The sequence below is a fragment of the Medicago sativa genome, chromosome 6 (assembly GCF_051527215.1).
Source record: "Medicago sativa cultivar Bolivia chromosome 6, Bolivia_mono, whole genome shotgun sequence".
Classification (NCBI taxonomy): Eukaryota; Viridiplantae; Streptophyta; class Magnoliopsida; order Fabales; family Fabaceae; genus Medicago; species Medicago sativa.
In genome coordinates this window covers 34,118,738-34,190,826 of record NC_140754.1, presented here as the reverse complement: position 1 = coordinate 34,190,826, position 72,089 = coordinate 34,118,738, and the positions used below count along the sequence as shown (strand labels likewise).

Sequence of the window (72,089 nt, the reverse complement as noted above, 5' to 3'; positions counted from 1 at the left end):
GGTCAATGGCAAAGAATGAAAAAACAGAATGAAAATAGAAAAATGAATGAAAAATGAAAATGAAAAGCTCGCTAAGTTGAAAACCCGCAAGGGCGGCTTAGGCAAAAATGAGCACCCCGCTGATTGACACCCTATGAAGGCAATTCAGGCAAAAATGGGGCAATGAAAAGAATTTATTCCCCGGTGAATCGAAAACCCGAAAGGGCGGTTCAGGCAAAAGTGGGGTTTGAAAATGAAAAAATGAAAAGAATATAAAAGCATTGACCACAAATGCGAACATCCAATGTTTACCCAGCACTGACACGCCTAGCAACGGCGACCTGTATCCAAGAACCTTCCAAGGGTCCTCCTTTACAAGTTTTATTGCCCTCAGCCATGGTTTTGATACGTCTCCCAAACGACGGTCTCTCCAAAGAGGTTTTCCCCCTATGAATATGTTTCAGCACGAGCCACTACGTGCCCAATCGTCCAATGTTTTGTCTATCTCTGTGAAACTTCCTTGTCAAACTGCCAATCAATCATGCATTTCAAGCATTCATACATGCATAATCATGCATTTTATGTGCTCATACATCCAATAATCTTGCTATACCATACATACATGTTGCATATCCAACTGTCAACTGTCAAATTCAATGCCAATTTCAATTTCAATTCCAAATGTCAAACTCAATTTCAATTTCAATTGCAACTGTCAATCTCAATTTCAACTGTCAAGTTCAATTCAATTTCAACTGTCAAATTCGAAGCAATCTCAATGTCAATTTCAATGTCAATATTCAATCTCAATGTCAATTTCAATGTCAATATTCAATGTCAATGTCAAATGTCAATATCCAATGTCAATGTCAATGTCAATGCCAAATGTCAATGTCAATGTCAATGTCAATATCAATATCCAATGTCAATGTCAATGTCAATGTCAATGTCAATGTCAATATCCAATGTCAATGTCAATGTCAATGTCAATTTTCAATTCAATTCCAATCCAATCTCAATGTCAATTGCAACTCTCCAATCCAATGTCTATGTCTCTGCTCAATCTCAATTTTCAAATCTCTCTTTCAATGTTAACTTTCAATCTAAATCAATGTCAATTTACTCTCAATTTGCTTTTGGGCCAACAAAAATGGTCATGTCTATCTTCAAATCAAGTCAATGACAATTTACCCTCAATTGGTATCTTGTTAAACCAGACTTTCAATTTGTATCTCGTTACTGGTCAAGTGCCAGGTTCGATCCAAAAAGAACCACTTGTACCTGCTTATATACCTATGCTTCCGGACAAACGACAAGTTCAACCCAAAAGAACAGTTTGTACCCAGCTTATGCTTTGTTATCGGTCAAACGGCAAGTTCGATCTAAAAGAACAGTTTGCATCTTCCCACATGACGTGGTGATAATCCAACAAGCAAGTTCGATCCAAAGAAACATCTTGTATCAACCCTTTTGTCTATGTCTCCAGCCAAACGGCCAGTTCAATCCAAAGAACAGTTTGTGTCTGCCTATCTGTTTGTATCTTCAACCAAGTGTCAAGTTCGATCCAAAGAACAACTTGTGTCTGCCTATATGTCTGTATTTCCGGTCAAGTGCCCAGTTCGAGCCCAAAAGAACAACTTGTGCCTATCTCTTGTTTTGTATTCCTTGGTCAAGTGGCTAGTTCGACCCAAAGAACAACTTGTACCTTATTTTCTACTCTCTGGTTTGTCTACCTTGTCAATGTCCACCTAAATCCCCAGTGACATGACAGGTTCCACAGACTCCAGTTGTTTGTCTTGCATTCATAATCAAAGTATTGCATGGCATTCATATTTTCAACTCTGAAAACGTATTTTTATGTCCAAAAGCAGTGCAAATGTTAATATTTAAGTATCTTCGTCCCGTCAACTCTAAGACTTCGTCTCTTGACTCTCCGGACAAAGAAACTTAAATAGGGGCAGCTGTTATACCCTAATTTTGGACCTAAAAATACTTGTTCAATTCTTCTTTTCTTGCATTTCAAGCCATTTGATATATCTCTGATCAATTGCATCTTTCTCTGTGTTTTACTTCAATGGTACTTGCAAAATTCACATGCAAGGGTATTTTAGTCATTTCCTATGTCAAAATTTCTTTCAGTCTTTTAAAATTTGTTCGAGTCTTTTCATTTGGTTAGAATAAGTCTCTGTTTCAATTCTATGTCAAAATCCATTTTGAAATTGCATTTGAAGTCATTTTTGAGTCAGTTTTGCCCCTAGGGGCATTTTAGTCTTTTCATGTGTTAAAGCCCTGTTTAAATCCTAAAAATTGTCTCTGAGTCTTTTAATTTTGCTTGTATGAGTCTTTGATTCAATTTCTGTTAAAAATCCATTCTTAAATTGCATCTGAGTCATTTTTAGTCGTTTTTAGTCCCAGGGGCATTTTGGTCATTTCACACGAAATTTCGGCAGAGAGAGGTTACTTTAAAGTACCTCATTTAAGCCATTGGTTCGTTTTAGTCCGTTTTGTCAGTTTTAATCGTTTCACTTTACGTTTGGTCAAATTTACCATTTTTTTAATCCAATTTTATTTTTATTTTCTTTTAAGTCCTCAAAATTCCAAAAATTGCATTTTGATCCCTTAAGTCATTTTATTTTCTTTTAAGTCTTTTTTTTTTTTTTTTTTTTTGATTCGAATTTTTTTTTAGGTCAAACTTCTTAATTCTTTTGGTCAATTGCAACTAAGTCCCTTTTACAGTCCAGTCCTCTTTTTTCTTTTTACAAGAATAGTCCATGAATTTTCAATTTTTGCAGATTGGTCCTTTTAGTTCTTAATTTTGCAGAAAGGCCCTTGGGTCCAAAATTTGCCCAGTTTCGAATCAGAGCAAGTCCAGGGACACATGTCAACAAGCCATTGGCCACCAAGGCCACATGGCAGCCTATAAAAGGAGCCAGTTCATCAATACAGTGGAGGATCAATCATTCAACGCCAACTCATCAGAAAATCACAGAAACAGATTATCACTTTCTCTCTCTATTCTGTTACGATCAAAAATCTCAAAAGCTCAAGAACACAAAGAACACAATGAAGAACCCTAGAATTCCAGAACAAAGAATTGAATCGAATTGAAGCAACTCCACTGCAATTCTCAGAGATTCGCATTCGAATCTTCATCATCGAATTGGGGAAACTGCAATTCAAGCACAATTTCAAAGAAATTGTGCGATCACAGTTCGAAGAGAGTGAGAAGAAGAGGAATTGAAGCGAGATCACAGTTCGAAGAAGAAGAAGATCAAAACACCGATTTATTTTCGGTCTCGAAGTTCACCAGAAGAAGCCGAAGCTTGCTCAAGGATCTTACGTTCGAACCTCCAAACAAATCCAGGTATATTCATGAAAAACCTTCTCGTTTTTGCTTCAAAATCATCATCGAAGGTTTGAAATCAAGAATAAACGGTGAATTGAAGAAAGATTTTGAAAAAGATTCGAAGAAGTTCGAACGAAACCCTAGAAATATGAATCGTCCAAAATTCACCGTTTATTTCATCAATTGAGGTTCAAATCCATAATCAGTGAAGAAAGTAGTTTGAATTAGGGTTTTGTTTCAGAAAAATTCGAAAAAGAAAGATGAAACCCTAAAAAACCGTAAGGATCCAAAATCAAACCTGTGTAAACACGTAGATCGAAACGTTTTGAGCATCTTTCTTCAAAGAACTTATAGATCGAAACGTTTCGAACTCGTTCTCTTCAAAAATGTCAAGATCGAACGGTTTGAACCACTTTCTTCAGAAAGATAGCAAGATTGAAGTAATTCATGTTCATTCAGTGTTAAATTGAGTATTGATTCATAGTTTATGAGCCAAAAATCATGTTTGATGTGTGAAAACCATGAACGGCGCCGTTAGGGTTAGGGTGAGAAGAAGAGAGAACGAGAGAAATCTGAGAGAAGAGAGAGAAACGAATGGTGATAATGGACTGGACCGGTCCAACAGCCTTTGTATAGGTGACTGAACCGGTCTGGTTCAGTCTTGGTTCACCAGCTTTATGTCCTGGCCGTTAGATCTAGGGGTTGATCCAGTTGGATCAATCCAACGGCCTTCTTTGATTCCTGAAGGATCCAGGATCCATTTCCTCCTTGGGCTTGGGTTTGGGCTTGGTTTTCCTGCGAATTTCCCCTGTTTTTTGCTATTTTTGTCACTACTTCTTGCTCTTTGCACACCTTCATGCTCAAAAACTTTGTTAAAAATTCCAATTAATTTTTCATGTGTTTTTGACTAGTTTCTTGACTTTCATGTGATGCTGTTATGTGTTGAATTTGGATAAAAAATAAGTAGCTTTTTTTTCAATTGTTTATTACATTTGTTAAAACTTGTGAAAATTTTACATGTTCTTGTGATCAAAAACCTAAAAAAGAAATTCCTAAAAAATTCATATAAGCTTCTTGTATTTTGGATTTTGGATTAACCTCTAAATTCCAACCATGCTCTACTTTTGCATCCGAGGTATCGAATGACAACATTTTAGGAACAATAACAGCGTGAGATTTAAAGTTTAACGTTTTTGTAACCACAATTTTCTTCTTTTTAAACGTGTGATGACCTGTGCCATGAACATTTCTTGGCTTGTTGGGTTCATACCCATTCATGGTCATTAACTTTGATATGTTTTGATTTTCTCCAATAGAATTGATTTTGCTTCCATAATTGATTCAGTCTTCTTTTTTTTTTTTTTTTTGAAGAAGAAGAAATAATTGATTCAGTCTTGAAGCTAGAATTTAGAGTTTTTGTCTCAACATTGATTTTTACCTTGAATATACATTGTTTAACCCACCTTTATCGTAATGTATCCAAATATAAATCATATTACATTCAATTTATTTTAGATGAAGTCAAATGTACAAAATCAATAAATTCAAAATCAATTATGTCATTGCATAATTAAACACAAACTTATATTTTCATAATTTTGTGTATTAAGCATAAACATTATGACACTTTCCACAATTTAGTTGATTTGCTTCCAAAATTTCTAAAAATAATCTGCCACAACATGTATTGGTAAATTGTAAATCATATTGCAAAATTTAACTTCTGATATGGTAATTTCATAAGTTTAGTCAATTTATTTATTCTTTTAATAAAATCTAGTGTGGAAATTTTTCCGCGTAAAAGAAAACAAGACTGGTTTGTGTAAGCAAAATTGAGTGACCTACCAGAGGGTCACTCAATTTTGCCACCTCTCCATGTAATGGTCATTGTTCTTATGTATTTCAATGCTATCTATTGTAGAAAATGGATGTTCAAATTCTAGTATGCTACAACACTAAAATGCCGCTATAATTGTTATTTGATAACACTTTTTTATAAAATTACGTATTTGTTCCAATTCCACTACGTTACATCCACTATACGACAAAGCTTCTTTTAATTTTAAATTTTAAATCTTCCATTCCACTTTTGAGTTGATCTTTGCTCTCAATGTATTAGGCACCTATGGCCATGATTGATTTGATGGTACCATTACTAGAGAAATCCTCCCAAAAATAAATTATAGTACTCCCTTGACCAAAGATCTACAGGTAACTGTCTTATTATGAAGATTTCTACTAAATCATTCATTTATAGGTTTCAATATAATTTATTTTGTTTTCTGTACCAATATTTTACAAATTGTTGATTAAACATTACAAACTGTCTCAAATTATTACGTTAATATAGGATAGAGACTAAATGTGTTAATATTGGATTTTGTTTAATGTTTGAAATGCAATATGCTAAGTTTTGAACTCAGATTGTACTAAGTTTACTTATTTTCAATTTGCATATTCTTTGTTAAAAGAAGGAGCTTATCAATTGTGATTACCGTTAATTTAAGCATGTATTAATAGGCTTTTTTCCTTTCTTAACAAAAAAATTGTCGTTTCGACTTTCAACATGCTCTTATGAAAATTAAAAGCAATGGTCAAGATTAGGAGTAACTGAAAAAGACTTACTCCCACAAAGTTTCAATAGCACCGAGTTACTATGATCTTGGTGTTGTAGTTTTAGAGTTATCGACAATTTAATTACTATCCAAAAATGAATCTTTTACATGTTTATTTTTCCCACAATTTATTAATCTTGCCATATTTTTCTCACCTGAAAAACGGTTTTTATGCAAGTGTGACTTATTCAAAAGCTGAATTTTTCAGAAAATATTAGAATAGGTCTTTGCCCTATAATTATGCTTTGAGTGACTCATTCAAAAACTGAATTGTGTATGCAAAAAATAAAATTTCCAACCCTTCCTTTTTTTTTTTTGACTATGATCTGTGTATGAAAAACACAAAATTAAACTATTACCTCTTCCAATTTTCCATTCTTGGTTACATCTCTTGTGATCTCTGAGATAAATTCTACTTGTTCCGTAATCTCAGGTTTTTGTGTGTGATTTATTATCTTGAATGTTTCATATTAGTTATTGCCGGTAGATGTTATTGGAGCAGTGGTGATGGCAAAATTAAACCTTAATATTAGTTATTGCTGGAAGATGTTATTGGAACTGTGTCGATGGCTAAATTATACAACACTATTAAGGACAGATAAGTTCACTTGGTGTCTCTCTTATTTATTCTCTTTAACATTCCATTGATGTTTACATTTATACGTTGACTAGACCACCGACCCGTGCTCCGCACGGGTCTTACCAACTAAAACATGCACGAATAAATTATATTGTAATAAAAAAATGTCGTGAAATAAGTCATATGATAAAAATGTATTTTAGGGATCATATGATAAAAATGTATTAGATTAGTCTTATCATCTTGACATAAACCTTATGTCAAATTTTTATCAAATTAGTCAACCTTCATCGACATGACTTAGTTAGTATATCCCGTAAAAAAAATTCATTTAAATTACAAATCATTAATTCTTATTTGACAACTTTTTATTGGAGTCCAATAGCAAACAAAACATAAGCACGGTGATAGAAAGAAATTCTCTTGAAAAAAGATTGATACCATGATAAGAAAAAGCATGAACAACTTAAATTGCATTGTATTAATAAGAAAATAGTTAACAATTTAAATCAATTGCTACAAAATTTGTTACGATAGAAGCTGACATAGTGAGGAAGAATAGAAGACCAAATATATATATATATATATATATATATATATATATATGTGTGTGTGTGTGTGTGTGTGTGTGTGTGTGTGTGTTACTCAAACATAAAAGAACTATCAGAAGGTATAGGGGTTCTGAAGAATTGAAACGTGGTAGAGGAATAAAAAGTAGTGATGCATTAAAATTAGCAATGACAAATTCAGATCAAGTATATACCTTTTTTTAGTCTTGACTGCACATTATCTTCTTGTTATATCAAGCATTTCGTTGCGCTACACCAAGGCAGTAGGATAAAAGCATCGGCCAACATGGCACAACACCATCATTTGTTTTAAAAACTCATGTCACCAACTCAATTAATTTAGTTTTCAAATCAAAAACAAAAATGCTCTGAAATTGCTACACAAAGCCTCTATGCAAGAAGTTTCAAACATCGTAGTTTTGTTTCATCATAAGACACCGGCTAAAAATCATCGTATATCATATGGTGTCAAAATGCATACAATCTTTGTGGGATAACCTTGGGGTTTATTATAGCATACATTTCCATATATATATATATGATATATCGTTATTATGCTTTTTGTACTTGGATTTAAGATTTTTGTTTTCTTTCAAAATGATCGATCAATTAAGAATTTTGTTACCAAGGTAAACATTATCATTCAAAAAAAAAATTGTGGTCAACAATCAATCCTCCTGTATTTAGCATATCACTAAACAATTACATTTAGCACACATCATGTTCAGATTTTCTCTTCTTAATAGTACATGACTTTTAATTACTCTAAACAAATTTTTTTTTGGTTACAGCTCTAAACAATTACATTCAGCTCACATCATGTTCACATTTCTTTTAATAAAAGATGAATTTTAATTACTTTTCAAATCAACTTCAACACACCGCTCCATCTAACTTTAGACACAAAAAAACATAAAGATACTAAAGCAAATCAACCTTCTTATGCAAGAAGACACACTAAGGCCACCTCCCTCCACATAATCATTGCAAGCGGCAGACATGAATCAAAAGAAACCATGCTTAAATCAAATGAGAAAAGTTGTTTCACATCAATACATATATTATAATATTTACATGAATCCAAAAATTAAAACACTACCGGTGAAACCTGCTATTGCCACTGTTAGCAAAACCAATTCCCAAGCCTTACAAACAGACCATGCTTAAATCAACAAAGATGAGAAATGTTGCTTCACACTCCTACGTTATATTCTAGAATTTACATTACAACGATAGCAACACAAAACCAGCTGAACCTGCTATGGCCAATGACTGAAATATGCTACCACAATATCTTCCCAAAAAACTATGAGCTTAGTTTACTTATGTCAACAATATGCAATTCAAACAAATTGATATCCATTTCACCAAAAAACACTATAAAATTAGTTTTACATTTAAGCGTCCAAAACTTAATTGATCACTTATAAAAATTACAATCAACAAATAGTTCCAAACTTTTACTCACAAAATAAGCATACTCTTGACAGCAGCAAATAAATTCCTTCAATTGCCATTTACTATGCGTTGATTTTCTTCCATGACATGCTACTCGCAACAACTAATCCACTAAGGTTCAAAACTGACTTTGGTAAGGACTACTTGTAGTTTTGAGACTACATAACATTAATATACACAATATAAAGAGACAAAAGGAAACTCAATAGTTATGCAGGAGCACTAAAAGAAACAAAAGGAGATAAGAACCAAGAGAGCATAAGAAACCATTCCAAAGAAAACAAACCAAAGCTAACTACACTGAGGAGCCATAATAGGGATCCTATCTCATTTACTGATAACTACAAAAGGAATCCATTCTTTCAGTTTCGTCATATAGACAAATCCTGCTTGTTATTGTTTGAAATCGATCAGAAATAGAACAAAAAACACAGTATTTATGCAGGAGCACTAAAAGAAACAAAAGGAGATAAGAACCAAGAGAGCATAAGAAACCATTCCAAAGAAAACAAACCAAAGCTAACTACACCGAGGAGCCATAATAGGGATCCTATCTCATTTACTGATAACTACAAAAGGAATCAATTCTTTCAGTTTTGTCATATAGACAAATCCTGCTTGTTATTGTTTGAAATCGATCAGAAATAGAACAAAAAACACAGTATTTATGCAGGAGCACTAAAAGAAACAAAAGGAGATAAGAACCAAGAGAGCATAAGAAACCATTCCATAGAAAACAAACCAAAGCTAACTACACTGAGGAGCCAAACTATTTTTTAAAAAACAGCAGAAGACCAATACAAACATCGAGTTAAAGAAGACTATAAAAATCTATTAGCCAATTAAAACAGCCATATGTAGACACTGTCATAGGGCAACAACTCCTATGAATTCTCTAGTACCCACTTGCATGATAATAGTACGATGTGAGATGTTTTGTGTCTGCCATGCTTTTAATTTCATTTGACTCTCAAAATCTAGCTGCAAATCATCAAAAGTTTTCAGTTACATCAATCCACAATATCAAAAGTAAGCAGCAAATAATCTTTTATTTTCTTCACAAATGGCTTAGAAATCACTTCTACATGCTCAAATAATAACTCACCTTTAATTTCCTCATAATAGGGATCCTATCTCATTTGCTGATAACTACAAAAGGAATCAATTTTTTCATTTTCGTCATATAGACAATTCCTGCTTTTTATTGTTTGAAATCGATCAGAAATAGAACAAACAATACGTTATTGATGACAAAAAAATGTTGCCTGACTTTTAAAAATTTACCTCTTCAAGAATAATAATAGATAGGAAGATGGAAGGTGATAAGGACTTATAGTAACCTGATATGATAAGCACTTTTCAGTAAGTGCTTAACTAAATTACAATTGCATATCCAAACATAACCTAAATCAAACATAGAAATTAACGGATCCAATTAAAATAACAAAAATCAAAACACCGTCGTTCCAATGCACTAACCTTGTCCAAGAGCAAAATTGAAAGTAGTTCCCTATCTCTGCTAGAATCAAACTTCATACCATCAAGCAACGTTCCAGTATAATGAACTACACATAAAAAAAAAAATCAGTAAAAGTTTAATTCAATTCAATTCAATTAAATCAACGAAGAAAGAACATAGGTATCGCCAACATCATGAGTATCCCAACCTTCACCTTCTTTGAGAAGCTTCTTCTTCAAACCTTGCTTTCCGATTTCCTTTTTTTCACCGACCTTGAGAATTGGATTATCGCTGGCACCGGCAAAGTCGAAGTCTTCTTTCATGGAATCAACCGCAAGAATATCGAAATTTTACTGTATAAACCGCAACAAAAAAAATATAAACCGCAACAAAAAAATAATTACACATGTGTTGAAGTGTTTACCAGTTAGGCAGTGATAGGAGAGGAGAGTTTCTTCCAGCCATAGGTCAAGAATAGGAGAAAGGATTTTTGGGTTGGAAACAAAACAGGAGTAATACGTATAAAGTGTGAGCAACAAAATAGTGGTTCGTTTTTTTTTTCCCTTCTAAAAAGTGAATTATAGAGGCGTTTTAAAAAACAGAACAATAGGTTGCCAACACAGTGTTTGAGATATAAATCAAAGAAATATCATGCAATAAACTTCAAGATGTCTCTTTAATGTTTAAGATATAAATCAAAGGAATATCATGCAATAAACTTCAAGATGTCTCTTTAAATTTGCTGCACTCACTTTCACTTCTTCCTCATCGGAAGAGGAGCTGTCATCAGAAGCAGATTCCTCTGAAGTGGTCTCTGGCTGGGCTTTCTTCACATTCCCATTTTTAGTTGGAGTCTTCTTTGAAGGGACCAGGAGCTTTTGCAACAGGTTTCTGAGACCACATAAAATTAACATGACATAAATCAATAACATAACAATAACAATAACAAACAAATACATGATCAGTACCATTCGAAATGCATTAAAGCATATGCAGTGAAATATAATACCTCATCCTCAGATTCCTTAGAGGATTCCTCCAAACTACTTTCCTCCTTCTTGACTACCTTCAACGCCTTTTGCTTGGCGGCAACCTCTTCTATCCCTTGCTTCTTTGCACTCACTGCCTTGACTTCTTCCTCAGCCTGCCTCTTGCCTATATAAAAGTGAAAATAGCCCAATAAGAAAACCGACATCAGAACATAAAAAAATAATCAGAGAAAAAAATTCACTTTAAAATCAGTTCAACTAATCAACAACTCTATAACATTGCACAACATGATCAATATCAGAACATCAAATAATATTGAAGGAGAACCAAGCTCGTAGATTTTGGTTAATTCGGTTCAAGCCTATATAATCAACATCAGAAAATACAACATAATAACATCAGACCAAATTGGGGGAGCACCAAGCTTCATCTTTCCGAGAAATCAGTTTGACCAATCAACATCTATACTAACATTAACACACAATAATACATGTAGAACCTAACTTTATAACATAAAACACCAGTAAATCGCATAAATGTCTCAATGGACAGAAAAAAATAATCGACTCTCAAAACTCATGAATCAAAACTAATGAAATTCAACTAAGATGTTCTGTATTTGAGTTGTAGCTTGTTGATTGCCTTGTCATAATCTGAAATTGGGTTTGTCAATAGAGGACATGTCAATGAAGGAGAGTGAAACATTGGTCATGCATAAATTGCAAGGAAACAAAAATAATATAAACATCAGCAAAAAATAGTTACATAGAATAGCAAAAATAATACCAGTTAGGCAGTGATAGGAGAGGAGAGTTTCCATGTTTCTTCCAGCCATAGGTCAAGAAAAGGAGAACGAATTTTTGTTAGGGTTGGAAACAATATAGGAAGCAAGTCTTTTGTTTGATTTGCGGCTTTATGTGTGATAGGAAACAACTTTGAGCCAAAACAATAATTTGAGATATTTCCGTGGTTTATTTCTCATGTTTATCTGTTTATTTGTTTGCTATTTGCGTGGTTTATCTGTTTGTGGTTTTGGAAGAAATGTGCGGCATATTGGTAGGGGAAACAGATGAAAACAACTCTTTTTCTTTTTGTTTTTCATAATTAAAATTTGGATTAGGGTAAAACAGTTAGGGTTTAGCGAAAACAACCATGTTTGTAGCGCAAAAAGATGAAAAGCCAAATTTTTCTTTTTATTTTTCATAATTAAAGTTTGGAATAGGGTAAAACAGTAATTATAGACATTAGGGCTTCTGAAAAATTAGGGCGAAATTGTTTGCTTGGGGCAACTTTTATAACAATTTGAGATATTTCCGTGGTTTATTTCTCATGTTTATCTGTTTATTTGTTTGCTATTTGCGTGGTTTATCTGTTTGTGGTTTTGGAAGAAATGTGCGGCATATTGGTAGGGGAAACAGATGAAAACAACTCTTTTTCTTTTTGTTTTTCATAATTAAAATTTGGATTAGGGTAAAACAGTTAGGGTTTAGCGAAAACAACCATGTTTGTAGCGCAAAAAGATGAAAAGCCAAATTTTTCTTTTTATTTTTCGTAATTAAAGTTTGGAATAGGGTTAAACAGTAATTATAGACATTAGGGCTTCTGAAAAATTAGGGCGAAATTGTTTGCTTGGGGCAGCTTTTATAACAATTTGAGATATTTCCGTGGTTTATTTCTCATGTTTATCTGTTTATTTGTTTGCTATTTGCGTGGTTTTTCTGTTTGTGGTTTTGGAAGAAATGTGCGGCATATTGGTAGGGGAAACAGATGAAAACAACTCTTTTTCTTTTTGTTTTTCATAATTAAAATTTGGATTAGGGTAAAACAGTTAGGGTTTAGCGAAAACAACCATGTTTGTAGCGCAAAAAGATGAAAAGCCAAATTTTTCTTTTTATTTTTCATAATTAAAGTTTGGAATAGGGTAAAACAGTAATTATAGACATTAGGGCTTCTGAAAAATTAGGGCGAAATTGTTTGCTTGGGGCAACTTTTATAACAATTTGAGATATTTCCGTGGTTTATTTCTCATGTTTATCTGTTTATTTGTTTGCTATTTGCGTGGTTTATCTGTTTGTGGTTTTGGAAGAAATGTGCGGCATATTGGTAGGGGAAACAGATGAAAACAACTCTTTTTCTTTTTGTTTTTCATAATTAAAATTTGGATTAGGGTAAAACAGTTAGGGTTTAGCGAAAACAACCATGTTTGTAGCGCAAAAAGATGAAAAGCCAAATTTTTCTTTTTATTTTTCATAATTAAAGTTTGGAATAGGGTAAAACAGTAATTATAGACATTAGGGCTTCTGAAAAATTAGGGCGAAATTGTTTGCTTGGGGCAACTTTTATATATAGATTGATTATCATTATTTGGTGATAACCGTATGCCTAATTTCTTTACGTGCCTTCTTTTCATCTAATGAAATGTGACTCATATGGAATTTGTGGTGTAGTTTACCGACGGATGTGGCAAATGTTGATCGTTGGTCCGCAGGAATACTGAGCATTTTGCTGTTTTGTCATAAAACGAGAGTTATTGCGGTTCAAAATTAGGCAGGTAAATCCTAAGGAAAACATTGATTTCGCTACGGAATTACATGGAGAGTTTATTCGAAGGAAATATCTGCAGTACAATCTGCAGGTAAAATTTTTTCAAAAAATTTCTTTTTTTTGCCGTATCCAATATTTATTATTAAAAAAGATTTTGTTTGTCTAATTATTAAAGAAAAAAAATAGATTTACGAGTTTACAAGAAACACGACTTTATATCAGGTTAAAAAGAACTACCATCTTCATTTGAAATTTATGTAATTTACTAATTGCAAAACTTTGAACTTAAACTCATCTACCAACAGATGAACGGAAAGACAAAAGACTCGTTTGTTTTAGATTTTAAAACAAAATTTTTTTTTTTTTGAAAAAGATATATCTAAAAAATGGTGTAAGACTATTTTAAAACTCTATTATCTAGAGAAGAAAGTTATAACAAAATGAATCTGGTCAAAATGTGCATGAATCGTAATATGTTTGTAAAAATGTGTCCCAACAGGAAGCTGATTAGTGATAATAAATATTAAAGCAATTGGAGGTCCAAAGACTCCAAAATGCACATCCTTTGTTGCTTATTTTTAAGGTGAAAAGCGTCTGAGAAGAAGTTCAAAAACGTAGTAATAAGCTCAGCTGATTATAAGTGAGCGACTGGTAGATGATAGGATAGAAGATAGAGCCAGTCAGTGACTGTGTGACTCTTCTCTATTCTAATCCAATGGAATGGACTCTGCGATAACCGTCACCACGACGGCGCAGATGCTACTTTTCATAGCACTCCACCGTCATTTCTCCGAAGCCTCTCACCGCACATTCCTCCACTGTAACTTCAAATGAGTCTGGAGATTGTAGTGTAAAATTGGTTGGAGATGTCGCGCAAGAGGTTTCGGCTCTTTCGCCTGATGTTATCATTTCGGTTTGAACTCTGAACTCTCAGAATATTGTTTTTCGTACTTATTATTTTATCGTATTTTTTTTTAATTAATATTTCGGTTTTGTTTGTGTGGCAGCAACTGTGAAAAGGATTCTGGAAAGTCAAGTAATTTTTTGATAATTGGATTCTATTCAAATTTGATTATTTGATGCTTCAATTATCTTATTTATGAGGTGATTGATGTAATATTGAGGGTATTTTGATGAGTTTATACGATTAGGTAATTGAAATGGGATAAGCATGCACCATTTTATTTTCAAGTTTCATTGGTTTGAAGATGTTCTTATGAATGGTATAGTGACTGGGAATTCTTAAGTCTGAATTTGCTTTTTATATACTTTCCCCCAAAAAAGAAAAATAAAAGGGAAAAATTAGTTATTGATTTCTTGCTTATATAATATTTACTTACCTTTCTGTTATCTGAATCGTTGGTTTTTACTTTTTATGTTAACAGGCAGCCACAAGTGTCATCTGCCAGTGTAAATTTAACGACAGAGACAGCAATAGTTTGGCCTGTATCTGAAGCAAAAGCTGCAGCAAATTGGCAAAAGCAATTAGGGAAGACTCTTGCAGAACATTTAACTAGTTGTGGTTTCAATTCTTGCCTTCGAGGTATATTAGTGATGACAAATTTTATTATTGATTAGGTTTCACTATATTGTTTATCCCTTTTAGATCTATTCCACCCCTGTGAGCATGCATGCAAAGACTGCTACAAACGTGAATAAAAGACGGAAATTGATATTGGTTGCATTGTAAAGGAAATGAACCTTTTGAGTTATAGCTTGCAATTCTGATAACAATTGTGTAAAACTAAGTTTTGATTTGAAATTTTACTATAATGGTTGGATGTTGCCCTTTCGTTTTTTAGAAATAAATCTGAGATTGGTTATCTTCCAATTAGGAAGAGAGAGTGTCAACACATCTGTTGTAGACATGGCACGAGACAATTTGCAAACAGAATTTCTATAGTTTATCTATTTATCAGTAATTTACATTGGTTTCCAATTATCTATTTGAATGATTATTTGATAATTTAGTAACATTTATTGAAGTGCAGTGTGATATGATGTGTTGTCATGATATGTTATGGCTATTTCTTCACCTTATAATATATGGAAGTTCATAAGCTAAGATACTGGTATACTATTGTCCAATTGTTTACTGCCCCCTCGTTTTGATATGTTTATGTTAATCATATTTGTATATTTGTTTTTTGGGTTGCAACTATGATTTTGGATGCTTCAATGTCTTCTTTAAGCTCTAGTTCAATTACGTCGTCAAACAATGGAAACATATCAGTGTACTCTAATCGTGTTCCACTTTCTTACATAACCTCAAACCCCTCCATGGGGCTGAGAAGCTATTCATGGCACAATATATCTAGTCTAATAATGCTTCCCACTATTATGGATTCTAGTATTTCGTTTCCAAGCATTGCTAATACGATGGTTAGTATTAGCAATGCTTGGAAATGAAAAATTAGAATCCAGAATAGTGGGATGCATTATTAGACAAGATATATTGTGCAATGAATACCTTCTCAGCCCCCATTGAGGGGTTTGAGGTTTTTATGTAAGAAAGTGGAACACGATCAGAGTACACTGATATGCTTCCATTGTTTGACGATGGAATTGAACCAGAGCTTAAAGAAGACATTGAAGCATCCTTACCTTCAATGAATTTCAATCATAGACACTTGTTTAATATAAGTCTCATTTTGTACTTTTAGCAGCCTGCATTCTTCAGTATCAAAGGATATATATGTTTCATAGGGTCAGATCAGGCAATGTAGTGTCACTCCTGTAAGACTTGCAACAAGAAAGTTACTGAAATCACGGGTGCTGGTGTAAAAGTTGCCAGTAAACGAATGAATGCAATTTAAGGTAATAATGAAGTTGTGTCAATTAATCTAGAAGTTTTATAGACTATAACATAGTAGTAGTTGAACCTTGAAGAATTGTTAGATTCTCAGAAATGGTCTAAAGTGACTTCTTAAGCTGCTTAGAGGGAACCTGAGCTTGAAGCAATAAGCATTATACAGGTGGCAAGTAATGTCTTATGCTCAGGCAATTGCAATCACAAGTTAGGTCAAGGGTATTTAGAATTAAATTTTTCGGCAGATCTCCCATACGTAGTTGTCATTGATCTGCTGTCTTGATCAAATTCCCCTACGATACAAAGATATAGTTGCTATTTGACAACATTTTGTACTAAATCGGAAATTGCAAAACAATAGTGGTTTGTTCAATTTTTGCTACGCTTTGGCGCTAGAGCTATTATTTGACAAAACTGCTTTTAATCTGACCGATTCCATTCCAGTTTTGAGTTTGAATTTTGATGTCAATCGGCAAGGAACTTACACCGTGACTGAATTGATGGTACCATTTTTGTAGAAAGTGTTGTTTTTGGATTTCCAAATTATTGTATTTGGATTTCCACATTCTATTGTCTACCGAAGTTATTACTAGGATGAGTCACGATCAGGTCGCTCTCTTTAAGACGTTTCGTGGCACTACCCAAAATTGTGCAAGGTAGACTATCAACCACGCCGCCTCAGGATAAAACAAGTCCAGCTACAACTATTCGATTAACTACTGCACTGTAGAAAATCGTTCGAGAATTACACCTTCAAATATGGTACTAAAACCACTCTTTAATACTGAAACCACTATAATATGGTATTATTACCATTCTATTATGGTGCTAAGACCACTTAAATATGGTGTTTCCACCATTCTAATCTTTAAGTTCTCCAAACTATCAATATGGTACTATGACCACTCAAATATGGTGTTACCACCATTTCTCCTCAACTAGAAAGATATTGTTATAATATTTATATACCATTAAGATCATTCTTGATTCCGACGGGACATTATTATTCCAAATAAGAACTATGATCTTAAAAGTACTCTTTATTCCGAAGGGACATTTATTACCGAAGGGACTATGAACTTAAGACCACTCTTAATTTCGAAGGGACATTAAACCGAAAAGGGACTATGGTCTTAAGAACACTCTTAATTCTGAAAGGACAGAAAGGAGTAGAAGCAGAAGAAACTTGTTAACACAATTCGGAGGGAGAAGAGAGAACCCGCACAGGAAGCATCAACTGTGCGATTTGGTGTGTTTTTGAACTGAGTGGAGTCCTCTATTTATATAGAGATTTTGTACCTGTTTTAGCACAAATTGCGACAACAGTTACTCTAAATGGCTAATGGATCTTCTTCCAATGTATAAACCAAGTATAACTCTTCAGCATCCAATGGGGATATAACTTCTTTAAGGCTTAATGAATCTTCTTCCAATGTATAAACCAAGTTCATACTCTTTAGCAATTTGAGCTTTCTTACCTCCTTGAGGTTTTATAACATCTCGTATGATGCTTTCATAACTATTTCTAATTACATGAATGTGATTAGATATAGTGCCCCCACTAGTTCTTAATTTTTAGAATGGAATTTATTTTGCCCCCACTAATGTCGTGCTCCCATTAGAGCCCCCACTAGTGCCCCCACTATTCTTTAGTTAAAGGGGTAAATATTTACATAGAAATCGACGTCTTTTGAATTCTATGATCACTTTAACATTTAGGTCATAAAACCTATATGTTTCTGGACCGTCATAATATTCCTAAAGGCTTAGAAGTCCTTCAGAAGGGCTCTTTAGTCCTCAAGAAAGGCTCTAAAGCCTCCAGAATGGCTCGGGCGCCCTCCAGAAGGGCTCCCGTGGCCCTGGCGCGCTCGCCTAAGAGGCACCGCCCTCTTATTCTTCTAGAACCCTCTAGAAACTGCCTAAAATACACAAATACCCCTGTTACTTGAGAACCTAGCAACCAAAGCCCAAGCCCATAGCTGGCTATAAATACCACTCTTGAGGTCATTCTCAAGGCATCTAATCAACAGTCTAAACCCTAGAATCCTAGAATCCTTTACCGTACTTTTTTGCAAGTACAGTTTCGTTATTTATTTCATACCTGATGAATACACATTCATAAGCTCTACTAGTGAGTTCATCTCTCTTGGGGTCCATAATCTAAATATAGTCCAGACAATCCGAAGTTCAAAAATAAGACAAGTTGGATTGTCTTTTCTTCAAAAATTTCTTAATTAGAATTTTTGTTCTTAGACTTGGGTACTCTATAAATTTCAATTTTCGTTATAAAAATTCAAGCATATCAATTTTATTTTCCAAAATTCACATTCATCAATAAATATGATAAAACATCATTTTATCATTTCTAGTTTATGTGTCATCAAATTCACACATATCATAATTTATTATGTTTAGAGATTCAAATTCTCTAAATTCATTTATATGAACTTTTGGTTCATATATCTTGACTGCAACAAATAAAATTGTCTAAATCCAAGTTACTCAAATTTAAAATTAAAAGCTTGTTCACGTGATAAATTTTGATATGTCAAATATTAAAATCACACAACTAGTAAAATAGAAGGAGAATTTAATTTTTAACATACCATCAAAGTGCAGTCTTTTCCCACAAGAATGCATGGTACACAAGTCTCTCTTTTTTAAGTCTGAGTCAACTCAGTCTTATTCAATAGAAATCTGAAATTCAGATTCTTTCTTATTTTTATACAAAATATTGGGAAAAATTTTCTCAAATAATTTGTTTCAAAAGAAAATTGATCCCTTCTTTAATTTATCAATGTTCTCATTTTTATACAAATAGTAATCACCATTTGTTTCTTATCATGGTACAGGCAGCACGTAAGTGAGTTTTCATCCAAAAATTTATGAGATCATCAAAACCAAATAACAACCTCACGTTTTTTTCTTTTACGGCGCAATCCCTTTTTCTTTAATGTTTTGTAACAAATTTATCAATTTTGGTTACTGTTTTGTAACAAACAGAACCAAATTATTTTCTTATCAACTCCAAACATTTCTTATGTTTCGTAACAAACTAAACTTGTTTGGTTCTGCAACAAATAATTTTTTTTGTAACAAATTATTGTTTCACTATATGGCTCTGATTTCGAAACCATATTTCAAACAAATTCAACGTATTTGAATTTTTTAGTGTTGCTATTTAAAAACAACAATCACTTCATCGCTTCAGTCAAAAGATGTATTTCTATAGCTTGATTTATCCTTAATATATTTAGAGACAAATTAACCTTAATAAGTAACTTCTTCAGTAAACATAGTAGATCGAAACGTCTTAAAATTGTTGTTTTTGGATTTCCAAATTAGTGTATTTAGATTTCCAAATTCTATTGTCTACCGAAGTTGTTACTAGGTTGAGTCACGACCAGGTCGCTTTCTTTAAGACGTTTCGTGGCACTACCCAAAATTGTGCAAGGTAGGCTATCAACCACGCCGCCTCCAGGATAAAACAAGTCCAGCTACAACTGTTCGATTAACCACTGCACTGTAGAAAATCGTTCGAGAATTACACCTTCAAATATGGTACTAAGACCACTCTTTAATACTGAAACCACTTTAATATGGTATTATTATCATTCTATTATGGTTCTAAAACCACTCAAATATGGTGTTTCCACCATTCTAACCTTTAAGTTCTCCAAACTATCAATATGGTACTATGACCACTCAAATATGGTGTTACCACCATTTCTCCTCAAATAGAAAAATATTGTTATAATATTTATATACCGTTAAGATCATTCTTGATTCCGACGGGACATTATTATTCAAAATAAGGACTATGATCTTAAAAGTACTCTTTATTCCAAATGGACATATATTACCCAAGGGACTATGAACTTAAGACCACTCTTAATTCTGAAGGGACATTAAACCGAAAAGGGACTATGGTCTTAAGAACACTCTTAATTCCGAAGGGACAGAAAGGAGTAGAAGCAGAAGAAACTTGTTAACACAAGTCGGAGGGAGAAGAGAGAAACCGCACAGGAAGCATCAATTGTGCGATTTGGTGTGTTTTTGAACTGAGTGGAGTCCTCTATTTATATAGAGATTCTGTAACTGTTTTAGCACAAATTGCGACAACAGTTACTCTTGATGGATAAAATTAAAATGAAGTTTGTCCATTAATCAGTTCAACAACACTTGTGGATAGGATCAAAAGAAACAAATCCACAAAAGTGGAGGAAACAAACTATTGGATTTGAATGAACGAAATATAAGAAATTTAATCAAATTCTTATTCTTATCACAACCACCATAAGCTAAATTTATGGGAAGTGATATTCTTGAATAAAAATAATAATTACTATTATTTTATTTAAAATTAAATACCGCAATTTAAACACTACTAATGTGTGTGTTCTATTTTATGTGGGACACCCACACTCTATTTTTTCAATTCACAGAACACTAGATCAAAGTATGATTACTTGGTGTTTAATCTTACAATTTATTTTCCAACATCACACTAATGTTCCAACAGAAAGCTTCCCCCCGACCCATGCGTTATTATAGTCGTTGTTATTTTTATTTTATTTTTACATTTTTTATCTATAGGTAACGTGTTAATACAATTTTCTCACGAATACATTTTAAGGCCGATCATTGATGTGTGACAAGTGATATGTTTATGTGGAAATTTAGTTGGTAAAGTGGTTTTGTCACTTTTGATCATTCTATTTATGTGAAAGAAAAAGAAAAAAATCTAAAGAGAAATGCTATGTACAAACTCTTTTACACACTCTTTTGATCATTCTATTTATCTTTTTTACATACCTTTTTTTTCTTCCTAAACTAAAATAAAAAAAAAAAATCATTCCTTCATTGATACAAAACAGAACCTTCCTTAAAATGTCACAGATTCAAAAAACAAATACCACTTGGAACTGTAGCACAATCTCATAATAAAAATTGTGCTCATCATCGTCACGTGAAACGACAACAACTGTGATTTACGCGTCGATCCCGGTCGACCGAGTCCTAATGCCACAAAATGATAAATCACAAACATAAGTGGAGGAGTTGGGATTCTAACGTTGATCACGCTGTTTGACATATCATTTTCAGTATTTTACCCATTGAACTAAACATATCATTTTCAGTATTTACCCGTTGAAATAGATATTATTGTTGATAATAGTGAAGTTCAAAAGGAAGTGTTGAAAAAGATATCATTTTCAGTATTATTGTTTATTTAAAGGAATTGTAGTTCATTTGTTTTCCTACTAAATTTAAATGATAATATAAATAAATAATAATTAGATAAAACAATGCAAAGGAAGACAACACATTTTTGTCATTCATCCATCTAATATGAAACACATGTTCAGTTACTATAAAATAGGAAACACATGTTTTTCATCCCGCTATGCATGGCTTGCAATTTTGAAAATTGAAAGTATTTACTTGTTCCCCTATTCATACGACCATAACACTTCCAGTCCATGATCTAGTTCGACTCATTTAGGAAGGTAGTTAGTGGAAAGATTGCAAACTTAGAAAAAGAAATATAAAGCAAACTTTAAAGGAAAATGGAAAACAAAAGGGGTAGATACAAGATGAAAGATTCAATCTTTAGAAGTGACCACCCAAATCCTCAACAGGTAAGTTTATTAACCTTTCAACTCAAGATCTTATTATATGGTGTCAAATTTCAATTGAAAACTCTCCATCAAATAAAATTATGTTTTGAATATTCTCTAATTTTCTAATGGAATCCTATTTTTAAGACGTGTCATATTATATTATGTGTGTTAAACCATGAGAACAATTGGTCCAATTAAAGGTCGTAGCTATTCTCTGTGTAGTAGTTAGTTGATATATCGACACTCTTTGAGCTACTTTGGCTACTCTTATAAAAGCATTTGGTTATGTTTTATGTAAATTATTTTGAATTTCTCAATAGTATATCTTCATTTATTTATAGTTAATTAATTTTATATAAAATAAGTTTGTCTAACATGTTTGGTTCTTGTGTTGAGACAATAATAATAGAAAATTATTTTATTGGGTATCAAACCAAAGCCTAGTGAAGATCTTAAACTAAGTTAGTAAATATTTAATTGTCAAGGTATAGAGGCAGTGGTACCAAGACCATTGAGTGATGAGTTTTAGAACTGCTGTTAAAAGGTAAGGGCATCACTCTATGCGCTTTTTGAAGTAATTTATGTGTTGTGTGTTATGACTGGAAATGAGGGCCCAGCCCAATCATTGGAAACATCTAGAAAGGGGATCATCATTGGACAGGTGGAGAATGATGCAATCATCAGTGGACAGGTGGAGAATGATGCGCACAATAAGGATGTGAGAAAGAGTACCAGAGAGAGGAGGCCTAACCAACTCCTGCGTGACTTTGCTATATAAGAGGGTGAATAGTGTAAGAATAGGCAGGCAATGATTTAGTACTCTTTTCCCCCTTGTATTTCTCCCCTCCCTTCTGTTGGCTCCTTGGACAAGTTGTCCTTGGATTTCTTCTTTCCTTGTACGTTAAGAGTGGAATTTCTTCCATCTTAACAACTATCCTTCTCACTTTGTACTTGAATTTTGAGTTACTGAAATTATCAACACTTTTCCAGTTTATTCTCTTTTGATAATTACTCAATCCCTTACATTGGTGCTTTCATCTACCATGGCTGATAACACCCGTATGAAGGAGCTCCAAACGGCCATCACCGCCCTGACCGTCACCATGAAACAGATGTCCGACGACGCCGAACGTCGTCACGTTGACTACCTGCAGCATCGCGCCTCAGATCTGAGTCGTATGGAGCACTTGGAGGTTAGTCTGGGTTCCATCCAACAGCAATCAGCCTCTCATAGTGGGTCGAACTCAACGATCAACAACACCCCATTTCAGGTGAGAAATGTTAAACTGGAATTTCCGCGTTTTGATGGCACAGATGTGCTCCACTGGATTTTCAAGGCCGAGCAGTTTTTCGAGTTCTACTCAACGCCGGATGCTCAACGGCTCACCATCGTCGCCGTCCACATGGAAAAAGATGTTGTTCCCTGGTTTCAGATGAGGGCACGCGACAACCCGTTCCAATCCTGGATCGGTTTCACTCGAGCTCTGGAAAACGAGTTTGGTCCGTCGCCGTACGATTCACCTCGCACCACCCTCTTCAAGCTATCACAAACTACCACCGTAAGTTCCTACTACCTTCAGTTCACGGCCCTTGCAAATAGATCAGATGGGCTCACTCCAGATGCCATTCTGGACTGTTTTGTTAGTGGGCTGAAGCCTGAAATCAAAAGGGATGTGTTGGCCCAATCCCCTAAGTCATTATCCAAAGCCTATGCTCTGGCCAAACTTTTTGAGGAAAAATATTTAGCGGTTCAACCCGATGAGAAATATCCGAACCGGCCCAAACCATTCCAGGTCGCCCCAATTAACCGTTCTCTTAACCACAATCCACCTAATCCCAATCGAAATTCCAATCTACCACCGCTACTTCCAACACCTAACCTCAAACCTAAACCACCGCCATTACGCACCCCATCTGTTCGGAACATGTCACCAGCAGAGATGCAATTACGCCGGGACAAGGGACTCTGTTTCACCTGCGATGATAAATTTTCCTTTTCTCACCGTTGCCCAAATCGCCAATACCTTCTGTTGCAAATGGAAGATGATGATACTGCAACATCAGAAGAAGGCTCTTTGGACTCACCAGGAGCAATCACGGAGGAAGAAGCAGCAGTAGTACCGGACCATCATTTGTCTTTCAATGCGCTACATGGGTCTTCCAGAGTAGGGACTCTACGCTTCCAAGGTACTATTCAAGGGAAACCAGTTCAAATTCTCCTTGATAGTGGAAGTTCAGACAATTTTCTTCAACCAAGAATCGCAAAGTTTCTGCAGCTGCCAATAGAACCTGCTTCTCAATTTCAGGTCCTCGTGGGTAATGGTCAGTCTCTGGAGGTTGCTGGTCTTGTCCAAGATTTACAGGTAGATATCCAAGGTCACACCATCTCCCTACCTGTGTATTTACTTCCTCTCACTGGTGCTGATCTAGTCTTAGGAGCCCCTTGGTTAGCCACACTGGGTCCTCATATTGCTGATTACAAAGCTTTGACTATCAAATTTCACCTTAACAACACCTTTATCACATTATATGGTGACCAATTCCAAACCCCATCACAGGCGCATTTTCACCACATTAAAAGGTTATCATCCACGAACGCTATTGCTGAAACTTTTTATCTACACCTCCTTGATGCACAGCCACCTAATTCCATGCCTATTGACATTCCTGATAACCTTGACCCTGCTTTACACAACTTATTATCCAAATATGTCAGTGTTTTCCAATCACCCACTGGCCTTCCGCCGCGCCGCCATCAAGACCACGCTATTCCACTTCTCAAAGATAGCAACCCTGTTAAGGTGAAGCCATACCGCTACGCACACAGTCAGAAATCTCAAATTGAGAAAATGGTCTTGGAAATGCTACAGCAGGGTATCATTCAACCTAGTTCAAGTCCCTTCTCATCACCAGTGTTACTAGTAAAGAAGAAGGACGGGTCATGGAGATTTTGTACAGACTATCGGGCCCTCAACGCTATTACGGTTAAAGACAGCTTTCCAATACCAACAGTGGATGAATTACTAGATGAACTGTTCGGTGCCGCTTATTTCTCTAAGTTAGACCTGCTATCCGGATATCATCAGATCCTAGTCAAACCAGAGGATCGTCACAAAACAGCATTTCGGACGCATCAAGGCTTGTATGAATGGCTGGTCATGCCATTTGGGCTGTCTAATGCCCCTGCATCTTTCCAAGGTCTCATGAATCGGGTATTTTCTAATCAGCTGCGAAGATCAGTCTTGGTATTCTTTGATGACATACTGGTTTACAGTCCATCGTGGCAAGCACATTTAGCCCATTTGGAAGAGGTGCTTCAATTACTACAGACTCATTCCCTGTTTGCTAAAATCTCTAAGTGTTGCTTTGGAATGACTCAAATTGACTATTTGGGGCATACTGTATCTGGCCAAGGTGTGGCAATGGATTGCTCAAAGGTTAAAGCTGTGTTGGAATGGCCTACACCTACCAACCTGAAACAACTACGTGGGTTCCTCGGACTGACTGGATATTACAGGCGTTTTATTCAAGGATATGCATCAGTAGCATCACCTCTTACTGATCTGCTCAAAAAAGACTCCTTCAAATGGACAGACAATGCGCAACTAGCGTTTGAACAGCTAAAGCAGACTCTAACAAAGGCACCAGTCCTCAGATTACCAGATTTTTCTAAGCCATTTGTGTTAGAGACAGATGCTTCTGGCTATGGCATAGGCGCGGTCTTAAGTCAAGGAAAGCATCCCATAGCCTTCTTTTCAAGAAAACTGAGTCCTAGGATGCAGAAACAATCTGCTTATGTGCGAGAATTGTATGCAATCAGTGAAGCAATCTCTAAATTCCGCCACTACCTCATTGGGCATCAATTTATTATCCGTACCGATCAAAAGAGTCTCAAATCCTTAACAGATCAAGCTATACAGACACCGGAACAGCAAAATTGGCTTCACAAATTTTTGGGCTACAATTTTACCATAGAATATAAACCAGGCAAAGACAACATTGCAGCTGATGCCCTGTCACGCTCTCTTCTTCTAGCCATCTCGTCACCACAAACTGGCCTGACACAACAGATTCAAAATGCTGGCAAAGAAGACAGTTTGTACACCTCCCTCATCACTCAATGTCTCCAACATACAGCTCCGGAAAATTATTCTGTGAGGAGTGGGTTGTTATATTGGAAGGACAGACTTGTGATACCTGAAGTTCCAGAATTAATTCACTCTATCTTACAAGAATTTCACAGCTCCCCTTTGGGAGGTCATTCTGGCATCACACGCACCAAAGCTCGCATTGCTGCTCAATTTTTCTGGCCCAATCTGCACAAAGATGTCACACGTTTCATATCTACATGCCTGGTCTGCCAACAAGCCAAGGCTGCTACTACACTACCTGCTGGCCTACTACAACCACTACCCATTCCCTCACAAATTTGGGAAGATGTAGCCATGGATTTTGTTACTGGCTTACCACCATCTCATGGTTACACTGTGCTTTTTGTGGTCATTGATCGCCTGTCTAAATATTGCCACTTAACTCCTCTCAAAAGTGACTACTCTAGTCTCTCTGTTGCTCATGCCTTCTTACACTCGGTTGTCAAACTTCATGGGTTTCCAAAAAGCATTGTGTCTGATAGGGACAAGGTATTTCTCAGCAAATTTTGGCAACATCTTTTTAAACTAAGTGGCACCACTCTCAACATGAGTTCAGCTTACCACCCACAGTCTGATGGGCAGTCTGAAGCGCTGAATAAATGCATAGAGCTCTACCTTCGCTGTTTCACTGCAGATAATCCTAAGTCCTGGTTTACACTGCTACCTTGGGCAGAATTCTGGTACAACACCTCCCACCAAACCAGCATTGGCATGACACCGTTTCGTGCGGTCTATGGCAGAAACCCTCCTCAGGTGATTAAGTATGAAATCCGGTCTGCTGATCCTCCTTCCTTACAAGAACTACTGTCTGAACGTGACACTGTATTGACACAATTGAAAGCGCATCTGGCCAAAGCTCAGAACATAATGAAAAAGTATGCTGATCAGAAACGTCGCTTTTTGGAATTTGAAGTGGGAGATCAGGTGTTGGTAAAATTGCAGCCTTATAGACAGGCATCTGTGGCTCTTCGAAAAAATCAAAAGCTCGGTTTACGTTACTTTGGACCTTTTGAAGTGTTGGCACGTGTTGGCTCTGTAGCATACAAACTTGCCTTACCACCAACCGCAAAAATCCATCCAGTTTTCCATGTGTCCTTGCTCAAACCGTGCAAAGGTTCTCACTCTGCTCCTTATATACCATTGCCTCTACTTACTAACTACCAGGGTCCTGTTGTACTACCTCAGTGTATTCTGCAATCACGCGAGCTTTTGGTTCAGAATAAGCCGGTTACACAAGTTCTGGTACAGTGGTCCGGATTGGCTGAGGAAGATGCTACATGGGAGGATTGGAACACACAGCAGCAGCAATTTCCTTCCCTCAAACTTGAGGACAAGTTTATTTTGGATGGTGGGAGTAATGTTATGACTGGAAATGAGGGCCCAGCCCAATCATTGGAAACATCTAGAAAGGGGATCATCATTGGACAGGTGGAGAATGATGCAATCATCAGTGGACAGGTGGAGAATGATGCGCACAATAAGGATGTGAGAAAGAGTACCAGAGAGAGGAGGCCTAACCAACTCCTGCGTGACTTTGCTATATAAGAGGGTGAATAGTGTAAGAATAGGCAGGCAATGATTTAGTACTCTTTTCCCCCTTGTATTTCTCCCCTCCCTTCTGTTGGCTCCTTGGACAAGTTGTCCTTGGATTTCTTCTTTCCTTGTACGTTAAGAGTGGAATTTCTTCCATCTTAACAACTATCCTTCTCACTTTGTACTTGAATTTTGAGTTACTGAAATTATCAACACTTTTCCAGTTTATTCTCTTTTGATAATTACTCAATCCCTTACATTGTGATAATTGTCTTTGTGATGATGTGTTGACATGAATATTATTTGTTTATAAGTGATACTTTTTTATTAAATAAAATGGGTTATATTATTATTGGTAATTTACGGTTACAAAAGGCTAGCACACAATATAGGTAGATGCAAAACAAAACCTAAAATTCATTTCTTTTTCTTTGAGAGAAAGAAAGTTTATTTTGGTAGATGCAAAACAAAACCAAAAATTCCAGTTTCTACTACCGTGTTTAGACAATCATTTTGGACTTATATTGTCTTTGTTTCATTTAATTCTGAATGTTGAAAAGCTTATAAGATTAAATTTGTGCGTGTAAGAGACCTTTATAAGATTAGTTTTCTATTAATTGCTTATTGCTTATGTAAAAAAATTTAGCTTTCACAGTGAGCATTCTTTCTGGAATTTCTATTTCAATGTTGCTAATCAATGTTCAGTATTTGTAGTTTACATTGATATTATGTCTTTTAATCAATGTATCAATTCTGGAAAATAATTGTTCTAATTATACTATGCTGCTTTAATGTTGCTATTGGTGTTATTTGACAACACTTTTTCACTAAATCACTTATCGGAAAACAATAGCAATTTAATTTGTTCAAAATCCACTACGTTACATCCACTATTACGATAAAATTGCTTTTACTTTAACCTATCCCATTACAGGCTTAAGTTGAACTTTGATGTCAATGTCGGACGTAATGGTACCATTATTGGAGAAAGCTTCCCTCGATGCACACGTCATTCAAGTTGCTCATTTTGGAATGTATAGCAATCCCTTGAGGAAAGATCAACAGGTTGATTTATGATCATTTCAGCCAACTCAATCACATTTATAATATTTTAGTATAATTAATCTGTTATGTACCGGTATGCGAGAAACTTTAATCGAACTAAACAATATGCTTGAAACAAGCGTGTGCGGGTCAGTTACTCAAAATACTTTTTTTTTTTGTCATTTTAAAGTAAATTAATCAATTGCAATGCCACAATGATCGAACGGTGATGAAATATCGAGTGTCTTGCCTCACTTTGGGTTGTATCAAATTGCTGAACAACATTGTTAATCTCTTAAATCAAGCCTTAAGAGATTGTTTGATGTTGTATAGACCCTTGCCAAGACAGAAAGCCTCAGAGATCATGCAAAATACGATGTTCCCATAGTTAAAACTCTCTTCTCCATAGTTAAAACTCTTCGGTATTTTATCCCGTCTTGACTTTATCTCGTCGTCCAAAACTATATTGTCATATGTGATTCTCTATTTTTCCAAATTATCATCCTCTTATATCGGTGATACTATTATTATTCCTTTGAAGATGGCATTCAATATCGGGGATGTGAAAGTGGAAGAAGGGGAAGGCAGATTTATGAAGAATTATGTCGCATGAGGTTTCTAGGAAACATTGACTCCATTAACCATCTTTATTTTCTTGGTTAATGGAGGGAATGTTATCTGGAACCTTCATGCTTGCATAAATCTTCATAAAACCACCTTCACCATCTTCGGCTCTTACATCCCATATATTGAAAGATAACTTTTGAGGAACAATAACATTGTGAGATATAAGATCAAACCTTTTTCATACCATAATAATTAAGTTCTTTTTAAACCCCGCGACGACCTGGGCCTGGAACAGTTCTTGGCCGTTTGGGTTTATACCTTAGGAAATCAAACCACATGGAGTTGGCAGGGCCACTGTAAAGTCAATTGAGAAAGTGTATTTTTTAGTGTTTAAAGATTAGTGAAGAGAGGAGTTCAAGGTGGTAAGGTCGCATTCTTGGTAGAACTCCCCAATCATATTTAATCATTAGAAGTATTAGTCTATGTTTCGTATCACAATTAGTGGAAATGAAATTAATTATGCTAGCAACATCACCCCTCCCTATGTTTCGTATCCAAATATGGTTTTTGATAGAACACTATGGCGTTGTTTGATCCATGTTGCCGACCCCACTTAGTGGGATAAGGCTTTGGTTGTTGTTATGGTAACAACATCACCCCTCCCTCCCCCAAATTTCAGATTGTCCTCAAGTTGAAATTTCAGATTTTTCAGATTCCTATAAAATCCAATGATTCTCAAGTTGTCGAAATTCCTTCCATTGAATTAATACTTCAGCTTTACCTAAAAAGTTGTTCCGATTTTCTTTCACAACATATGGCTCTACCAGGAATTTCAAATCTTCTGTCAACATTTTTTATAATGGTTGTGGTAGCACCGCAAAAGATAAAACCTCCTTCAAAAGAGACACATGAAAGACTAGATGCATTCTAGTTTCTTCAAAATATATTGTCACTTGAGTTAATAGATGGACTTGTTTCATTGTTAATGTTATAATGGTCCCTTTGAGTCACTATGGAGGATTTCTACGGTTTAGGGCCTTGAAGAGTATTAATTTGGTTGAACTGTGATAGTGAGTTCTGTCCACTTGAAGTCATAATTAATGAACTAGTTGATGAAGATACAAGAACGTGGCATAGGGATTTGGTTTGCAACTTGTTCAATAGATATGAAGCGCAACAAATCTTTAGTATCCCAATATCTTGGAGGCTCCCAGATGATAAACTTAGTTGACATTGGGAGAGAGATGTACTATATTCGGTTCAATCAGCCTACCACATTCAGAAAGAGGAAAAGAATAGAGCTACCCCGAAGCCCTCCTACACAAATTGTTAAGGACTGTAGAGAGAGATTTGGAGTACTGTTGTGCCTAATTGTGTTAAAAAATTCCTTTGGAGACTTGCAAAGTTCATCTTACCAACAGAAGCTAGATTGGAACAATAATGAATTGACCTTGACCAGCAATGCCCACTATGCGAGCTGGAAAAAGAGAGCCAGGAGCATTTGTTCATGCATTGTCCTCTCATCTTCCCCATTAGGTATCCATGTTCCCCAACAGATAGCCTTACTGCCCTGACTTACCCATTGGATCATCCCAAGTCGAACCCGCAATAAGACAATTATTCTGTATCATTATATGGAAGACGTGGAAAGCTAGAAATAATGTGGTCTTCAATAAAGCCAATTTTGTCCCAACTAAAGTTACTATGCGTGTTTAGAGTTTGTAGATGAATTCAACAAAATAAATCCGAAGAATCAAACGACTGTGTGTAGAGACTAAGTGTTCTGGTGGGATCCTCTTGATGCTAATTCACTAAAAATGAATGTTGATGCTGGGTGTTTCGAGGAAGGGGAAACAAGTTATGGTATGCTTATTCGCAATCGTAGAGGGCAAGTTCTACTTGCTGCAACAAAGGTTGAAGAAATTCACATTTCTCCACCTCTGGCTTAGGAAATAGGCTCAAATGGTGTCTTAACTTGACAAAGGAACAAAGGTATGAGAACCTACACATTGAATTTGATGTTGAGGTTGTTGTCAATAGGGCTAAAATAATGTTTTTGATGATTGTCTGTTTTTTCTGTGAAACATATGTAGCTAGAGTAAGCTACATAGGTAGAGCTATGAACATAGCAACTCATAGTTTGGTAAGTGTAGATAGAACTCATGGTTCAAAAAGTTGGCTGGGAAATGTCCCAAAACCTACTGCATCAATTGTAATGTCTGACGCTTCTTTCAGTCAATGAAATGTGGTTTCACGTCAAAAACAAATGTATGTCTCAAAGCATGTATTGAGAAATAATAAAAAAATAACACTTTTTTCTCTACCCCACTACATTAATTAAATTAAAAACAAATAAAAAATCACATATTTTCTCAATCCCACTATATTTTTTCTCTAGCACACTACATTAATTAATTAGTTTTTTTTACAAGTGCATTAATTAGTTAGTTAATCCATGCAAAATTTATTTTTAGTATAGTTTTTTTTTTTGAAAGAATTTTAGTATAGTTCTTTTAGGTAAAGAAAATATATTAAATAAAAAGGGAGTACAAAAGTTCGGGATTTAAATTTGACCCAGCGTAACCACAAATCAACCCTAACAGGGTTATAAAACCAAGATTACAAAAGTGGTATAGAATAACCAACTGAACCTAAATTCAGTGATGAAACAAAATGCGTCATGGAAAAATCAACACATTAAGCACAAACCAGCAAGCACAACGCGGGACCCGAAACTGGATTGCAAAAAGAAAATGACGTATACAAAACTGCAACCATTCAATGAACCAAAGCGAATCAGAGAAAAGTTTAGGTCATCAAACCGTCTTTTGAGGAATGATTTATGAGACTCAAATACATCTTTTAATAGATGAGACTATGACAAGAGCGTCATATCGCAACAAATAGATATAATTTGCGATTAAACAATGTTTTATATTACATCTAGATTCAAATATCATTTGGAATAAAGGGGCTAGAGGGTGATTCCAAATCATATAATAACGTGTGCTTTTTTAATTGATAACTTAATTTTGTTTCTTGATTTCCTTTTTCATCGGATGAATGAGATCTTGATCTTGATTAATGACGCAATTACATCTGTCATACTATTTCGTGCTTCTGGTGAATCTTCACAACATCTCAATGCTAAAGTTAAGATATCATGAATTTCTTTCCCATGTTGTGAGATTAAATTGGAATCCACAACTTCCACACTGGGATTGACCATTGATTCACTAATCCAAGTTTTCAAGGTTAATTCTGCTGAAAACATTTCATTTGTCGGCTTCTTTCCGGTGAACATTTCCATCAGCATTATCCCATAGCTGTACACATCTCCTTTAACTGAAATGACTCCCTTAGATCCATACTCTGTATGTACACAATAATCACTAGTTATAAAAAGTTATCAATCATACTTGTTTTTTGTTGCTGCCAAAAACAAAACACAAGAAAATCATATAAATGTGTTTATGGCTAGACAACTAGGCCTCAAAAAAGTCAATATTATTGCTATTTAGACAATTATATAAGATATAATATGACATAAAAGGGAAGAAATTATAACCTGGTGCAACATAGCCAAGAGTACCTAAAGTCCTTGTATGAGTTTTTGATTGTCCTTCATCCAAGAGCTTGGAAATCCCAAAATCACTCACATGTGCAACCATATCTTCATCTAGTAACACATTATTGGGCTTTAAATCACAATGAACCACTGGTATTGAAGAACCATGATGGAGATACTCCAATGCAGATGCCACATCAATCATTATGTTCAACCTTTGCAAGAAATCCAAAAAATAGTTATCAGAGTACAACCATTTTTCCACACTTCCATTTGACATAAACTCCATAACTAGAGATTTGAAATCTGGATTTGAACAACTACTGATAATCTGAACGAGATTTCGATGCCGAAGGTTGCACATTGCATTGCATTCTGCATCAAAGCTTCTTGATGCTGCTTCCATTGTCAAGTCAAGTACTTTAACTGCTATCATCTTCCCACTAGAAAGCATTCCTTGATACACGGATCCAAATCCACCCCTTCCAAGTAAATTACTCTCACTGAATCCATTAGTTGCTTGGACGAGTTCATAATAGGAAATCCTTTTTGGAACTCCTATAGTCAAGTCATAATAGGAACCCCTTTCAAGTGGATTTTCAACATTTCTCCTTTTATGAATTCGAAATATTATGCATGCAACAACCAAAATGCCTAACACAACAATTATGGACGATATGCATATGATTGATAGCATCTTTGACTTTTTCCTATGTTGATCACATGGAGGTACTTGTAAGTGAGGATTGCCACAAAGTGCTTCATTATGCATGAATGATTGAGCAGTGAAATTTTTGAATTGGCCACCATCCGGAATCTCGCCCTGTAACATATTGTATGAAACGTTGATACTTTCAAGATAGGCAAGTGACTCTAAGGATTTTGGAATGACACAAGTAAGAAGATTATGGGACAAGTCCAACCTGCTCAAGCTTACCAATTCACCAAGTGTTGTAGGAATTTTCCCATACAATTTGTTTTTTGCTAAGGAGAGATTCTGCAGAGTTGTTAATGAACCTATGGTTTCAGGAATGATGCTTGAAATTTGATTTCTTGACAAATCTAATAGCAGAATTGCTCTTAATTTACTAATCTCCATTGGAAGATTTCCAGTTAAAGCATTAGAGGACAAGTTTACCTCTAAAATATCTTTGAGACTCCAAAATGAGGAAGGTATCTCAGAGGTTAACCTGTTAGATTCTAAGTAAAGCTTTCTAAGTGAAGTCATATTTCCCAAACATGTTGGTAACACTCCAAAAAGTTTATTGCTTGTTAAATACAATTCACTCAAACTCTTAATTTCACAAAGCTCATCAATCATGGATCCTTGCAGTCCATTGTAACCAAGATCTAAAATTTGAAGTTTATGTAACCCTTTAATTACACTAGGGATTGATCCATGTAAATCATTACCTCTCAAAGATAATAGAACCAGGTTGCTCATGTTTCTGATTTCTAGTGGAATATTTCCATTAATTCCACAATAATATGCCCAAAAGTATTCTACAGATAAGTTTCCAATGGACTTTGGAAGTTTTGATGGTAAACTATTCACTTCTACTCCAAGATATTTCAGATATCTGCAACTTGTAAGCGAAGTAAAGAAGTTTATTTCAAGAGAATCATCAATTATTGCCAAGTTATTGAAACCTATGTTGAGAAATTCGAGGAGTCTTAAATCTCCAAAAGAATTAGATATAATTCCACTAAATTCATTATCATTAATGTCAACTGTAACAAGATTTGAAGCATTGCATATACTATTTGGAATTTTTCCAACAAACTTGTTTCCACGCATACTCAGGAAGTATAGGTTAGGAAGTCCGAATCCCAAATTTGATGGAAGCATGCCTGTGAAAGAATTTTGTGCAAGATACAAAATTTCCAATGTTGAAATGTTGAAGAGTTTCGAAGGAATAGGTCCACTTAAGTTATTATGTCCCATTTGTAGAATCTGAAGTTGACTGAGATGACTAATCTCCAATGGTATCGAACCTAAAATCATATATCATGAGGAAGCATGGTGTAAACACATAACAATATTAAAATTGTAAAAAATTAGTGTAAAGTATAAAGTGAAGATAGAAGGTTAAGGGTATACCTGAAAACAAGTTATTCTCTAAATATAACTTTTGTAACGATGTGCAGTTGCCAATCGATCGTGGAATGGTTCCTTCAAGATAATTATTGTTTAGAGCAAACAATTCAAGTTGAGGAAGTTGATTACACATCTCATCTGGAAGAGTTCCATTTAAATTGTTACCATCAAGGTTGATCTCTCGCAAAGAAGAGATGTTGAAGAAGGAGAATGGAATTTCACCTGTATTTAACATAAATGTTTAAATTATGATTTAACTAAATATTAAGCTGAGGGATCCTTCTTTTTTCGTTTAAAGTAAGGTTTTTTATCTTTTAAAATGTTTACACCATTTGAACCAATTTTCATCAACAGTTCATTTTTCTTACGAATTTATGTACATCACATTATACAGTACAAACAATATTGCATTACCCAATACCACAATTATTAACAACTGGAAGGTCATAATTTTAGATAAAAACTACTCCCTCCGTCCCTTAATGTAACCCCCCTTTGCATTTTTCACATTTCTTAAGAAAAGTTGTCAGTGTAATTAATGTGTCTGTTTTGTGTATTAATATTACCAAACTGTCCTTTGTTTGTATGTGTATTAAATTTGACTATCCATATTTTAAGACAAGTTAGTAGTATTAATTAGGGGTATGTTTAGGAAAAAAGTAATAAATGCATCTAGTAATTTGAAAAGAGGGTTACATTTAGGGACAAAAATAAAATCAAATGGGTGGTTACATTAAGGGACGGAGGGAGTAAATTAGATGATATCAATTTTAATGGATTTGATATTATAACATATAGTGGAGGATCTAGAACCCCCAAAACATGAATATGAAAAATAATTTAAAATTTTGAATGATACCCATTAGTTTATTTAAAATCAGAAACTAAAAGTCGTGACGGAAAACATTTGTGGAACCAAAACTTGCTTAAATATTTAAAGATAAAAAAAAACTAAATTGTTGATATTTATAGGACCATTAACTTATTTTGACTTTTTCGATAAAAAAAATGGTTTTTGAATTATATGATTCAAATGATGAGTTGAACCTAACGAGTCAAACCAAGTTGCTCGTGAGCTTTAAACAAAGTCTAATGTTATGACAAGTCTAAATGATGAATTGAACCTAACGAATCGAACCAAGTTGCTCGTGAGCATTAAACAACCTGAGCTTATCTATAGATTCTTTTAACATCTATGTTATGGAGACACCTCATATTGAGGTCTCTAGTCTATTTTTTTATGACATTTCTGGGACTCACATATCTAGAAGCAATCATATAGTTCTACAATTCTTTTCTATTTTTGGGTGTTAGCTCTCATTTATTACCAAAAAATATAAAGTATAATTTTCGAATATCTACATACAAAATAAATAAATTAAACACAGCCTAATTTTCTTAATACATGTTAAATTTTCAAATATTCTTTATAATAAGAGAATATAATATCCAAGTCCAAAAACATGGTAATTTTTTTTTTTTGTGAACGGAAAAAAAAGGCAAGATAATATATATATATATATATATATATATATATATATATATACACACACACACAACATATGTCTTTTTTTAAAAGCACGTTTTGAAATTTTCAAAGTATTTCAAAACCATGAGATCTTCTGATCAGAACCTCTAATGTGATTCACCCTCTGATATGGTGTTAATCCTATGATCAGGTGATCCTCTGATTCAAGAATTGCTGACTCTGAAAATATGATTATATTCAATATCACTAGTGTCAAGTGCAAAGGCTGTAAACTAATTTATTGACATTTGTCCCTCTTATATCTCACGATTCTGAAAACCTAACAATAATCTTATGACCAGAACCTCCGATGAAAATCACCCTCTGATGGAGTTGATCATCTTATCGGACGATCCTCTAATGAATATGTTCCTCTCTTTAGTACTATCCTTTGCGATGACTAACAACACCGCAGAATACGAAGCTTTCTTGGTTGGCTTAAGAATAACTAAGGACATGGGAGCCTGAATGATCTAAATATGCACTAACTCCTAAGTTGTGGCCTCCCAAGTTACTAACGAATATTAAGTGAGGGAGGAACACCTGCAAGAGTACGTCCAACTTGTGCAAACCAAAATGATAAAGTTTGAATATGTCGAAGTGGTACACATTCGACGCGAACATAACACCAGAGCAATTATTCTTTCTAAGCTCGCAAGCACACGCTAGTGGGAACAAAACTATCATACAAGCGTTCAAAGGCAAAAGACTCGACTGCTCGAAATCAATGAAATTTCGGAGATCCAAGATTGGCGAGGACCCTTAATCCGCTACATTACTAGCTGGGAACTCCCGTCGGATCCTTCAGAATAAACTAAACTGAAACAAAGGCCCTGCTCATTCTCATTAGTGGAGGAAACTTTGTACAAACGAGGCTTCATCATCCCTCTGATCAAGTGCCTTGGTCCTACTGAAGCCCAAGAAGCCCTCGTTGAAATACACGAAGGCATCTGCAGATAACATCTGGGTGCCAAAGCTCATGCTAAGAAAGTCTTATTAGCAGGATTCTTCTGGCCAACCATGCTAAAAGATGCTAAGGAATACGTCGCCAAATGTGGTAAGTGTTAACAGCATGGAGACATGTTCATCGCTCCTCCAGCTAAACTCCCTTCACTGGCTTCTCTGTGGCCCTTTGCATGTGGGGCGAGAGGCAGTTGGGGGGGGGGGTATCAACCTTTTGGGACGTTTTCCCAAAGTTGCAGGTCAACTAAAATATTTAGTGGTAGTTGCTGATTACTCTAAATGGATTGAAGCTGAACCCCTCGCAAATACCACATAGAAAAACGTACTCTATTTTTTCAAAAGAAAAACCATACCATGGTTCGGAGTACCAGCCCTCGTGATCTCTGGTAATGCAACTCAGTTTACCGATCGAAGGTTTCAAGACTACTTAAAAAACTTGAACATCAAAGATTCAAACATAGTTTCACCTCTGTCGAACACCCCAAAGCAAACGGTCAAGTTGAATCAATGAACAGAGTTATCCTTCGCGGAATACACTGAAGGCTACATGAAGCTAAAAAGAACAAGGTATAGGAACTTCATACAGTTCTGCTGGCCAGTCGAACGACCCATCACTCAACAACAGACGAATCACTTTTCCGCCTCACGTATGGAATGGAAGCAGTCATTCCCATTGAGCTAAACAAGCTCAATTGGCGAATATGCGATGATATTAACTTCCAGGCCAACAAAGAGAACTTGCAGGAGGAACTCGATTTTGTCGGCAAAATAAGAAACGTAACAGCTCCGAAAGAGACAACACTAAAATATAAAATAGTTGCTCGTCACATTAAGAAAGTGATAAAACGAGAAATTCGAAGTTCACGACCTCGTCTTCCGAACAAACCAAAAGGATTTTGATGAAGGGAAGCTTGCTGCCAACTAGAAGGGCCCTTACAAAATTCATATGAAAACAGAGACAAGGGCGTACGGCCTCGAAGACCTCGTAAAGGGTCCAATTCCTCGAACGTGGAATGCAGAAAAAATTAAAAGGTATTACAGCTAAATAGAAAATATACAAACAGCTATATTGTTCATACAACAAAACTACACAAAGTTCAAACTAAACAAACTACACGCTCTCAGAAATGAGCATTTACAACAGAAGAGGAAGTTTGTGCCACTCCAAATCCAATATTTGTTAAAGGATAAATGAAATATAAGCACAACAGATTCAATTAATCCTCAGTATGTTCGCTCACAACTACGACATCACTGCTCGACATGTTAGGCAGAACCCTAGCATGCGATGAATGATTCACGCCTCGGGGCATTGAACTTAAATTGAGTTTTTCGTTCGTCCGCCGTTTTCGTTCGAACCACATCTTCTAAAACACGTTCAAATAAACTTCTCTTTGAAGTGAATGCTTCTAACGTATACTCTGCATCACTGTTAGAACGGTCATGCTCGGATCAACTTGTATAATAACACACAAATATTTGCTCTCTAATAAACGAGGCAAATACTTGGAGGGAAGGGAAAAATCTTTAGATTAAACAACGAACTAAATAAACTTGTCGTATGCTCGACACTCACAAATCTAAACGCTCGAAACGATCCTAGTCCTCCCTTCACAATGAAGCAATAACTATGAGGGGGTGGGCCCTACCCTCGGCCTATCAAGTCTATTTTTGATTTAAAAATGCTTGGTTATTTAGATTAACCTTACATGCATACATCTAAGTCAAAAAAGGATATTTCAAGAATCGATACAAGAATGCAGAACGAATCATTATCGTCTACGAGGATATTAGTCACACTCAATAATTCGAAGTTTAAAACGATTTTCAAGATCAAAAGAAAGCTTCACGCAATGAGCATTATAATAGCACACTATATTTATAAAAATTAACATACATTTTCGCGCAAGTATAAAAGAAAGATGCGACCAAAAATTAAAGCAAAAATATTGTACTTATTGAGTGCTAACCACGAAGGGCACACATTGTCATGGCGCAAGGCCGGTTAAAGCATTAAGACACATTGTTTGAAAACAAACGAAGCTTACAAGGCCTTTTAGTCTTGGGAGTTGTCTTAATCAAGAGGGGACAACAAGACTCCATTCTCAACGAACTCGAAAGCTCGACCCCAAGATTCACAACCTTAACTTGCAACACCGCATTGTTAAACCCATGGCTAGCAGCACCCACCAAGTTCCTCTCCAACTCATTGATCCTGTTCACCAAAATGAAGCGATCGAAACAAATTTAATCTTCTGACTCGTCTTCGCCAGAAAGGGTGGCATCTCACAGGGCGTTCACAACACATTTCTTCTCATCAACTAGCTTAGCTGGGCCTCGTTTAATTGATTCACTAGCTGGAGATCATCTGCAACCTTCTTCTCTGAAGAGGTGATTTTACTATCTTTCACTTTAGCGCAGGTATTATAATCAGCAAGGTCCGCCTCCAGCTTCGCAACTTTTCCTTCACCGGCACATTGACTCGGATCACATCCTCAAACGAGGCATTGTTCAGTGCGTCCGCGATCTCATGGGATTCCATCGCAATGATGATTCCATCCGTCATTTCCTTGCTCCTTCCAGCAAATCCTATGTCTTGAATGACCTTTAATTTCAGGTCACTCAAACAAAGGGACAAATGTGAGCCGTAGCGGTCAGGATCAAACCACACGTTGGGCAGATGCAACAAATCCCCTCCCTCGGACTGGTGAGGTTTAGCATTGGTGGACACATGCTTTCCCTTGTTAAGGTACTCAATCCTCTTCCTCTTGAAGGACTTACCAACCACTTCCGTCTGGTCGTCATCAAGAACCTGCATAACAATCCGAGAAGATGACCCGCCTGCGGATCCAGGGATCATATCATTGATGCTATGAACGTCCCTGTTCCTACCTCCTCAACCAGTCACCATCTTTCTAAACTTTTTTATGAGCTCTTGCATGCTAGCCAGTCTTCCTCGCGAGCAGTACCCTCGCACTTTCAAAGTCATCACTTTTTGCCATGAGCAACTACTTGGGGGGCTTCTGTTCTGGATCGAGAAGACCCATTCGGCCCATTTACTTAGACCTAATACAAAATGACCCAAATCCAACATTTGGTAAATTAATCACATCACCCCTCCTTCATATGAGTGGAGTGCTCGAAGCAAACAAATACTGATTTAAATGATCAATGACGTCTTTTTCCACGTTCCCGAGAATCTCTTCTCGACAGTTACGATTCCCACGAATCTGAAAGTGCCGAGCTACACGTGTGCTAGACAACGGAGCCTGCAATACCCACCTCTATATAAAGGGGACTCTTAGCAGTCCGCAAGGTTAGAATCTTTTTACTCTCTCAACCCCCTTTCTGAATCAATACTGACTTGAGCGTCAGAGTGTTTGCAGGTACACCCCCTAGTCATTTCAGCCAACAACAAAGGCCTATAACCACCGTATTAAAAGCGCACTGGTAGTCACCTTCTGATCAGATACGATCATCACTTTTAATGTAGTTTACAAAGACGTTTCCGAAAAAGTATGTTGATTAATGTTACTATTACTCATGTGATGTTGTAATGAAGTTTCAATTACGTTATATTTCACATGCTTTTAATTTATTGTGTTCATATACTATGCTCATCATTGATCTGTGCGATAGCACGGGTGAACGATCGAGTTCTTTGTAATAAGAGACAAGACAATATCGAGTAAAAAAATAGGCAAGTTTTTTTTTTTTTTTTATGTGAACGGAAAAAAATGGCTAGAGAATATATATACATCGTATGTCTTTTATTAAAAGCTATTTTTAAAATTTTCAAATTATTGCAAAAAGTAAGTGGTATGTGAACATGTCGACTTCATTCATCCAAATTCCTTAAATACCTTCCTTCATGCTGTATATGAGTATTTACTTTTTGGCAATTTAGTAAGTTTAAAGAAACAATAAATAAAAACTTACTATATCTGCAAATTGATCTTACCTTCCAAGTTGTTGTTTGCGAGATACAAAAACTGAAGATTGGTCAATTTTCCAATGTCAGCTGGCATACGTCCTTTGTCAAAATTATTGACGGATAGTACCAAATATTCTAACTCTTTGCAGTAACGCCAAACATTTGGCATCTCACCAGAAAAATCATTAAAATGAAGATAGAGTGATCTAAGGTTTGGAAGCCCTTGACAAACATTTGATGGAAGGATACCTGTCATATTATTATAACCAAGTGCCAAAATTTGCAACGATGAGTTGTTGAACATTAATATGTTGCCTCTGAGGAAATTATATTGAAGTATGACCATTTTCAGCTGTGTAACATCACCAATTTCTTTCGGAATTTCTCCTTTAGTTCAACACAAACAGGGAAAAGAGATTAATTAGGATGATTCATATATTAGTTGGCATGTAATGCAGATTCATTTATACATGATTATTTAATTAATGAATTTTTGTAAAAATAAATAAAATTATTGTATTTAATTTATATTAAAGGGACTATAAAAGGCTTAATTAGTTTCTCTCCGTCCTTCATGATATAAATTAAAGGTTCATATGGTGTGTAAAATTTAATTTAATTTTCCTATGACACGCTATGAAGCACAGACTCTGACACAGACACCTGATAGGACACTGACACGGACACGTCGAAACCGCTAATGTAAAAAACATAGGACACTGTCACCGCTACCTATATATTAATTATCTAAATTATGAACCAAAATACATACATATGCATCTAACTTCAGCAATTTATTTTATTAAAAAAAAAGTTCTATAACAAGGTACAATATTATTTGGCATTTATTTATCCGCGTACTATCGAAAAATTTAAATGTGTTGTAATAAACTTTAATGTCTATAACCTCTCGTTGATCAACATTTCTCACCCATCTTTAACACTTGAATCCATTGTGTGTGAAAGCAGAGAAATAAATATAGCTATTGTCTGAGTTGTCCGACACGCCTTATATAAGTGTTGTATAGGTGACGGACACTAGTTCTAGGAGTGTCGAAGTGAAGAAGAAAATAACTTTTTTAGGACACTTGTCCGACACGTGTTGTACAAGTGTCATAGGAGTGTCGGACACAGACGTGTGTCGGACACTGCCACACACTTAATCCTAAATGTGTTTTTTTTTCATAGATGACACCTACACTGCACGCACTTACACTTACTGCACAGTGCACTGCAAAGTGTCCACAGACGTGTAACAAATAAAGTTAATAAAACTCAATCATGCATGTTGTTATGGAATGGTGTGAATATATCATACCCGATAAGGAGTTATTTGCTAAATGAATTTCTTCAAGAGAAGACATGTTGCAAATTGTTGTTGGTATGACTCCAGACAACAGCGTGTTATTACTAAGACTCAAAAACCTCAACTGACGAAGTTGACCAATAGCATATGGAATGGTTCCATTGATGTGATTTGATTTCAATCTTAGATACTCTAACATTGACAAGTTGGATATGGATTGAGGAATAAACCCAGCAATATTATTATAACCAATATCCAATTGCTGAAGTTTTGATAACTCCCCTATCCTTGAAGGAATTTCTCCAACAAAATCGTTGTTGCTCAAATTCAACAATTTCAATCTCTTCAACTGAAGTAACTCATGTGGTAACTCACCATGGAAACTATTGCCATGTAGATCAAGAACAACAAGGAAAGAAAGATTTCCCAATTGAGGAGAAATGATACCTTCAAGGCCCATGCTACTAAGATTCAATGCATTTACTCTTCCATGGTGTTCATCACAAGTAACACCAACCCAATTGCATGAAGAGAAAGAAGAAGCAGAAGAGTAAATTGACCAATTACTAAGCATATGAGAAGGGTCTAAGGTGATTGAGGATTTGAATGCAAGAAGTGCAAATTCATCGGTGGTTATGTTTTTTTCACTACTCACAACTAAGCAAGTGAAGAAGAAGTAATAATAGAGTGAGGCAGAGAGAATATAGAGACATGAGGGACAACAAGAGTATAATTTGGCCATTTTCAAATACAATGAGAGCTAAGCACCGAGGAGGATATTTATACTACACCCTCCATTTGTCTTTTTGATATTTGAAGGGTATGATTTGTCAATTATACCCTTTGTCAATTAGTCTTATCTTTTTCAACAAAACTAATTAATGTTATCGATTTGGAAAACTAAAGTTTCTTTTTTTTAAATAAAGTTTGTTTCTTGTTATCTTCACAAAATTTTGTTACAAACAATGGTTAAAAATAACAAAATTTTGTTCTTCCATTCCCACCCTTCTGGGTCGTTTCCGTCACATTTGTTCTCGGTGGTGGTGGTTGCTGCCACGCCGTTGATGTCGTACAACAAAGATTTCGGTCCTGTTCCAGATCTATGGCCTCGGTTTTGAGCTAATGCAGAGGTCATGGTACTGGGAGTGGCGATTACGTGGTTGTGGTGGTTACGCCGCTGCGTTTTTTCATGGTTCCGGTACACTCAAACCCCACAACGGTTTTCGTCGTTTCCAGGGTCGTTTTCAGCTAGATTTGTTGGACTGATATGGCTGATTTCTTTTGGTGCTAAAGTTCTTAGGTTCTATTCCAGAAACCCGTCACTGTTGTGCTAGTGTGGTTCACGGTGTGCGGGGTCGGGGCTCGAAAGGGATGAAAATGCTTGCTGTGATTTGTTGCAGGGGTTGCCGGTACGTGTATTTTTGTCTCTGATTAATTGGTTCGTTCAATTTCTTTAGTAGACATGGCAGATTTGATGTTTTCCTCTGTGACGATCATGCTTCAGTTCGGATTCCCAACCTTCTGTCGTCGTCATCCTCAAGGTTGTCGTCGTTCTTTAAGATTTGATATGGGACGCACTGTTGTGTCGATCCAGATGTTTTTGGATGGTGGTTGTGATTCTGGGCTACAGTTTCCAGTATTCGTCCCCGCGTCGGAAGGAGGATCTTATTTGCCTGTGTACATTAAAAGCGGTCTAGACCTCTACTTAAGAGGCTGTTATAATCCATTTGTGTTGTTTTTAATTTTCATATAACCTGGTTGGGTAAACCTCCATTTTGTGGATAAACTGGTTAGGTTTATGTCCCCCCAGTTATTTTTATGTATTTTTTCCTTTTTTAATAATATATTTATGGGCATCTGGCAAAAGATTAGAGTTGGGTACCAATTTAGTTGGAAGCCACTCTTCTTTTTATGTCATTAGTTCTGGCCTTATAAAAAAAAATGGTTAAAAATAGAAGAGGGAGAGTACAAAATTTTGCTCCCAGGCTAAAATTCTTAAAATAAGATTAGTAAAATTGTTAAAAATTTCAAGTGCAAAGTAAAAGAACAGATTTGAGAGAAGAAAAATAAAAGACTCCATGAATGTTCAAAGGAAGAAAAAATGGAAGACTCATTGGAACTGCTGACGAGAGGTGAAGAGCGAGCAGTAGTTGAAGACTCATTTGACAAGATACAAGAACAAGATGACAATGACGAAGAAGAAGTTCATCAATATAATTTTTATATTGACTTAAAATAATTAAAAAGATGTGCACAATATTTAGAAAATTGACAATTGTTTGGTATGAGAAAGTGCAAAAAATGTAAGAATTTGTTGGAGAAAAAGATAATAACTGACAATTGTTTGTTACGAGAGAAAGATAACATTTTAAATTTATTGGAAAGATAATGTGTGTGCAAAAAAATAGGAATTTATTGGTGGATTTTTTTTTTGGTGGTGGCCGGGGTTTGAACCCCAATGTGTGTGCAAAAAAATAGGAATTTATTGGTGTATTTTTTTTTTTGGTGGTGGCCGGGGTTTGAACCCCAGATTGGTGGTGGCCGGGGTTTGAACCCCGGACCTTGCATATATTTTTTTTTTTGTGCATTGTCCATACCAACTGAGTTAAACTCACGAGGACGGTGGATTAAAATGAGAGTATAATATAAAGAAAATGTGCATCAAAAAGACGACATAAACATTTAATAATTTGGGGCGTGCCTTTGAACTCGTAATATTCCACTACTCCGTATTTAGTTTGGGGCGTGCATCAAAAAGAAAATATCTTTTAATGTTCCTTCAGATGGACCAAGAAAACAATAACGGATTGAATAAGGGAGTTGAGTAGCTCAAATGATTTTAGCAAAGGTTTAAGATTTGAAGGTCGTGTATTCAAATTCAGACAAATAAGTAAAATTTAAATCTAACAATTAATTACAACATTTGTTATTAAAAAAAATAAATACATTGAGAAGTGTTTTTTTTTTTTTAAAGATGAAGTGTTAATAGTCTCATAAAATTGTGCCCGTTAAGTTTTTTTATAGGTGCTTATAATTTTGGAGTTTAGGAAAATTTTGTTATGAGTGTCTATCGGCCTTGTTGCACAAGAAAACTTAGTAAAAGTCAAGAGAATTTGGAATCTTAAACAAGGCAGAACTCGTTAGAAGTGAGAAGACCCAATATGACATATTATATCCAACGAATGAATAGAAACCTTTGTTGGGGTTAAACAGGACTCAATAACAAAACAGTCTCATTCACTTTAATTGTGGACTTGGTGGAAATCCAAAATATGTAACAATCACACTTATCGTGAATATGGATACATGCTGAAGAGTGTAGACTTGACTTGGTGTTGAGATGCCGGTCATTTTGGGGCTAAACAAGTCTTTCAGGCGTTAGAGGCCACATAAATAAGTTGTTTGCTAACAAGTTGGCGAGAATAGACAAATAACAAAGGTGATGAAGCTGGAATAATGGACAATATATTTTGTCTTAACTTGAAACGAACCACATAGTTAAAGATTGGGAGCCGTATAAGTTGTGAAATGATTTTGTAGTATTCATTTTAAAGAAATATTAAACATTCAAATTTTACATAATACAGGGTACTTTCGATTTATACAAAAAATGTGTATCTTGGATAATAATAACATTAGAAAAAATGAATATTTTGAAAATTCATTCAAAATAATTATTAATTTCATTCATTAAACTGAAAATTGTTGCATTCAAAATAAAAAACACTGAGAGCACAGAGAGGAGCTGAGAGCAGCGGTCAACCTATGGTTTATCTAGGGCAACTGCGTCGGAGTAATTCGCCGGCGGAGAGGAACATTGGGGGGGGATAGGGGTCCAGCCAGGGTGGCAGAAATTGGGGGGGGGGGGGGGGATGGGGGAAATTGGTCCGTGGTTAGGTCAAGGAAGAGGAAAGCGACGCAATCGGAAGCAAGACGACGGGACAGATCAAGAGATTCAGAACGAATCGACAATGCAGGTAATGGGCTAGAAGTTCGACATAGTAGGGATGATTCTAGGGTTTATCAAATGTCTTCACAAGGTTTGGCAGATGCCATAAGGAACATATCGTAAATATCTATGAATATTTTTGTTTTATTTCTTTCTCTTATTTGAGACAAGTTATGAATATAGAAAATAAATCTTTTACAGTGAAAACAATTGAGACGAAGTTGTTAATAATAGATTACCTAGAGAAATAGGTAAAAGAAATTTCCATCCAAGATTTAATAATTGATCCATTTATATTATTAAATCAAGGCCAACAAAAAGCATTAAGGAATCCGCGGACAACCAATGAGGGACGGTCATAATAAAGTTCAACCAATGAGAGCACAGAGAGGAGCTGAGAGCAATTATGGTTTATCTAGGGCAACCGCGCTGGAGTAATTCGCCGGCGGAGAGGAACATTGGGGGGGGATAGGGGTCAGCCAGGGTGGCAGAAATTGGAGGGGATGGGGGAAATTGGTCCGTGGTTAGGTCAAGGAAGAGGAAAGCGACGCAATCGAAAGCGGGACGACGGGACACCTTGTGCGAGATGAATTACTCCCGGTGTTTAATCTAATATCATTTTGGCTTCTTCAAAAAAAAAAAATTCATTCAATATTTTTTCAAAATACTTAAATTTGGGGTTATATAAAAGTGAATGATTTTTTTTATGTATTGAATATAAAATAACCATTTTTTTATCAAGATTGTAAACAGTTTTTGTATAAAAAAATTAAAAAGGATTACAATTTTGATGGAAATCGAACCACATCAATTAAGTATTTAAACTTCACTTGTCGACAAGGGTTCAACCTCTCTTTTGAACTGGATAACCGCAATAAAGCTTCACATATGAACAATTGAATTGGGGTTAGTTCATTGGTCGACAATAATTCCAATGTTCCGCAAATGAGTGTTAACTCTCCGAGTTTACGATTTTAGGTACCAAAATCGTGTTAACTCAGAGGTAAACCCGATTTATGGTAAAATTGGAATGTTTGACGAGTTTGACCGAGTTAACACTCGGTAAACTCGTTTAAACTCGACCAAGTTTACTTAGTTTTACGAGTTTACATCTAAAAAATAAATAAATAAAAATTGGCCCTTTTTTGGGCCCATTTTTTTCAAAACTTGATTCCTTTTCTACAAGCCCAAAGGCTGAAGCGTTTACTAAATAGTTACTTTTTTTTTTGTGGTGGCCGAGGTTCCAACCCCGGACCTTGCATATTTTATGCATTGTCCATACCAACTGAATTAAGCTCACGAGAACACTAAATAGTTATCTTTACAGTAACGCGTTGTTCCTGAAATGAAATGTTTCTTTCTCTTTTTTCTCATGTTGCAAATGAGCCACAATGAGATTAACTTGTGACTAGTTGAACTTTGGTTAGTTCATTTGTCAGCAAAAGTTCATTCTTTTTGGTAAATCAGATAAATGATAACGAGACTTAACTTATATTATCTATATTATATATAAAGAAAGTAAACTGATTTGAGTTGATTTTTTCTCCTTCCACTTTTACCCTTAAGCAAATTTGACCATCAAATTGCTATTTTGTTGGTATTATTATCATTTAAAAAGATAAAAATTTATATTATATTTGTTACATTTTTTTGAAAGATATTATATTTATTATGTTGTTGGTATCGATGAAAAAGATAGGTATAGTTTGTTACAATATGAAAGTACAAAATATATATTATTTATACCTATAATTTTAATCAAAATAAAAATTATTTTAATCAAAATTTCATAAAAAACATCGTTCATAATTTTTACGCATTAACGCAATAAAAAGAGCGGATAGACGGATACGGAGTGCCCGTCTCAACGCTAGTTATTTTTAAAGAAAATATTTAAAGTTTAAAATTTTATTCATGATTATCTCTTATAATGTTTAACCCTGTATTTAATTATTTTGTTTACTATGTATATAAAAAGTAGATTAATATCATTATTTAGGATCGTTTTGGCTAATGGTGAAGCATGTCAAATCGACCATAAATGAAAGTTTAATGATTGTGATCATTGGATCTAAGTCAAGTTAATTGGTAACATGTGAGACCTTAGGCGTGTGACTTTGTGGATTTTTATAAAGTTCTTGACTCAAATAATAGTTTGTGATAGTTTACGTATTTTTAAAGAACAAACAGAGATACTGAGACGAAAATAAAATTCCGAAGCTCTTAGTTTTCTAGTTAGAGAAACTCCAACTTCTCTCTAAATTTTCTTTCTCCTTCGTCATCGAGGAGGGGTGGTTTTAGGTCATTTTTTGACCTAAAATCACCCTTCTACATCTGTTTTCCCCTTTTCTTTCAATCTAAATAAGTGGCTTTCACACATATCAAGTTTTTCCTTTTGTGTTTTTTGTGATTTCGTCGTCTAAGTGCGGCGTTGTGTTGTTCGTCGTCTTGTGCGACGTTTGATTTCGCGTCTTGTCGCGGTGTTCGTTTAATTCCTATTGAAAGATCTACATCAGTCAATTACAAATTCAACCAATGATTGGACCTCAACGTTGCAGATCCGGAAGCATGGGTATTTCGGTGACTTAGGTTTTATCATGTTATTTGTAGGCATTTTGCCGTTATATGCTATTAACTTGGGTGCTTTGAGTTTGTTCGCAGATTCACCCTTTACGTTTTTAGCGATGTTTGTATGTGATGTACTTTATCGATTTGAATGAATGAATATCGTTTTGTTTTTGTCAAAAAAAAGACAATCAAACAAATTACTGAAGATTAAATGACAAGGCACGTACAATGACTTGAATTTAGTGAAAACTTTAAAATGACATAACAATAATTAAACAAAATCTATAGTTTGCTGCAAATAAATTGCAAACAAAAATAAAAGTTTTATCACAAAAGATAAATTGCAGTGAACTTAAAAAAGTTAAAGATATTGGAATGCAGAACCTGAGAACTTAAATCCGTTTTAAATTTATGAGTAAGCTTCAAAATGCAAGTATATGACCTTATTTACATCATTTGAACAACTATATATATATAGAAAGAGAACTAGGTAACTAACTAACTAACGTGCAAAGCCATATTCATGGCGATTACTATTCCGAAGTTGGTCTACGAACATCTGCTACTGTTGGCTTGTCGTTTTTACTAGCAATGTTTTGTTGTCGATTCCCGTTTGTCGGTTGTGCTGATTTGCTATCGACAATTTCAAATTCTTACAAATTTGAGTTACTTCACCATATTATATCCTATTTGTGCAAGTCCATGAGTTGATAAAGTCTTTTACTTGAGCAGTTTTAGATTAATTTACTTAACTAGGTTTAGAAGTCCTTTTTAGTAGATTAGAATGTTTTAAGTTAGAGTCAGGGCCGGCCCATAGCCCGTCGAGGCTGGGCTATGACACCGGGCCTCGATTTTTTTGAGGCCCAAAACATATTTTTTTTATATGTATTATGTAAGGCACTTAATTAATATTTATATAGAGTTAATGCGCAATACTTGAAACAGCTCACAGTGCTTCAGTGGCGTGCCTGCCTTTGATTGCGTGTTTGGGAGTGGGTTCGACTCCTACTAGAGTACTTTTCATCAATAATTTTTATTTCATCAATAATTTTTATTTTAGTGCCTTATTTAGTCTTTTGGGGCCCAAAATTTAATATTTTTTTTCCATCCTTAAAAACTAAAACAGGGCCAACAAATTTGTTAAGACGGCCCTGGTTAGAGTGCTGATACGTGAACCACCTTAGGTGGACGTACCACTCCTACACCCTTCCACTTGTCACAATTAATTATAAAATAATAAGCTTATGCATTGTCAACAAAAAAAATTGAAAAAAAAAATGAATTATTTTGTTTGCTCTCTCTCTCTCATCTCATCTCATCATGTTGTCACCAGAAAAATTGCTCTAATCCACCGTCATGAATCCACCATAGTAAGCTCATGAATCCACCGTCACCGCCACCGTAGTAAGCTGTTCTCGGCCTTCTCATGTCTCTGCCGGTCTGAATCCACCGTCATCGCCGCTGTAGTAAGTTGTTCTCGGCCTCCTTCTTCATCAATTTCAAATAACAGTGACCCACTCGTGTGGTGCCTGGAAGATGGATTTACAGATTCAAGGTTAGTTTTCTCTCCTAAAGTCCCTGTCTAATAACAGTGACCTCCTTGATGTTTGTTTTCAGAAATTGGAATATAAGTTTAGTTTTGTAATCAATTCTGATATGTGCACATAAAAATTGAAGAACCCTAAACACTAATTTTAAAATTAGTTATCCAAAATTAAAAATTAGTTTTGAAATCCTAAATCCAAAATTGGGGAACACATAAATTTCATTTCTCGTTGTTGATATCAAAACTACAGTTGTGATAACTTGTCGTTGCCTCATCTATACTTTCTTATCAGTGTTTGAGTTTGATCGATAAAGTCTTTAGAGACTGGATTAGTCTCTTAATAATATTTTTATGGAGATTGAGTTAGTTTCTTAGTTAATGATAGAGGCGTAATGCATATTAGATTTCACAATAAGATGATTCAATAAAATGATTCAATAAAAATTTATGTTGTGAGGTTGATAAACTTATAGGTGACCATCTTTGAATGCAGAACAACAATTTGGTTACGCCTTTGAAAATTTGTGGTTATATGCTTCAATTTTTTGGTTATATGTATTTTTCCTATGAGCTCTTAATTTTCTCACTATGATGTTGGGTCTGGTTTTGCTGTATATAAGGTGTCAATTGGATGCAAGTTAACACCATGGCGGCGGATGATTTTTCTTGTAATGAACATCTGCAAGCATCAACCTTGATCACTCGAAATAAAGATAAGCCAAGCAACCGTGTGGAGAGTGGGCTTATGCGGACACCATGGGTGAAGGGTGATATGAAGACGAGGAATAAAGATAGCGAAGTGCCATGATGAATGGTTAAGTAAATTATTTTTAAATGTTTTGAATTTCCTAGGACCCTGTCAAGGTGATAGTATTGGTGAAACATAATATGTTTTTAGCCAATTTTATATCCTTTTAATTGGTGTAACTACTACAGAAAAACTTAATTTTGTGCCACACAAACAGGGAATCGTAAAACTTATGGCCCTCCATGTTTCCTGGAGTCTAAATTGTGTCTTTATTGACAGGTGAAATCTTCGCATGTATATATTTTGCCTAAAACGATATTATTTACTCCTGGGAAAGATAACTAGCCAAATATATGGTCTGTATGACCACATTTTTACACACGTGTGACCACTATTTTTTCATAAATTAGAACTTGTCCGTCCTTAGGCGTGATAAACTTGCCGATTGTAAAACAGGTTATTTATGGTTGGAAATGCTTTTAGTGCAGTGATCAAATGAGATCATGCATTCGATTCACCTAAAACGAGATTATTTACATCTGGGAAATATAAACTAGCCAAATATATGGTCTGTATGACCACATGTTTACAAATACGTGACCACTATATTTTCAAAAATTAGAACTTGTCCGTCTTTAGGCGTGATAAACTCGTAAATTGTAAAATAAGTTATTTATTGTTGGAATTGCTTTTAGTGTAGTGATCAAATTAGATTATGTGTTTGATTCGCATAAAACAAGATTATTTATACATGGGAAATATAAACTAGCCAAATATATGTTTTGTGTGACCACATATTTTAAGGTGTGTGACCACTATTTTTTCAGAAATTAGAACTTGTCCGTCTTTAGGCGTGATAAACTTGCAGATTGTAAAAGAAGTTATTTATCGTTTGAAAGGCTTTTAATGCAGTGATCAAATGAGATCATGCGTTCTATTCGCCTAAAACAAAATTATTTACATCTGGGAAATATAAACTAGCCAAATATATGGTCTGTATGACCACATTTTTACAAATACGTGACCACTATTTTTTTCATAAATTAGAACTTGTCCGTCCTTAGGCGTGATAAACTTGCCGATTGTAAAATAGGTTATTTATGGTTGGAAATGCTTTTAGTGCAGTGATCAAATGAGATTATGCGTTCGATTTGCCTAAAACGATATTATTTACACCTGAGAAAGAAAAACTAGCCAAATATATGGTCTGTATGACCACATTTTTACATATGCGTGACCACTACTTTTTCGTAAATTAGAATGTGTCACTGACAATTGGCTTGAACCATTTGTCAAAGGCGTAACCATTTTTTCAAAGGCGTAACCATTTTTTCGTAAATTAGAATGTCTCATGACTAGTTTTAAACACATGAAAGAAAAAAAAAACATGGTTACACCTTTGTAAAATTGTGGTTACACACTTCAAATATTTGGTTATACTTAATTTTCCTGTGAAAACAATGTTATTTTAAGGCGAGTTATCACTGAAATATCAAAAGTGATAAAATGTAGTGAAAACAATATCATTTTAAGGCATTTTAAGGCGATATATGTATTCGAGTTTAAACTATTTACTCATTGTTTGATGATAATAAAGTGAGGTGAATGATCTTCATTGCTTGACAGACTTTAGGAAAACTATCCAAAAATGATCTGCGTTTAACCATTTTTTAACAAAGGTGTAACCACATTTTATTTTCATGACCAAATTGTCTTTATCACTATTTCACATGATATTAAGAGTTCAAGAAACATAGAATCTATATCTTTTGATATTTCAGTGATAAATTTCCCATTGATTTACAATAAATAAGGAATGTTTACAATACCTTAATATTACACATCCAAGTCAAAACATTACAAAGAAATCTGTCAATTATCAAAGAATCACTCATTCTTTCTTGAGCCACTATATCATGTTATGGTCCTTCCCATACACTTTTCATCTTTTCTTCTAGTACAACCAATCCCTCCTCTTTGTTAAACTGGTAATACAAGACCTTGACTTTCATGATTCCAAGATCTTTCTTATCTTTCACCTTGGGTATATCAAGTCATGACAATTGACAACAACCTAAATTGAAGCTTCTTTTCAGTTTGTACTTCCAGATCAAGGGGTAATATTATACACACCAGAGCAGCAGACAGTGAAAAAACTGACAGGAAAAAAGCACCTAACATTTGCAACAGACCTGAGGCTTTCCCTCTCAACTGTCATCCCCTTTGTAAACACTCCTTTGGATTCCATATACAATGAAGTAGAGCTATTCCATTGGTTAATTCATAACTCAAATGATATAGTGGTGTCCTTAATCTCATGGAACCTGTAAATGAATGATAACAAAAAAAGAATATAAAAAAGACAATAACTTGAGAATATGAACACTCACAGCTTTTGAATTTTTCTTCCCTTCAATTCAATGCAATATATTTATGAAGTCTCAACTTAAGTGCATCATATGACTACCAACAAATTCAAAAGGGAAACCAAAAACACATTTAGATCAGATTATGCCACTATATAAGACTAATGAAATCAAGTGTCCTAAGATGCAATGCAAGTGTACTAAGTCAATCCCAACATGTCACTAAATGAGTAATTTGAAAACCAATTTCCTGGAGTCTGCTGAAGCATTCCATAGCAGACCGCCAACTTCAATCACTTAATAAGGACTCTCACCTTATGTTTTCAATTCCACAATAGCTAGGAATTCTTCAAGGCAATTAACATGAGACCATATATAAAATTCAGAATGCAACACAGAAAGCTTATAAATGGTTAAAATATTCAAATGCTCAAGTAGTTGAAAGATAAATCACTTAAGATTTGAACTTTCCTTACCTTGAAACCAACTTTAACCAGCAATGATTTATTAGTTAAAGGAAATTGATAACTTCAGCAGCTAAGTTCACTCCTGTAACTCGTGCATCATTCATTTTGTTGGACATATTTGATTCTTGAATGGGGTTCTCAAAGGGATAAGTGCCCTCGTAGTAAATGTCACAAATAAAATTAGAAAAATCATTCTGATAAACAACATAAGGACCCTATAAAACACAAAACAGCCCCCGCAGGCCAACAACCAGCAAAAAGGGAGTACTGCAGACTCGAACCACAGAAAATAGAACCGAACCAGTAGCCTGCCAGCAAGTCTTAAGCAGAAAGGGGACCCTCCGGCTACGCACCAAAAACAAACAGCAACAACACCACAACGTCAGTACACCCGAATCAGCACCAACACAATCATTAATATTTCAATGTGATAAAGAGAACTTCATTGTTTCCAAGGGACGGAGCACCAGTCTTTATCACCATTCCTTCACACAGTCTTTATATTGTTCTATCATGGTAGCATAAAAATAAAAGATTTCTATCAAACAAACAATGGAATGTGTGGTTTTCTTGAATTTTTTTTTTGGTAACTCAGCACAATTGAAAGAGCAAACGAACTTAAAGGAAATATGATGATAGGTTTATAAGATGTATTTGAATGATAGCAGTATAATGAATTAAAAAAAAAAATTTAAAGTTGCAGAAGAAGAATAACATGAACAGAAATAGAGAAAAATAAATAACCGCAGAAGCTCATAAAACCATAATCGCAAATACGCTGAAGAAAAAGAATTATAAAAGCACTACATTATAACAGGAAAATCATGAAGGCATGTTCAGTATAGAATTTCTGTATGCACAAAATGATATTAGTATATATTAGCAGATTAGCAAAACAACCCATTAGAACAAAAACAATATATAAGGCACATAAAGAATTTGTTTGAAACAGAAAAATAACAACAAAAATTACTACATGTCTTAACTGGTATAGTAGTATCAGTTTATATGGCATACAACATATGTTCAACAGAAAAATTCAACACAGTGAAAGAGTCCATAAGGACAGCCTTGTATAAGGCATAAGAATTCGAAGGCAAATATTATAGAAACAGATGCGCAAAATACCAAAGGAATGATGGTATATATATATATATATATATATATATATATATATATATATATATATATATATATATATATATATATATATATATATAGATAGATAGATAGATAGATAGATAGATAGATAGCTAGATAGATAGATAGTTATGACAGAGTCTATTGGTACTCAATACTTTGGAAAGACAAAAACATTGATTATAAGAACAAATTGGGACACAAAAACCATTGAAAAGGAATGATTATAAGAACCCAAAGGAATGATTATAAGAAAAATTGGGACACAAAAACCATCTCAATATTAATGCCAAATCTATTGAAAACCAAAGCTAATCCATTGAAAGCCAAACTAATATTGTTATGCAAAGGTGAACATATTAGTGCCAATTCTAGTCAATTGTACCAAAAGCAAAAAAGCTAAAATCAAAATTAAATTTAACAATGCAGTAACAACGACATCACGATTAAAGAAATAGTAAACCTTTCTCATCAAAAACTGCAAACAGAGTAACTCAATTCCTTGGCCCTTGAAGCAATTTCCAAATGCAGAAATTTCCGAAAGTGGCAAGTGCTACTAACAAAAGTTACAATTCTAGTATTACATTGTGAAATGTTGACAGATATGATTTATTACAATTCTGATAAAAGTAAAAAGTGATGATCATTGCCTATTATCAGATACGGTTTGTTAGTGATAATCATATTAGATGAAATAAATATTATAGATCAAAAACATATCTAAAAAACAGAAGATAAAATTACCTCATGGTGTGTTTAATTATCTTGACTCTAATTTCTACTCTCCGCTCTCAATCTCCATAAGAATTTGCTGCACGCAATAGAATCGAAAGTGAACCTAGAAGAACAATATATCAACAGTAAAATACATGAAACCCAATGCAACGAAAACACTAATATCTGTCCCAAAAAAATTCTAATCAAAATTCAAAAATTTAAACAAAATCAAAAAACAGAGAAAAAAATCATCACAATTGGGCTTTAGTGGATATTTGCAAAAAGCAAAGTGCATTACTCAACATAGGAGTATTAACATAGAAGACGTACAGAAGGCTTCTTTTAACTGTAGCATGAATAGTCCCTCCCTTTAAATTATGAAACACACAAATGACATAGTTAACTTTGAAACATTAATTTCTAGTGAGTTGGTTTATACAAAAATCCACGTTAAAACCCAAACTAACAAAAGGGTTTATAAAAACATCATAATTATCTTTGGAATACATGATTTCTTCAGCTTTGAGAACAACAACGGGAAGTTGCTCTTGCCATTCTTTGTTTTTTTAGTAGCAGGAGTGCGAGCTTCAAAGACAACCCTGATCAAACACATGTTGTGCGCTCAGAATGTGAAGAGTAGAAATAGATGAATAAAAAATATCAAGTAAGAACCCGAAAGAAATTGAAAATGGTGGTCATCTCTTAGTCTTACCTTAAAAAAAATAGCATGTGTCGAGAAGAACAACTCTGTTGCCGGAATCACATGGTGAACTGAGCAGGTAATGACAAAAGCTGACGAAATTAATCAATGGGATAGGAACTGAGCAAGAACCACAAATCAATTCCTTTGACGGGTAACTGGAGTGAGAGAGAATAGGGACTGGAGTGAGAGAGAAGAGGGACTGAAAATGGAAGATAAATTTCTCATATTAGAGAAAAATGGGCGTGAGAGGAGAGGAGAGAGAGGCGGCGGTGGGAGGAGGTCGTAGTTGTTGAGGGAAAAGGAGAGATGGAAGAATGAGCTTAGAGAGATAGAAAGAGGACAAGATTATGTGGTTGTGAAGGAAACTATCAAACTACCCCTTATCACTAAATTTACCAAACCACCCCTGCCACATCAGCGGGTGTACCAAAAGGGTGTACCAAAGGAGTGGTTCACCAATCTTTTTCCTTTAAGTTAATTATGTTGTGTTGAATTTATGCAAGAAGTAATTTATTGTTTAAGCCTGGAGCAATGCAAGAGTGAAGAATTAAGGGCCCACCTTGCACTAAATTTTTGTCTGCGTAATTAAGGGGCTTCCCAAAGCTTAGAATTGTGACGCTTCTGCAAGCTACAAAATATCATATAAGTCTTTGATTGCTGATGTGATGATAACCTGTTAAAAAAATCAAAAAGAAAAGAGGTAAGATCATTAGAAGTGCAGAGCAGGTCAAGTACAATTCCAGCTTCACGAGTTCCCAACATCTTGTAGCTTTTGGACACATAAAGAAAGCGTGCATCTGCGGTTCCATCAATTCATCGCAAATCACATATGTGTCGTCACAAGGAATTCTCCACTAAATAACCCGAGTAGGTGTTGGAAGGCAACGATGGCCCAAACGCCAAACGAAGGAGAGAACTCTTGGCGGAATCTTCAACTTCCAAACCGTGCTCCATTTACAGTCAATAGGAGCCGAATATGCCTCGGTCTTTAGTGTCGTGCAAATATGGTATGCAGATTCAATAGAGTACGAACCATCTATTTTAAACATGCTATAACAAGTAGGGTGGGAATATTATCAACATAAAGAAAATATAAACACATGTATAACTTCAAGGTAAACAACACATCATGCATATTTAAACTAGTATGGTTGGATGCCTACGCCTTTGTCGTGTAGACTTGCAGATTGAGGACGCATAGTTGATGTGAGTTTTTCGAGGATGGTTTGGAGCCTACTCGCCCTTTATCTCATTTCCTTTGGAGTCTAGCATAGTATTTGCTCTCATTAGTAATGTTGGGATTTTACTTATGCTCTCAGATTTTGTTTGATGAACTTTGAGTTCATTTGAGGATCTATCTATTTTGAGATATGATGTATGAATTTATGTTGCTGAGACTTATTTCCGTTGCCACTTGATTTCATATGATAGAGTTTTGATTTATTGTTGAAGAGTAACATCCTAAAATATTCTTATTAATTGTTGAATTATTATTGTTGAAGAGTAGGGTTTATGGTGTTACACGTTTGAGTAAATTACGCTGGATCCCATAAAAGAAGCTTGAATTACACTCCTCACTCCTCTTATGTTAAAAAATACACTCACATCCCTTGAAAAGTAAACTTTATACTCCTCTCCCCTATAAGATGCTTGAATTAGAACCTCCTCCCTTAATAATTAAATATGTACTACACTTTAATCTACTTTAACATAAATAAATATTTTTATGTTATATACTAATTTTGAACCAACATTTAAGAGAAATAAATTCATATTATAATTTAAATGTCAATGATAATTAAGTTTAAATATTTTGCTATTAATTTTATCATTTAGAGTATAAAATTAACTTTTAAATAACCATACTTTATTGTCTTTAGTAATTTTTCACATATTTTAATTTTATTTTATGTTAATGAAATTATGAATGAAAAATAGCACCAAGTTATGTTTTTACTTTTTTTTTTTTGTTGTGGTGGCTGGGGTTTGAACCCAAACCTTATATTTTTATGCATACCGACTGAGCTAAGCTCACAAGACAATTATGTTTTTACTCTGATCTTGGTTTTGTAATTCTGGAGTTAATTTATTTTAAAAGCTGATAAAAATTAAGGCTATCCAAAAATGAACCTTTTACACGTTAATTTTTCCCACAATTTATTAACCTTGCTTTATTATCTCACCTGAAAAAACGGTTTTTTAGGCAAATGACTCATTCAAAAGCTGAATATATTCACGAAATATTAGCAATATATTATGGTTTGAATGACTCATTCAAAAGCTGAATTTTTGGTCACCTGCTTGTGGCTATAAAAATTATATAAGCAACATACGTAGAGAAAAAAGACACACCAACGACAAACAACAAAACCATTTTCTCTTTCAATTTTCCATTCTAGGTTACATCCATCTAAAATGAACTCTGAGATAAATTTGAGTTGTTCTGTTATATCAGGTTTATGATGATGATTTATTATTTTGCATGTTTCATGTTAGCTATTGCCCGGAGAAGCAATAATTAATGTGAAACTTACAAAATAATAAAATCAATTGCTAAAGTATAGAATACAACACTATCAAGGATATACAAGTGATTAGTTTTCTATTCAATGATTCAATGGAGCTGTTTTGATGGGCAAATTATGCAACACTATTAAGGACAGATAAGTTTACTTTATCTCTCTTTCTTATTATTTTGAAATAATTTTATGTTTGATTTCTACTACAATCTGAATAGTTTATTCAATGATTTTTTGCGCCCTAATTGCTAAAACAACCACAGTGATTCTAGTGCACATGTATTGACGGATGCTTCAATTATTGATTATTAGTCATGAGATTCAAGATTTTGTCAAAAGGGCTCTTGTTAACAAAGAGACATAAAAGCTACAATAAAACAATATAAGGAGCCATGTAAGCTATCTTATTGATGCTTGTTTTTATTTTATTTTAGTGTTATGAAATATCTATGGGTGTTTTTTGTTTATTGTGATTCTAATTCTGGTATTTTAATGATATAAATTGATGGAGTATTGGAATCATAAGTTTGATAAATTTTCTTATTTGCCGGAAGAAAATAAAATACATTGGTGGATTTTATTTATTTAAGTAATCTAATACAAATTAGTGAAAAAAACAATGGTAAATAAAAGCAACCAACAATAGTTGAAATAAAATATGAAAATAATATTTGTGAAAAATGAAACTTTAAGGGCCAGTTTGGTGCGCATGATAGGATAGAGACAAGATATGATAAAGAACTGGATAATGATAGTATAGGATAGTAACAGGATAAACACTTATCATATTACATGTTTGGTTAACACATGATAAGAAAGATGATAGCATTATTTAATCCTATCATGTGTTTGGTGCACATTTGATATTGACATGATATGATATATATTATACTTAAATGATAAAATTACTCTTAAAAAAATTAAAATTTAATATTTTTTAATAATATATAAGAAATGAAATAAAATAAAATAGGGTTTTGAATTGTCGTCTTCTTCAAATACCACCCACCATAGTAGCAACCGTTTTTGAAAACTCAATCTCCATGGTATCAATTGTAACAAGAGATTGAAGGAACACCATGCACAGTAGTAATTTTAGAAGGAGCAACTAAATCTAGAGTTACATAAATTAAAGAATAAATAAGTAACAAGAAGGCATGGTGATTGGGTTCTGTCGAAGCACAAAAAGAAAGAAAAAGATTAGTAAAAAAATATTGAAACAAAAAAAGAGATCGAAGAAGGGTTACAGAGGATAAAATTAGTAGGCAATAGAACAACGATTGTTGCAGAGGATAGGAAAGAAGAAAAACAGACAGACAAAAGGAAAAGAAAAAGAAAAGAAAAAACGGTGGAGTAGAATAGCGAAGGGTGGGAGTTGAAGAAGGGTTTTGGAGGAAACAGTAAACACGCTTCTGATAGTGTTATGCTATCAGGTTTGTAACCCACCAAAAACTAAGGAATAAAATAACAAAGGAGAAGTGGGATAGGATTAGAAATAGGTTAAACTTATCCTTTCCTGTCGGCGAACCAAACAACGGATTGAGACAGGATAGGATATTCTAATCATATCCTGTCTCCTTATCTTGCGCACCAAACGGGCTCCAAGAAAAATAAACTAAAGAAATTTTAATACCTTGTGGCTCGGGCTTAAAACGTATGCCTGAACCTCCTGCTTTGGATCTGAGATAGTCAAATTGAAATCCTTCAATCTATGCCTGACTAATTGTTTGTGTTGGTATGTTTCAGGTGTTTCGCCTATATACGGCGCCTTTCATTTGTTTTCTCTGTTTCATAGGTCTCTTCTCGTATTGACCAGGGATCTGGTTTTTAATAAATTTTGCTGATTCAAAAAAAAAAATAGTGCTACTTGTATCCCGACAACTCTAGGATTAAAAAGATGTACATCTATTAATCCTCTAAATTATGTTTTTATTAAGTTATTTCAAAGACGAGTCTTAGAACGATCAAGTTGTTATTTCAAAAAAAAAAAAAGAACGATCAAGTTGTAAGACTTGATGATTAATTTTCTAATAAAAATAGTTTTATAAATTAATATGATGTATTCGCTGAATTGCAAGAGATTAAGTTTGTTCTTCAATTGTGGAAATACTAGTGGAATGTCAAGATGGAAGTAAGAGAAACATGGGAGCTTAAGAATGTCACTGGAAATTTGATTTTCTCTTCCAGTTTGGGTTCTTTTATTTAAACCCTAAAGGGCTAAATGTTGGTCTTGAAGCTGGAGTTGAAAGGAGTAAATATTAATTCATTGAAACCATTAGCTGAGAACCTTTGAGGTAAAATCTATAACTCATAAATTTTTACGACTTATTTAAACATTTCTTTTAAATTTCTCTTTTATTTGTATTTTTGGCAATATTTCTTTTTTTTTTTGGTGTACTTTTTTGACAATATTTCATTTCCCCTCACGTTTTCTTTTTTCCGACATTTTTTTTTCACTTTCGAAAATCTTTTTTCCCAGTGCTACTTTCTTTTATATTTTTACAATAATAATAATTCATTTGCCTCTATGAACAAAGACGGAAAACTCTTCAAAATCACATTCCCAAATCCTTTCCATCCAACCAAAATCCAAATCAAATATCGCGTTTCCATTGTCAATCATTCTCTTCATTATCGCCGTTCTCTGTTCTCTCGGTTCCATTAAGTTGTTCGTCGTTGCTTCGCTCACTCTCGCATCGTTCCTTTCTCAAATCGTGGTATATTTCTTTTCTCTCTCAACTAATTTCTTTTCTGATCATTTCTTCTCTTTCTTTTTGTGGGATTTTGTTACTTTTCTTTAGTTTTTAGGCTATATGGTTTGTGAAGACCAAAGTTGGGTAAAACATTTGTTTTGACTATTTGATTTTGACCCTTTTGTGTTGTTTGGGTTTCAATAGTTAGATGAATTTTAATATATAAATATTGTTTTTCCTTGTGAGGTTAATGAAGTGTTGATGTGATTTGGTGTTGGATTGGAAAAATTAGTGTAAAGTCTATGCAATTAGGTTTAAACCATGCCTCTTTCTTACCATTATCATCATCACCATACGTCTTCCACCTCTTCTGATACTTTTCCTAAACAATGTCTTTAATAGTACTTGTTGTGGGCTTGCATGGCATAAATCTAAAAGAATAAAAACTCATAGTTAAACATTAAACAAATTTTGAACAAAGTACATATTGAACAATATACAGTAGACTTACGAGTTGCCGCTGGGCACAATAACGAAGCGGTCCCTCCCTATCATCCATCTCATCATCCTCCTCTCCATCACCATGAGCCACATCCTCATCAGCACCTTATTGGGGTTGGGGCGAGGGTTGTTGTTGAGGTTTAGTAAGGAAAATTATTTCAAACTATGTTCTAATGTTTTTGTTCGCTGCAACGAAGAGATAATTCCGCCTATGAGTAAATTTCTCATAGTAAATTATAAATAACCCATGTTTGCTGCAACGAAGAGATAACACAACCTATGAGTTATGTGCTCATAGTGAAAATTGAGATAATCCCTGTTTGTGCAACGAAGAGATAATGCAGCCTATGAGTTACGTGCTCGTAGTGAAAATTGTAATCATTACTGTTTGCTACAACAAAGAGATAATGTAGCCTATGAGTTATGCGCTCATAGTGAAAATTGTGATAATTACCGTTCACTACAACAATGAGATAATGTGGTCTATGAGTTATGTGCTCATAGTGAAAAGACTTACTTAATAACAACTTAATGATGAAAGACCGGACTCAATAAATGGAAAATTACCTCAAACTAATTAAAGCTTAAAATAAAACCAAAAGGGTTAGAGGAATCACTCGGATCAAGCATGGCCATGATGTTGAGGTGGTGGTTGGTTATCCCTGAAATTCGCCAGATTAGCATATTACCCATGACATGATAAAATTTGTGATAAAAAAGTTTAGATGTATGTGTGATCCTCATCTTCTTAATATGTCTCATGTGATAGAAGTGCATCTATTCCTGATCTATCATCGCCAAATAGTTTGAGCGGTTATTGTTGGTGTCTATATTGTTAGTGTGTAGGTGGTTGTTTGTTAACTGTGAAATTCATTAGATTAGCATCATTATTCATATCATTTATTCCCACACAAAACAAGACAACTCATAATTAGTCCAAACACTGATCTATCAATATGCATTTTTCTCCCACTCTAAAAAATAAATCAAAATGCCTGAAACATTGTTATCTGATCTTGATAACTTAATAAATATTCTCAGCTGCACATTGGTGGTAGTACAAATCTTTGTAGTAATAAAGTCTCTCATTTCGTCTGTGGGGGGCTTTATTATTATAAAAATTTGCACTAGCACCAACGTGATGTTGAGAATCTTGATAAAGTCATTTGGATCAGATAACAATGATTCGGGCATTTTGATTTATTTTATAGAGTAGGAGAAAAATGTTAATTGAGAGATCGTTCAGACTAATTTTATATTGGTTTTGAAGGGACAAATGGTTTTGTATGTTTCAGGTGAAAACATAGTTTATAAGAAATTGCTTTAATATAAGTATAAACATAAACATCATTTGAATATAAATATAAACATCAACATATAAATATAAGTTTACTTAGATCATTCAATTGATGTTTATATTTATATGTTGATTATTTCTTTTTTTTTTGTCCAGATATGTTGATTATTTCTATTTCTTATTTATTCTCTCATTAACAGTTAATTGCTGTTTATATTTATACGTTGATTATTGTTTGGGGATAATTGTATACCTAATTTCTACTACTTTTTGAATGATTTATTCAATTCAATATATTTTGTGCCCTAATTGCTAAAACAATCACAATAATTGGGATTTAAGTAATCAGTTTCTTTTAGTGCCTTCTTCATCTAAGAAAATGTGACTCATGAAATCTGTGGTGTAGTTTATTGACGGATGCGGCAATTGTTGATTATTGATCATGAGGGCTATTCTTATCAAAGAGGTATTTTAATGCTATAATTTGATATGGTATTTGCATTATAAATTTAGTAAATTTTCATATTTGCCAGATAAAAGATATGGTATCGGTGGATTTAATTTATTTAGGAAATCTAGTACAAATTAGTTAACGAAAATTATGAATAGAATTTTACTCAAAAAATAAGCTTTAAGAAATTATAATAACGGAGAACCTATGCCTGAACCTCCTGCTTTGGATCTGAAAAAATCAAATTGAAATCCCTTATTCTGTGCCTTAATAACTGTTAGTTTGTTTTAAAGAAAAGTTTTTTTGTTGCGATGCTTTTTGATTAAAAGATTGTTAATTAGATTAACTCGATTGTTATTATGAAAGCAATTTTGAGAACTATCAAGATGTACAACTTATATTCTGACAATTTGAAGATTAAAAAGATGTACATTGAGTTAATCTTCTTAAGATATTTGTTTTTAAAGTGAGATTGAAACGATCAAATTTTTTTTTTGAAGAAGTTGAAACGATCAAATTTTGCAACTTGTGTCTTGAAAAATCGATAAGTAGAAAGATATACATCAAATTAATACTCTACAAAATATTGCTTTTTGATTTATTTTAAACATGAGTTTTAGGTACAACTTATGTCATACAAACTCAAAGATTAAAGAGATGTATATCTAATTAATCCTTTAAAAAATTATTAACTTATTTTGTTTTAGAACTATCAAGTTATACAACTTGTGCCTTAAAACTCAAGGATTAAAGAGACGTTCATCCAATTAACCCTTAAAAATGATCAATTAACATGTGCTATTTTGGATCATACCAGAGAGTAATCTGACTTGGTTCTCATACTCACCTATTACCTATTTGAGTGTCACTTCCAATCCTCAAGCTCTTTTTGTCTTCTTATATTTTCATCATTTTGTTGCTTCTCTCAATAAACCTCTCCATACAAGTGTTTTCAGAGCGCAATTTCTTGTTTTCTGTTTCACCTAATTTTTCTTGTAATTCTTTTTGTCTTATTTAGATTTGAACAATGTTGAACTTAGCTCTTCCACCTCTTATTTTGTAATGCGACGAGGTTCAAGTATTTTTGGTTCACTTGACTCTATACAAAGGAAGAGTTATTTGATCTTAGAAACTATATTTTTAATCCATTGTCGTCAAGGTTCTTTTGCTATACAATTTCTACCTCAAAGTTCTTGTCCTAATTTTCTGATGATTGTGTCTTGAGCTCTACTCATCCTTCTCATTACATTTGTGTCTCCACTTTTCATGTCATATAAAACATAAGCATTCAACAATTCATTTGCGCGTTTTCTTCCATGGGCTATCCAAATTGTCTCAAAGCCAATGTAGGATTATAATTAAGGCACCCCTTTGTCCCGATCAGTGGCACAATTAGGAAATTCCCACAACGGTAAAATACATCTTACACACCTAGTTCTCGTGAATACCATGAGATTGAACTTTCTTTAATATCTATGATACTTTGAGCCTATCTTTGATTAGTTTTAATTTCCACAATACAATCTTTTTTTAACATATGAGTTATAAGCCAAATATGCAACACAACATAAGATTATTTCCACAACATAAGATTATTTAACATTTACTTTCATGTCGAAGATGAAGAGAGTAATAGACATTTACAAGGATCGCGGGAACTGGGTTCTCTCCATGATGTTCGTCGGATAGAAAACATCGATGTCAGTCAAATCTATAAAATAGTCAATATTGGGGAATAAGAAAATTCCATAGATATTGAGAGCCAACACATTTCTAAAGGTACCCTATTCTTTTTACTTGCCAAATGAAAATCTCGTGCTTTTTGCTTTAGGTACTCTCCTGAAAATTGACAAATGTTACCTTTTTCTCTCCTCTTTTCTTGCCAACTCTCTTATGTCAATTATAAAAGCTCCGAAAAAATTTCAATAGTAAGGGATTGTCCCCCACTCTGATAGATATTTCATTTCACTAAAGGATAACCCAATATTCTTTCTAACTATTCCAGCGTTGGAGCCAACTGAAAATATTGAAAAGTGAAACATCTTAGGGGAGGATCATAGAATTGTGCTAATGCAGTGATGGCCCCTTTTTCCACATAATCAGTGTATTAGCACAATACTATGATTCTTCTATAAGAAGTTTCACTTTTCACGATTTTTTTAGTTTGGCTCATACATTGGAAGAGTTTGAAAGAATCTTGGGATATCCTTTATGGAAAGGCAACCCTATCAAAGTATGGGGAAACACAATCCCTATCTTAGGAGAGTTGGCAAGAAAAGGATAAAAAGGGGATATTTGTGGATTCTCAAAAGTGTACTAGAGCAAAAAACACGAGATTTTGCAAGTGAAAAACAATGAAATACCTTTATGTATGTGTTTATTCTCATTATCTATGGAATTGTCTTATTTCCTAATATTCAACAATGAGAATTGTCTTACTACCATTGATATTTTGACTTCAACAATACTTAGATTCAAATTTCTTTATTATTTTTGACTTCCACGATACGAACTTTCGTAAACATATGAGATATAAACCGAATTTATAACACAAGAAGGCAACATAAGATTATTCAACCATTCATTTCATATCGAAGATGAAGAGAGTAATATGCATCTAGCAATGATCATGGGAACTGGGTTCTCTCTGTCTTGCTCGGCAGCTAGAAAAATACCAATAGTAGTAAAATCTTTAAAATAGTAAATAATTTGAAATATGACATTTCAATAGATAATGAGAGCCAACACAACTCTAAAGGTATTCCATTCTTTTTCACTTACCAAATCTTGGGCTGCTTGCTTTAAGTAGTCTCCTGAGAATCGACGAATGTTCCCTTTTTTTCTCTATTTTCTTGCTAACTCTCTTATGTCAAATTTTAAAAGCTTCAACAATTTTTTTTCTAGAGCAAAGGATCGTCCCCCACCCTGATAAAGATTGTATTTAACTAAAGGATGACCAGAGTTTCTTCCAAAATTTTCCAACATTGGAACCGACTAAAAATATTGAAAAATAAAACATCTTAGAGGAAGATCATAATATTGAGCTAATGCAGTGATGGCCCTTGTTTCCTCATTTTGGAAATAATGGTGCACACGAGGATATCAGTGTATTTGCAAATCCTTCTCTAAGAAGTTTTACTTTTCAAGAGTTTTAATTTTGTCTCTCCTTCCTTTTTTCTTTTTCTTTTTCTTCGTTACTCTGTAACACTACCAAAAAAAAAAAAACATCGGAAGAGTTTGAAATAATCTTGGGATATCCTTTAGTGAAAGGTAATCCCTATCAAAGTATGGGGAAATCCATAGCTCTTTCAAAAATTCCTAATGGTTTGAAAATTTACATAAGAGGGTTGGCAAAAAAAGAGGAGAAATAAGGGGGACGTTGTGGATTCTCAAGAGAGTACTTATAGAAAAAAGCACGAGATTTGGCATGTGAAAAAGAATGAGATACCTTTAGATATGTGTTGGTTCTAGATATCTAGGAAATTGTCTTATTCCTTAATATTGACAATTTTGTTGATTTTACTGCCATCGATGTTTTGACTTCCATAGTACTGAGATTGAACTTGCTTTTAAAATATACGATACAATGAACCTATCATTAATTAGTTTTGACTTCCACAATTCAACCTTTCTTGAACATAAGATATAAACCAAATTTATAACACAAGAAGATATTATTAAATTATTCAACCTTTCCTTTCATGTTGAAGATGAAGAGAGTAATACAAATCAGCAAGGATTACGGGAAATGGGTTCCCTTCATCTTAGTACATAAAATAAGAGAAAAATAAAGATCGAAGAGACCAAGTCCAGAGACTTAAGTCATTACTATTCTAGAGAGTACCAATGGGAGAGAATCGAGACTTGATCAATTTTCTTCATACCCATTATTGATCATCATTTGTGTATTTATGCACAATCCAAGCTTCCTTGATTTTTGGATCACTAGCCACATGTCCATTTTCCTCAACCAATTATGACATGCCAATTGTATTCCCTCATGTGCTATTTTGGATAATATTGTAAGGTAAATGGTTAATTTGCTTTTGCTTTCATGAATCTGTTTTTATGAAGACGCTTTTAAAAGGTCAGGTAATGGTAATTCCACAAGGTCACTTTTATGAAGACACTTTTAAACGCTGGAAGTATTACAGCTACTACTAAGACTACAACTATGTGATAACTTTTTGGTTGTCATGATTCCGACTGAACTTGATTTACTAATTGAAGGTGCTCGAAAGACTGAAATTGGCACTGCTTGCAATAAAGCAACTAGGGAAAGCATTTAATTATGAGCTTAAGGTGGTTTCTACCAATTGGTTACTGGTATTTTTATGTCCATGGTATGCTTTTATCTTTCTTTGATATTTTTTCTTTCTTTGATGTTCTAATTGATAGTGTGATTTCGCGATTGGTTTTGTTGTACCGGTAGCGTGAAATGGCTTCGTATGCCTCAAGTATATCATTACTAAAGCAGTTGGATTTATTGCATTTTAAATTTAAAACTGACTTATTAAATACAAAAATGATAGGGAGAGGTTAATGAGAAGCAGTAGTTTTTAACTGGGAGCGGATTATACGGTCCAATATGACGAAACTCGTATATATGCATCACTGTTCTGATATGAAGAATCTCTTGCATAAGCTTAACGAATTATTATTGTCTTGCCTAATATAAAGAATATCTTGTATAACCTCAATGTGTCATATAATACTTGTTTTGGATTCCTTGCAGTGCTTTAAATATATAATTTTCTTTTATAAAAAGAGCGGTATAAACTTCCAAAATGCTAGGATCAAACAATAATAGTTAAATTTTAGTTGTAGATTAGCTACAAAATTGCTATAATATGCATTTAGTTATATTGCTACATATTTGTTGTGAAGTTGCCATGATAAGTCATAGGTATGTTGCTATGGAAAATACATCTTGAATGCGTCCTTGTTGTGGATTAACTAAATATTTACTACAATTTTTTTTTTACCAACTGCAAATTTACTAGGAAATAATTCCCTAACAAATTTGTTTCTCAATCCATGCTACAACTTATTTTCCTAAATTTATAACTAAATTTTTTAAGTTTTGGGCTTTGTTCTTAAGACATGCAGATTGTATTGTGAATCTATTTTTCTTTTCAATATTCTTTATTTATTATGAGAGTACATATTTCTTGATTTCTAATTTTCCTTTTTGGTGCTCCTGCGGAGGTGATCTATTAATATTATGCATGCCTTCTGGTTATTTTTGTCTCTTGATGTTGAGGTTTGATTTAGTTCTTGCTGGTTTTGATCTTGGAGCTTGCTGTACTTATTTTAATCATCTGCAATTAATGAATTGTCAGGGAATTATCGTTCTGATTCTCATTTGGTTATTTTGCATAGTTTTGTTCTGAGCTATCCTCATAAAAGTGTTAAATGCGTATACAAATTTTGCAGCGAGATGATTTCTTGACATCTGGTGCTGCGATTCTTCATTTTACATAAATGGATAAAATTGATAACGCTACAAATAGATAATTCAAATTTCTTCAATATTGGTTCTTTATTAGAATTGAATTGTTCTTTCTTCATAGCACGAATCGTCGTGGTTTGATTTGGTGATCTCTTCTAAAATCTTCTGGTTTTAAATAATTCTTTTTTTTTTTTTAAGAAGATTTTAAATAATTCTTAAGTCTTTCAAAAGCATATTTTTCTTGTATTTTTATTTTCTGTGTTGCAGGAAAGTTAATTTAGGAACAAGTGATTGCTTCTGGTGTTATTTCTCCTGTTTTATTTATTTTTTATTCTTTATGGTGTTATCTTTCTCTTTTTTTTCCTTCACGTTTTGTTGTACTCTGGTTCTTTTCTGATTTCTTGATTTCAAGGTTTATTTTTTTTTTTTAAAGTCTATTGTATTCTGAAACATTTGCTGTATATTGTGTTCTGAAACCATAACATTCTGTTAGTATCAACCCTTGTGTATATTTGGGAATGCTCTACATGGATTGCAAATTTTGTTGGGTTCATATTTTTCGACTTTTGGTTTTTGATCTGAAATCTGACAGTGCAAGAGCTTCACGGGAATCTCGAGAAGTTTGGGACAGCTTGGTGGGCCTCGCTTTGTTATGCTGATCGGCGACTTGGATTAAATAATCAAGCTAGTATTCTTTCCCTCTTCTTATTTCCTACAATGTAATTCTTGTGTACATTTTCATCCGGTGCTGACAGGGTTATTGCATGGGTTCGGACAAATTGAAGTTGAGTGTCTTTACTGCTTTGTACTTCTTAACTTCTGTAAACAAATCAACAAGGACATATGAACCATAATGTTTTGCTTGCTGAGTAATAAATTTTCTGTATGGATTCTTTACAATTCAGTATAGTAGTTTCAGAATAATGATTCTTTGTGGAAGCTTAGTTAGGGTGAGATTATCACAGACTATTCCATTTTAGGATATAATTGATCATTTTAAGTTATATGCTTCCATTGAAGTTTGTGTGTTTCTGTATGGGTAACTTGATTTTAGTCAGTGATTTAGCCTACAAGATTTTGGAGCAACTATGCCCTTCGTAAGTTGAGAATTTCGAACATCTTGATTACGTGCTGTTTGTTTTGATGATGTGTTCGTTGGAGACTAATTGGCTACGGAGAAATGATATTCTTTTATGTTTGTTGTTTTCATTATTATTTGTGATTTATGATGCAACTCCAAAAACGATACCCTTTTCGTTATAGTGTTTCAAGGACTCCTATGTTCGTTGGTGGAAGCTTCTTGATTCCATTGTAAAAAGCTTAGGGTGAGGTCATTTTTAAGTATTATGTATTTCTTCTAGTGTTGGGTCTATATATTTTGTGTCCGTATCATGAGAGTCTTACTCTAGTTTAACATACAAGACGCTAAGTAACTCTGCCCTTCCCAAAAATGAGGAATTTGGGCAGTTTGGCTAGGTGCTATTTGTTTTGGTGATCTGTTTGTTGGGGAATAATTTGATAGGGCGAAATGATATTCTTTTACCTTTTATTGTTGTACCTGTTGTTAGTTTATCTATGGTGCTTACTCCTAAAATGATATTATATTCGTTACATGGCCCGAGGACCAAGGTTGTCAAAATCGAGACTTTACTTCAGTTCGAAAGGGAATAGCAAAATCGGGACTCGTAAAATCGCAATCAAAATCAAAGGATTTTACTCAAGGACTTTTGTAGAATCGATATAGGAAATTGTAAAATCACAATCAAAAGGTGAGGCCTAGATTACCCTCTCTTGTTTAGGGGGTATTTACCCTTTCAAGATATCAACCAATCAAAATGTAATATACAAATGTAACATTAAATGTCAAATAAATGAGTCAATTTTTCTATAAAAAAAAATCAATTTTAATAAGGTAACTTTTAATTTTTATTTAATTATATTTAGGTATACAATCTTAACTAATTTACAAGGGATTGTAACAATTAAAATTTCACATCAAATTCAACCCATAAATATTTATTTTTTAGGATGAAAAATTAATAAGTTTTTGGAATACTTTTAAAACATTATTTGATTTCTAATTAAAAACAAAAAGGTGTATTTTTTTCTCTAAAAAAAAATTGTTCCTAATTTGTACTTCGACGGATAAGTTGATATAACAAATTTCCACCAATATTTGTATTTTTGTTGCAAAATTAATAAGTCTTTGAAATACTTTAAAATTTTATATACTATTTATTTTTTTAATCTACTAACAATATATAAAAAAAATTATTAAAAAACAATATATTTATTAAAAAAATATAT

General features: G+C 34.3%; 2 protein-coding genes and 2 long non-coding RNA genes across 4 annotated transcripts; 2 read left to right on the top strand and 2 right to left on the bottom strand.

Annotated features, from left to right (window-relative positions):
- Nucleotides 1–13,980: 13,980 nt before the first annotated feature.
- On the top strand, nt 13,981–15,232 carry LOC146914709 (copper-transporting ATPase PAA1, chloroplastic-like). The gene is made up of 4 exons (XM_085721122.1): nt 13,981–13,989; nt 14,313–14,454; nt 14,521–14,576; nt 14,930–15,232. The coding sequence occupies exons 1-4, from the start codon at nt 13,981–13,983 to the stop codon at nt 15,116–15,118; spliced, it is 396 nt and encodes a 131-aa protein (XP_085577248.1). The 3' UTR covers nt 15,119–15,232.
- A 16,875-nt stretch (nt 15,233–32,107) lies between these two features.
- Nucleotides 32,108–43,449, bottom strand: LOC146914708 (uncharacterized). The gene is made up of 5 exons (XM_085717479.1): nt 42,678–43,449; nt 41,387–41,746; nt 34,938–35,156; nt 32,837–34,831; nt 32,108–32,640 (listed from the first exon to the last, which is right to left on the bottom strand). The coding sequence occupies exons 1-5, from the start codon at nt 43,405–43,407 to the stop codon at nt 32,321–32,323; spliced, it is 3,624 nt and encodes a 1,207-aa protein (XP_085573605.1). The 5' UTR covers nt 43,408–43,449; the 3' UTR covers nt 32,108–32,320.
- A 7,073-nt stretch (nt 43,450–50,522) lies between these two features.
- Nucleotides 50,523–51,737, top strand: LOC146914707 (uncharacterized). Its single transcript, XR_015014368.1, has 2 exons — nt 50,523–50,737; nt 51,349–51,737. It is a non-coding gene; the product is annotated as an uncharacterized LOC146914707 (long non-coding RNA).
- A 1,482-nt stretch (nt 51,738–53,219) lies between these two features.
- On the bottom strand, nt 53,220–54,854 carry LOC146914706 (uncharacterized). The gene is made up of 3 exons (XR_015014367.1): nt 54,319–54,854; nt 53,669–53,800; nt 53,220–53,550 (listed from the first exon to the last, which is right to left on the bottom strand). It is a non-coding gene; the product is annotated as an uncharacterized LOC146914706 (long non-coding RNA).
- Nucleotides 54,855–72,089: the final 17,235 nt, after the last annotated feature.

What these genes read in the sequence shown, in the direction of transcription:
- LOC146914708 (XM_085717479.1), bottom strand. Translation starts at nt 43,407, where the DNA reads ATGGCCAAATTATACTCTTGTTGTCCCTCATGTCTCTATATTCTCTCT. An exon ending in AGCAAATAACTCCTTATCGG is followed by an intron (nt 41,747 to 42,677) that starts GTATGATATATT and finishes GTTGAACTAAAG; the next exon opens with GAGAAATTCCGAAAGAAATT. An exon ending in CGCAAACAACAACTTGGAAG is followed by an intron (nt 35,157 to 41,386) that starts GTAAGATCAATT and finishes TGTTAAATACAG; the next exon opens with GTGAAATTCCATTCTCCTTC.
- LOC146914709 (XM_085721122.1), top strand. An exon ending in GCCTGATGTTATCATTTCGG is followed by an intron (nt 14,455 to 14,520) that starts TTTGAACTCTGA and finishes TTTTTTTTAATT; the next exon opens with AATATTTCGGTTTTGTTTGT. An exon ending in AAAGGATTCTGGAAAGTCAA is followed by an intron (nt 14,577 to 14,929) that starts GTAATTTTTTGA and finishes GTTAACAGGCAG; the next exon opens with CCACAAGTGTCATCTGCCAG.